We start from the raw sequence: 72,089 nt of genomic DNA on the forward strand, positions 1-72,089 counted from the left end.
AAAAGAGAAACATAATTAGTATATAGGTGAATGTGAGCTAGGATTCTATGAATCAGTTATATCCATTTTGGTTATGGATTAAGGCGTGTGAAAGAGATCTTACGGCATAGCATCCGAACACATAAGAACTTTATGATTGGTGTTAGGGGTTTTGAAAACCCTAATAAAGACCGGAGTGTATTCTTCAAAATTCTCTGAGGTCAATGTTAGAAGGCCAAATGGCCCTAGCCCGCCTTGTTTGGTTGTTCCCATGATTTGACATATGTTATTCGCAAGATTTTCAGGTGGGAATCTTTTATCCCATTCATTATCATATGCCTCTGCTTTATCTAAACTCTGGAACTTAAAGACCACATCCACGTCTGCCTGTGTTTAAATAATGTATAACTATAATCAAATCACATAAACAAACCACATTTTAAGTAAATCACTTGATGAGAAGTTCATTTATGTTCAAGCATGCACAAAAGTTTTATTTTCTTTTAGTCAAAAGAACAAACGTATATGCATACAAGTATGGTTCGATCATGAACATAAATATCGTTAACATCCGCGTCTTAAGGTCATTTTATGTCCATACATTATATTCATTTATATGTTCTTTTAGAGAAGTTGGCCCAAGTAGGTTCATTTGTGTTCGTTTTGTTTTCCTTAATGTGTGTTTATCTTCGCTATACTATCAACACACAAACACAAACATGTACACTTTTCTAACAAACAAACATGAACAAGAAATTTGTTTGTAAGTGTCCATGTTCATTCATTTGTTCGCTTAATGTTTAAAGAAAGAAAACAAACAAGCATTCGTGTTCGTTGAAAGCAGTTACTGAAAATGAAAACTACCAAAATTTCAAACCTGGGCAGCAGTAATTCCTGCAATTTCAACTTTATCTCCCTTCTTGAGCTTCTTATTGGTGAGTTGTACTCTTTTATCTCTTAAGGTTTCTAGTTCCGCAATAGGCCATAGTAGCAATTGCTTCCTTGATGGATCTAACCAAACATTTCGTGGAATCAACTATGCCATTGTCACAATTCAAATATAAATCATGGTTGACATACCATTCAAATATGAATATTAAGGTTAGATGAAGATTCATGAAATATAAGAAGTTATTTACCTGAATTCCAGCCCATCCTTTCTTGATGTTTTCGTCTTCAGTGCTAGACTCGTTAGCCCAACCCCAAATAACCCTGCGATTCTTTGCAGGGTCAAAGAACGACTTAGAAGCATAAAAGTTTCCCCAATCGTATCTTAAACCAGCCCAACTATCGACCATTCCTTTGTCCGGGATGTATTTATCTTGTTTTGTATCATATTTACCAATTGTGTAATAATCATATCTAGTAAGTTCAAGACTTACTTTAAAAACATGTTTGGTATCACCATCTATTTCCGAAGTGTCCAACCCTCTTTCTCCCTTAGTAGATACCGGGTAAAAGTCCGGGCATTCCCACATCCCAACATTCTCTTTTTGGTGGAGTGGGTGGTCAGCCAAAGTCCAGTTAATGAAATCTTTGCTTCGGTACAAGTATGATATACCTAACATATTATCATTGCCACAATGGTCATTTCCCATTGACCGTTGACCTTCCAAGCCGTAGTGGGGTCACGAAATGCGGACACGTTTTCTTTGGTTGGTTTTATGATAGGATTGTTATCCGGTTTGATCCATTTTGTTAGGTACGGGTCAGAATAGTTTTCGGGTATTGCATAGTTTTGGACTTGATAACCTGGTTCCGGTTTGTCTTTGGTCACCCCGGTGTACAAAATGACTGGTTTGTCATCAGGAAGCATTGTGGCGGATCCAGACCAACAACCAAACTTATCAAATGGTTTTGTTGGTTTAATTGCCGGATCAAGTGGGGTCCAGTTTATTAAGTCTTCTGATACTGAATGAGCCCACACAGTGTTACCCCACACGGAACCTTTCGGATTGTATTGGTAGAATAAATGATATAATCCCTTGTAATACATTGGTGCTGTAATATATGACCAAATTGCAAATTATTGTTAAAAACCTTTCATTTTTGTATATTACTAAATGGATGTTCTAAAAGATATAAACTCACCATTAGGATCTGTATTTCTTGTTCAGTTTCAACACCAGATCATGCATATAATTTGCAAGAGAATCATAGCGTTTAGTATTAGAAAAAGAAACATATTAAGAAAAATTGATATTTAAACGTGCACGATTATATGTCTAGATATAAAAAAATTACGCATATGTATGAGTCGTGATCTATAAACAATGTTTATATATTTCGCAAGTACCAAAATAACGAAAAGTCGCGTGATTGGTGTGTCACGTTCTTCGACCAACAACCAATATTATGCATGTTTCTATAGGTAGATGAAGTAGAATTGCAAACACATGGTCAATATCAATAACATCTACTTGTAGCTAAGACCATCATGACATACCATTGATCCAATTTTGTTTGGGTTGAAAATGATAGGCAGTTCTGTGATCTTCTAAAACTTGAAAAGCTTTAATGTGCTGTAAATGTTTAGAAACTTTATGAAAGGCCATAACTCCTCCTTTCAATTTGAAGTCATTTAACATCGGGAAGAAATACACCAACCCTACTAAAACCCAAACAATCACATTGAAAGGCCCCATTCTTCTAATTTTAAAAATATAAACTAAAAGATTTTTAAACTTGTAATCTTTTTAATTGAAAATTTGTGAAGGGAGGGGAAAAAAGGGAGTTATGAGGTGATGGTAATGAATATATTTAGGGAATTATGAGGAGACGATAAACAGTGTTTTATGGAAATTAACGTCCCTACGTAATATTGATTTAACTAAAGGTCGCAAAAAGGTGTAAATGTCATTTTGCCTCTGTTTCCAACGATCACTTAAACTCTGGCTAAAATTAATTGCAGCCATTTAATTTGTAACAAAATGTATCAACCAAATTTTTTGTATCAAAATTAGCAACTGATTTGACTACTGTACCTTTTAGTAACCAATTTTGTGACTTCTCCTTCAACCAATTTTTTTTATATTAAAGATGGTTTTGTTCCTAACTTTAATACATGGTATTGAGTTTGCAACAAAATTTCTAGTGACTAAGATTTTTCCTGTTATTATACCGTAAACATAATAAAATATATAGTTTATTGAAAATTTCCAAGGCATAATTAGTTATACAAATAATAGTCACGTAAAGATTACATACTTATATAGTATATAAGACATTAATAGAACTAATACCATCTCAAACTTATTTCTATCTATATGATTCAATGTTATGGAACATGGCTTAGTTCATAATAGGTTTATTGATAGACCAAGCATTCAGTGTCCGAACCGTTATGCTTTCGGTACCATTGTTAAATACATGCAAATGTGCATCACCATACACTGCAAGCTCCGGATAAACTCTGGATGTGATGACCGTTTCCCCTCCCTCCCCGAAGCTTTCCACAACCGAATTATCGATCAAACTCCTAAGCGAGAGCGTCCTGTTAGCTAAATTTGCATCCACAAACCCTCCAAATGATGGCTTGTACTCATTCTTATTAGTCGAGGAACTGTATTCACAAAAAAAAGATCTTAGCGATGTTTTAGAATTCTTAATCGATTATCCTACGTTTGTTATGACCAAATATCTTACAGGGTAGCATCAGAACACATGAGAACTTTATAATTATTGTCATCAGTCTTGAAAACTCGAAAGAAAACTGGAGTATACTCTTCAAGATTCTTGGAGGCCAGTGCTAGAATTCCGAATGGTCCAAGACCACCTTGTACGGTTGCACCCTTGATCCCACATAGATCTTGTGTTGGAAATTTATCCCACTTTTTATCATATGCCTCGGCTTTACTCAAACTCGAAAAGCTAAATTGAACATCGACATCGGCCTGCATGAAATCATTCAAAGTAATAGTATGATGAATCTTTAAGAGACAAACTTAAAATTTGATCAGTTATTGTTTCCCTTGTACATTCAACTGGTATTAAAAGATAAACCTGTGCCACAGTAATTCCTTTTATTTCCTTGGTGTCTCCTTTGTTAAGCTTCACATTCTTTAGTTTCTTCTTCTTGCCCCTTAAGGTTTCTAGTTCTTGAATTGGCCATTGTAGCAATTGCTTTCCACTAGGGTCCAACCAAACCGTACGCGGAATCAACTACAAGTTTACAAAATTTTAAATCAGCTAAAAGTTAAATTTAGATCATGTTTAGTGACCTTTCTCTAAAACATGCTAGTTGATACCTGAATTCCTGCCCATCCCTTCGCAACATCTTCATCTTTTGTGCTCGACTCGTTAGCCCAACCCCACAGAATCCTTTGCTTCTTGACAGGATCAAAGAATGTTTTGGAGGCATAAAAGTTTCCATAATCATAACTTAACCCTATGTCCCAACCAGATGTATTATCCGGGTGATACCGGTCTTGTGCCACATCATATGACCCAATCGTGTAGCATTCGTTTCTTGTCTCGTCAAGGCTCACCTTAAAAACATATTTAGTGCCACTACCCAATGTTGATGTGTCCAACCCATTTTTTTGACCTTGAGATGATAATGGATAGAAGTCTGGACATTCCGACATACCCGTACCCATTTTTTCATGAAACGGGTGTCTAGCACGGGTCCACCTAACAAAATCTTTGCTTCGATACAAGTAAGCAATCCCTCGACTGTAGTTTCTACTACCAATCAACATTTTCCAATGACCATTATTGTACCAGGCAGCTGAAGGGTCACGAAAAGACGAAATGTTCTCCATAATTGGCTTAAGGATTGGATTGTTTTCAGGTTTGACCCATTCTTCAAGGTACGGATCTGAATAGTTGGCAGGTATCGCGTAGTTTTGAACTTGGTGACCTGGTTCTGGCGTCTCTTTAATCACTCCAGTATACAAAATGACCGGTTTTTCACCTGGAAGGATTGTAGCTGATCCAGACCAACAACCGTACTTATCAAACCATTTTGATGGCACAAGTGCGGGTTTTAATGATTTCCAGTTAATCATGTCCTTTGATACCGAGTGAGCCCACACAATGTTGCCCCATACCGCACCTTTGGGATTGTATTGACAGAAGAAATGGTAAAGTCCCTTGTAATACATTGGTGCTGTTTCATAACATCAAAACCATAAGCCAACTTTTATGTCAATGCTTATAAATTCATAATGGCTTGTCTATATAATCCAAACAATATGTATGTTATATCTTATTAATCTTTTTAAAAACTTACCATTAGGATCTATGAGTATTCGTTGGGTTTGAGCAGCACATCATGCAAAGAGGTTGAAGGAGGAAACATATTAGCTCGGTTACGGCAAGAACATATGAATAAACAAAAGTATATTCACTAACAATATGCAAAGGTTTAACCTTTTCTTATGCTAAATGTTAACTTTTAAAGCTCAAAGCTACTAAACTTATGGATCATACTATATCATATTATATAACAAAGACTGGACATAAAAATTAGAATAAGAGATCATTATAACCACAATCAAAGTCGTATACATCATCTAAAGTCATTATATGTGTGGGAGCGGTTTTAGTTTAACGGCGTTAAACATCCTAGGTGGCTTTGACGCCCACTATGACCAGTATAAATGGCATAGGTTTAAATCTCGTGGGTGTGACAAAACACTAAAAAAATGTAGTTCAAAAAAGTTAATTGGTGACAAGTTCATAGACATATTTGTCACCTAGGCTCGTCATTAGTACCGCAGGAAGTCATATATTGATTTATACGTAACCAATACAGTTTGGTAATAACAAAAGAATATCAGACTATTGTTTTATTATTGTAAAAAAGATCGAATAACAAATATTAATTGCTTGCTAGCATTCGTTCTTTAATTTTCTCCACGAAAAATTAAACCAATTATATAAATGCAATTTAATTTTGTTACTTTATTGGCAGAAGTAATGTATTTATGACCCATACAAACAGAGACGACTATGTAGTCTGCATGCAAATTAATTGGACACAACAAATTAATATAGATATTCAATGATATGTAATCTAATAAAAAACATTAATATTAATAAAATTAAAAATAAATATAAATGTAAATTATTATTCTTTTGGAAAGACTATTTCATAATACATCTTTACTGTTAAAAAAAAAAAAAGCGAAGCTAGACTTCGCAACCAAAAGCAGTTACATTTATATAGGTCGTCTAGGCTCCATCGATTTTAACCCATAAATATACAAATGTAACTACTAGCTAGTTTTGCTTTATTAGTTATGCTTAGTAGTAGGCAATGCAACTCCTTGATAAATACATAATTAACGTTAAGTGGATAATTAGGAATTTAACGTAAGCACTTGATAAAAAAAGTTGTGAAATAGAGAAAGAGACTATACATTGTTACAAAGCTCTGTTTTATGTCTTATATTTAAAACATGTACTTGCATTTATATGATTTTTTTATTTAAAATTGGTTGTGTATTAAATAACCTTCTATTTATGTAAAAAAAAATGGATGTGTATTAAATAACCTTCTATTCACAGCCAATTAACAGATAATTAAAAAAATCTTTTATTCACAACATTTTTGTAATTCTAACTTGAATATAAGTTTAACATAAGTTGGCATAAAAGGGTTGAGAATCCGCGTGAAAAACTCTAATATATATGTTAAGTCATATGTAAATAGATATCATTGGTGGCTGAATCGAAAATAAAAGTTACAAAATAAGATGTGATACATGTATGTTAATGTAACATATTGAACATATGAAAAAACATGCAACTTAATATGCACAAGGCACATGCATATAAGTGCAAAGTTTTTCAGCAGCGAGTTCTCATAGTTAAGGAAATTAATAATAAGATCAGGAAGAGTCAGTACCATTGATCCAGTGTTGTTTAGGTTGAAAATGGAAGGCAGGTTTATGAACCTGCTTGACTTTGGCAGCACCTATATTCTGGTGGTGTGGATAAACCTTGTGGAAAGCCATGACTACACCAATATTACCATGGAAAGTAGTATTTAAGATTATTGGGATGCAACATAGCAAAACCCTAATTAGTTTAATGCAAATGTTCATCATTCCCATGAAGTTAGTGTTCTTAATAAAGTATATAATTTGGTCTTAACGGGGTTTGGAAGAAAGATGAAGGTGATGATGAAGAAATAAGAGGTTATGGGAAGTTAGGAGGTGAAGGGTAGTTTAAAGTTTTAACTTACAAGGGTATTTATGGGAAGAAAGTTGGCAGCATCAAGATAACTTTATGGGCAAAAGTTTTTTTCTTTTTATTCTAAGCGTATTCAGGTCACAGTTTTAGGTGAAACGTGTGAACACGTGTAGCTATGTGGATAGTAATGTGTTTTGAGTCGACCGGCGGGTTTGTACTTATTACCGCTTTATTTTTAAAAATTTTAAGAGGTTAAGAAAATAGTTTTGTCATCAACTAAAATATTGGTTTGATTTTTTATACCAAAATTTAGCATCTAATTATTTTATATGCATTTCAAATTCTGGTTGTAAGTTTGTAATTTGTGCCGAAATGTAACACAAAATAACATAAAATGGTTTCTTGTTAATTAAATGGGTGGGTCGTATTCGTGTCAATCAATCATCTTTAAAATAGAATTCTAATGAAATTGCCCCTTATATTAATATATTTATCTAAAAACCCATGTAACTATCACATAAGTATCTTGGATTAAAATAAAGAAGACATTTCATTTGTATAGTATTTTCAATGTTTATAAGGATATGTATATGAAATTGTTACATAATATTATTTAGGTTAAAAATAATCAATGTCTTCTTCAAAACCCTATTTATTGCCGTGTGAATAACATTTTTTCTTTTTTTCCTTTTACTAAATTATCTAAGGGGGCCGAACCATAAACCGAGTACCGAACTAATTTCCGTGCCACCCAGCCGATTTCACAAGCCAAATGTACCACCCATAGATACTAGATTAATAGGGAAGCAGGCCAATTCACTCACGCATCTCAAAATCGGTTTTACGAAACCAAAATCGGAAGCCAATGAAGAAAGCCGAGATGGTGGTGGCAGTGTTGCTGAGCAAAATGATGGAGGGGGGGGGGGGGCATAAGCCTCGAGCCCCATAAGGCCTTTTCATTATAGTTCGCTATTAATATATATTTGTTTATATTTTAGGGTATTTACGACATTACTTGGGTAGGTTGTTTCAGTGTTTCACATACTGTGAGCGTAATACGCTAGGAATAACATGAGGATTATTCTTCAACAACAATTCTTCCTTTGCTTTGCAGGCATTCTGTGATTTGGATTGGATAGCTTGTCCTAATACTCGTCGATCGGTCACTGGTTTTTTTATGTTTCACTTGGGGGGCTCTCCGTTTCTTGAATATCTAAGAAGCAACCTACTGTTTCTTTGAGCTCCGCTGAAGCCGAGTACCGATCTTTTCGACATGTGACTACCGAACTTGCATGGTTGACAAGACTTCTCTCGCATGTGATAGTTAGGCTGCAATCTATATTGCCAAGAATCCTGTCTTTCATGAACGGACTAAGCACATTGAAATTGATTATCATTTTGTTCACGAGAAGTTACAAGATGGCCTCGTGACTTTGGTGCATACGAACACGAAAGATCAGCTTGCTGATATTTTTACAAAGAGCTTGTCATGGCCTCATTTTCACTCGGTTTTATGCAAGTTGGGATTTTCTCAACCTCCAACTTGAGGGGGTGTGAGTGTATATACTTATACGCTAGGATAACACATGTACGCCGTATATACATATACACCATGTATGTTTTGTGTATATATATAGGTTTCTTGTTTCTTGTTTTGTAATTTTAATTCTTAGATAATAGAATTTCTTTCACAGCTTGTTTGCTTCTTTTCTTTCTGTCATCATTTTCAACGATTACAGATATGCCGCCGCCAATGGTTCGGGTTCAATTGGGTATGAGCGAGCTGGTATTTTTTTATAATTATTGATTGTTCATTTTATGTGAATCGGGTTGCTTGAGGAATGTCCCGAAAAACCATATTCGATGTTTTATTATTTTTAATTGGGAGAAAGTGAAAACCAAACTTGAGAGTAAGGAATCAAATAGTTCATAATTTTGGCAAAAAGCTTTTTATCGAATTTGGTACAAGGCAGATAGTTTTGGAAACAACAATTTTGGTACGTACCAGAAAAGATAAATCGAGATAATGAAATGACGGTGTTCATGCGACGGCACGAAATGGGTTTGGGGAAAAGATTGATTGTCTTTTTTCAATAAACCAATAAATATTTTTGTTTTAATTATTATACTTTTAATTGTAAAACCATGTCATTATATAAAATGTTTTTTTGATTAAATAAAGTAAATATGAAACTTGCCGTGCCTTCGGGCGAGGTGAACCAATAGGGTTTTATTGAGATCGTCAAGCCAAATTCGGATGCCAACGTGGATCCCGATCATGCCAACATAGTTGGCCTGAGTAGAGTGGCGGGGCGCGGCGTGCTCGCGCAGTGAGATAACTTAACTATGAAAGTCACCATGTGCGTTGAACGTGTGTTGCGTCTTTAGGTGGCCATTTTCAAATTGATTGTTTTGTGCCCAACGCGATATTTGATCTAGATTACGTGTGACATTCGTCAATTTCGTGTCACTTTTGTTATGTAAACCCGACCCGTTTGTAACCCGAAAATTTCAAATATATAAAATATTGGATCTTGTCATTTAAAATCTATAAAATATATAAAATATTGTTTTTTTTATATTATGCATTGTTTGACCATTTAAACATACCCATTTTTATGCAAACCATAAAAGAATCTTTATACCCAACTCTTCACTCCTTCCCTATATATACACACCCATCTTCTTCATTTTACTCTTGCTACATCTCCAAAAACTCTCTCAAAACTCCGTAGATTCAATGTTGTTATTTCTTATGTATTCTTGAAGTTTTGACTTCTCAAGTCAAACTAACTATAGTCTTTCATTCTAACTTGTTCATCTAACATTACTAACTCTTGAATATGGTGGTACAACATATATATAATACACACCCCTTGTTTCCTTTATTTGTTACTTTACCAACTTTGGTTGGTTAAGTTTCGAATGTCATAAGGCAAGGCTTCATGGAGGACTTCGTGTTCTTGATATATATTTACACACACATAACTTATTATACATATCACTTATGACTAACTTCTAACCCTTTAGTTTGTACATCTTATTTACAAGTTCCATGGCGTGGGTTTGTATAAGACTAACCTCGGTTTAACCGAAACTAGTCCAAACTGGAAACCGAACTTTTGTTTACTAGTTTTGTTAAAATAGTTGTTTAAACATGTTTATTGCTAGATTTGAGTTTCAAAAATCATTTTTACAAGTTCTTTGATATTAAGCATATGGAATCCATCTATGAACTCGTTGGGAGATGGAAACCGAACTAAACCGAAACTTTTGCTTAAAAGACTTGTAGTTAACTTTTTTTGTTGTAAAATTTAAGTTTTCTTCATTTATAAACCAATATACAAGTTCTATGATATTTGGGCATGTAGAAACCATCTATGAACAATTTGTGAGATGGAGACCGAACCAAACCGAACTATACCGACTTTTACTCGCTTAAGACACACAAGTGTGTTTTTAGCTATCAAGACTTGTATATTTCTTTAAAAAAAATAGTTTACAAACTGATTTTAATTATTTTCTTAAGTACTTGGAATAGTTGGATCCAACTTGATCTCATAACATAGTTTGGACCGACAAAACCGAACACTCGCTTAATGTGCGTTGTTAGTTCTAAACAATAGATCTACATACTTCGTTAAGTGTTAGTATGTTTTAATGAGTTATCTCATAAAAATTAATATTTTGGAAAGTTGACTTTGGGTTCGACCATTTGTCAAGACCCGAACCGACAACCCGAACACTCGTTAAAAACCCGTTTTAGTATCTTTAGCCTAATGGAACTTGCATTTTAGCATTTTCCCCACCTTATTACTTAACATTGGTTAAGTAAATATTAAGGTTAGATACTTTAACCCGGTTTTGAGCGAACTTACATTTTTTTAAAAGGGTTATTATTATAAATTCTTAAATAGTTACATTTTAAACCTTGAACTTTAATTGATTAGTTTTTGCAACAATTATTTTATTTAAAGATCTTCAAGACAACCTTTCTAAATCCAAGACTTTCTTTTATTTAGGCTTCATACGTTAAACTCGTCGTTCCGGCAAATCTCCAAATAATCAATCTTTCAAGTTTATTACTTGAACGTGAGTAACTTCATACCCCGTTTTCTATCTTTTATTTTGGGGGTGACATTTCAACTTATCTAAACTAAATGTTTTATACTTGGGTCTTAAACCACAAACGTTGTTGTATACCTTACTTGAATAATTGCTCGATTTGGTGTTCTATACTTATTTGACTATGTGTTTATCGCTTTTGGATGGTGGAACTATAAATCCTAGACCTTTGGCAACCCCTCATGGCAAGGTGTCGTTAACGTAATGCAATTAAAGATAACTATAAAATCCTAAACTATTTGGCAACCCCTTATAGTTGGATGTCGCTAACTTGTTAGCGATAACTATTTATCCAAGTTTATAGCTATTATTTATGGTTTTGTATACTAGTTTTGTGGCTTTTCATACTATATATATATTGTTCAAACTTATGAATTGCTCACCAACCTTTGTGTTGATAAACTTTATTTTATGAAATGTTACAGGTTTGCATCTAGGTTGATTATGGAGTTCGGTGAAGAAAACGTCACAAATACCGTTAGGATATTAGCAAAAATGAACAATATTTGATTTGCTATATTTTGTTGTATTTGAGTTATGAATATTTGGTTATGTGACATTTTCGATGTTGTGAAATGAAATGAGTTCGTTAAATATTGTCGCTTTAAATAGTGTCATGCGCTTATGAGCAATCGTTGCACCCCGGCATGTTCCGCCGCCTTTGGTCGGGGTGTGACATTACGGGTTGATCCGGATCCATATATCTTCATAAAACCTTTAAGAAACTTGAAAATATAAAAGATTTTGTAAAGTAGAGGAGGCCAATTTCAAAGTGAAATCATAATATGTTGGTTGTAATTTATATAAGGGAGATAATGAGTGTAGAAAGCCAAAAACCTACTTAACTAATAATCTAGCGACACAACCAAAAAAATATAACTATAATTCACAAAAGTTATGTCCTTATAATTAGTGAAAGTTTGGTTTTTTAGCTATTAGGAGTGATACTTCAATTTACAAAAATCTCACGCCGAAATTGTCAAAGCAGGTTATGATCAATGTTTAGTGATCTTACCACCACTCAATAAGTTGCACAAAAATAAATCCTAATTTGCACCATCTCATTTGGCATACATCATTTCTAAAAACAAAATGTTATGTTTCATCTTTCTTATGTGACATATGTTTGGCCACCTTTCAAAATTTGTATATACTGATAATAATCATGTATCAAAATTGATCTTCTTCTTTTGTTTTTGGTACCCATCATGGTTTAAGGCAACCATTGCTTTGTGTGTACACTATGCACTTAGCTAAAACTATTTGCATTCAAGGTAAAAGAAATAACATTTCATTCGGTATGTTAAAAGTAAGTTCATATTGGTAGGAATCGATCAATGTCGACGTAAAGTCATGGAAGAGAATAATGGTCTTAAACACGTTTTGTTGGAACGCAATTGGATCAAACAGAAAGGAAGAAGAAAAACACAGAAATTTCGAAGTAAACAACTTCGACTCTTTTCTTATTGATAAAACTCGACGAAAACAAATGACTCTCCTAAGCATATGCATTAATACTATACTCCATAACTCAAAATCATAGTCTAATACAAAATCAAACAAACCAAACTGGTAAACATAAACAACCAATTAAACACTAAGTTTAAACAATAATATAAAACCTATAATCTAGGAGATAAATCTTCTTGGATAATTTATCACTCTCTTTAATATTTCGAGTTCTTCGTTTTCTTTTCAAAATTATCAGCCAAACATATTTAAGCTAAATAGATTATGATTAAGGATAGCACAACTTTTTTTATGATACGTAGAGCGAAAGCGAAGTCTAAATTGAAGCATTTATTTTTAAATTCATAGGATGTTAATTCAAAGCACTATCAATATAACTTATGTCAAATACATAGTTTTGTAGGAAGAATAGGAATAACATAAAATTTATAGTTAAGAAACTATATAACATAAATCCTTAATCCTAGGAAACTATTTGGTAGTTTAAAAACTATCAATCTCAACCATTAGATCATAAATCCAATGGTCTAGATTGATTCTTACTCTTCTTAGAAAACTATTTCTTTTTATTATAACCCACCTTTTAAAGATAATATCCAATCAAATGGAAGCATAAGTAACTATCAATATTACATCTATAACTTAGTGGTCTAATTAATATAGGAATTGTGAATAACAAGAATCACTAAAATGTAAATTTCAAAACGGAACACTAAAATAGGGAATTCTTCTCATATAATAGTTATGATAAGCCGGAGTATGGATTAGTGGATTACTTATCTTTAAGCTATTTAACAATAGAAATATCATAAACTCAAACTCTTGTCAAGATCCTCGATTAAATAGTCGATTATAGGCTTCGGCATAAAACACGGTTCCGGACACGACCCCGTGTACCTGACCCGCGGGTACGAACCAGGTTCATAGAAAAACTATATCCGACCCGGACCCATAACCAAACTAAATCGAACCCTCGGGAACCGGTTCCACCTCTACTGCTCTACCTGGTCAAAACCCAGACCTGACTCGACCAAAACCCAATAAACACCTAGCAAAACACGCTATAAACCTTACCATACCCGGAACCAGCTCCTACCCAACTAAGTTATTGACTTTGTTGACCAACTCTGAACCAGTTTATGTATCCCTAGTTGATTGCTTGTCCTTAGGTTGATGGCCCAGTTACATAGGTACGGTCTATTAAACACTGAAGGATCTTAGGGCCAGATCAGATGATTTTTCCAGTATGGGTCAGTTTTTATAGGCCTGGTTGTATATATCATAGAAGAAAGCACAAAAAACCAAAAAGTAACAAGCCCAAGTTACCACACTACTACTTAAACCCAACCCAGTTGTTTTCAGTAGTCTTGTTTAACATGATGTACACAGCCTCAACAAAACTTGCACACATATTTATGATTTTATCATCACAAGATAATTTCAAATTCAATAATTCAAATTACCACGTAACTTAACATCACTTAACACAAAAATGAACGAGATTGAACCATCAAAGTTACACCAGAAAATTGTAAGACGAAGACTTTTGTTTTTTATATAACACTTGCATAATTACAGTATCATAACATTTGTTTACATGTGTCGTTCTCATATATGCAATATCACAATAGTTCAACGTAAAATCGTTCTTAAGTTCTTAAACTTAATAAATCAACCGACATATTAACGGTGAGACGATTCATTCATCGTCTCATAGTTATATGATGTATATGACCCCTTGAGTTTGCCAATTTCAGATATACCCAAATGACTCTTTCAAAGTCAACTTGTTATGAGTTTAGACTTTTTAACGTGTGCAACTTCATATGCATAATGCACAAGTTGTCACCAACTACATAATCTCTTAAAATAATCGTGCACACAGTTTCATCTTGATAAATCAATAATAAAGGCTCTATATCCCTATCGTTTACTCCATAGAATAGCATGTAAGCGACCAATACAAAAACAAAACAATAACATTAATATAAGGGAAAATGCCAAAACATCTATTTAACCAACAAATTCTTAAAATGTCCATAAAAAGCTTGTCGAACCAATCACTTTTAATCATTACTTGACATGATTTTTAGGCAACAGATTCTGTCATTTGTCTAAAAAATCTCACAGGACAACTTAATATCCCCGTCGACTCTGACGATTTTTTATAAAATCTAGCAACCACACGGTTTTATGACGCGAAGCAAAATTTAGTTAGTTAAAAACTCGTCAAGTAATAATTACAAAGTGATCAGATCAAAAACTTTTAGAGTGACCATATTAAGAATTAATTGATTAAATGAACATTTTGTCAAAATTGAATTAATTGATTAGATAAATATTTTGTTGACATTGACCTGTAAAACAGCATTTCGGTAAGGACCTCTTAATAATATAAACTTTCCATTATTATCATCTTCCACCAAGAAAAAATGTATCTACTCTTTATAATCCTCTATCTATCCCACCTCCCTTTCTCTCCAGCAACCACCACCACCACCGTCGTCAACAACCTTACACTCCCCGGCTGCCCGAGTACATGTGGCAACCTAACCGTACCCTACCCGTTCGGTATAGGCTCCGGGTCCAGTTGCTCTATAGGTCCATGGTTTGACATCACATGCAACACGTCTTACAATCCCCCTAAAGCCTTCTTGCCAGGGGACTTATTTGCATACCGAGGAAACCGAACTTTGGAGCGAGTGGAAGTGGTGAGTATATCCGAAGAGAATGTGCGGGTTAAAACCGCAGTGGCTTATAAGTGTTATGATCAGACTGGTAATGTGACTACGTTTAAGCCCACTGGGATTACTGTGGCGAACTCATATTTCACATTTTCACAACTGAATAAACTGATAGCGGTCGGATGTGATGACTACGCGGTTATTTCTCCTGTGGCTGGGATTGAATATAAGAATTTTACGGTTGGGTGTGTGTCTATTTGCTCCGGTGTTCAAGATGTTCCGGTTGGTTCATGTTCAGGTATTGATTATTATTATTCATCTAAACAAATATAAAAGGCTAGTCAATGAAGTATTTTATTAGTATAACAAGAGAAAATTATAATGTAAATAGTTATTTTTATTAGTAAACGGAATTTAGTTCAATGGTATCTTAGTGTGTTAAATAATGCGTTATCCTCTAGATATAGACTGGCAAAAGGTTTCAAATTCATCGATAGAGTAGAAATCGGCGTATATTAGATGAGTGTTTGAGTTGGTATTAAAAAACATTTTTTTATCCTTTTCGCCGATTTTATTGCCACATGTGGCAATTGACGAAAATATCACTAGTGGCATGGCACCCCATTATGGCACGTCGCATGAGTTCAAAGAAAATAAAGTTATTGGCTTCGAAACAATGACGGCATGACATGTGGCATGTTGGTGAAATTTTTGGTGTGTTGTCAAGTGTTGTCATATTCAAGCGAACGGTTGTCATGATGCAAAATTTTCGTCTTCCGGTTTTGACTTTTGTCATCAATAGATAAAATCGTGACACTTTGACAACTTTTTTAGCGAATTATAATTGATTGATTTCATCCTAAGGTGAAATTATACAATGTGTGTCATGTTGTTATTGGTTCGAGGCCGTCAACTTTATTCCTTTTGAATGAGTGTGTCGACTTGGGATCCCTGTCACAGTCGAAATTTTCACCTTCTTCGCCGTATAGGCCTTTATGTCTTAATAAGATTTGTAAAAACTGAATGTCCACGAGTGAAAATGGTTAAAATCAATCTTTTGAAACCCGGGCTAGTACTAAGGCGGACAGTTTGTTATCCTGTCCAGTTATAAAAACATTCATTAAAGTTTATTTTCATAAAAGAATTTGATCAAAATATCAAGTCAACGTCCATAAGGAAAAAATGGCTGAGCCAATGTTCATTTTCATAAAGAATTTGCACTGTCAATTATTATTATACGAGTCAACCATTCAAATATATTGTCCCTAATGAATTATTTAGCTGTGAATATTGGTAATCAAATCATTTTTTTTATTTTCTAATTACTCACAAGTTATAAAACTTGTGTTCTATAACTCTTATTTGTGTTTGAATAAACATTCTGAATCATATTATTCTACATTTGTTTTATGCTACAGGTATAGGATGTTGCGCAACGAGCTTGCCCAAAGGTTTATCAACTTACGTGGCACAAGTATTCTCAATCTATGATCACCTAAACGTATGGTCTTTCGATAAATGTGGCTACACTTTCTTAGGTGAACATAGCGTCTTTACATTTTCAGGGGCATCAGATTTCACAGATCCTAATTATATCGATCGGATAGTTGATACTGTTCCTGTGGTGCTTGATTGGGTTGTTGGGAGTAGGAGTTGTGACGATTATATAAACACGAGCGATTATTATTGTCAAAATAATAGTGTTTGTATAGATTCTAAGAGCGGAAATGGGGGGTATAGATGCTCTTGCAAAAATGGTTATGAAGGCAATCCTTATTTTTCTCCCGGTTGTCATGGTGAGTAAAATTTTTCGGTACTTGGTTTAGATAGAATGGGATTACTACCCGGTTTCGTTGGCATGGGTTGAAATAGTGACCCGATTAAGTGGTTAAACCGGTTTTAAGTAACTATTTTTTTACTAGAAAATTTTCTTTTTAGATTATAAATTTCAACTTGTGACATATGAAAGTGTTAATACTTTACTTATCTTGCGTTTTCCTATTTAAAAGTTATATTTATTTCTATGAATTTATTTATAACCATCATAACAATATAGTAATTAACTATCATATAATATATAAATATCTTCAAAATTAATGTTAATGTCCAGTTTCATTTCAGATTTAGATTTCTTAAGTTTTTACTTTTGAGATATGAAGAATATCTTCTGTTTTCATTTTGTAGATATCGACGAATGCGCAGATCCTAACAAAAATCCTTGTAACGGGACTTGTACTAATCTTCCGGGAAGTTACAATTGCTCGTGCCCTCACGGGTATGAAGGAGACGGGAGAAAGGATGGGAGAGGTTGCATTGCCAAGAATTCGAGCACGTCTAGCGTCCTCAAGTTGTCTCTTGGTGAGTAAATAAATGCTCTTGTAACAAATCACTACTACAAAAATGGGTATTTGTTATATCAAAATCCTATCGCATTTTTCTACGATCTAGCCACAATCAACATTATATATGGTATAGTTATGACTTATGGATATTCCGTTGCAAATGAAATCCGTAGCAAAATCGAGAAATATATAGTTAAAAAGATAGCTAAAAGCAGTTTAATAAAAAATTGATAGTTTCATTTTGTAATTTTCTAATTGTTCCAAAGTCTTATAAGTTGAATCAATCAAATTCAATTTGCTCGCTCTATTTCAGAGCATCCATTCATGCGAAACTCATCTGCTTCTATTTCTACTTTCCATAAAGCTGTTCTATGGCCCCTTCGCGCAATTCTTCTGAATTTCTATATTATACAAGATTCTCTTTTTTCGATTATCTAATAAATCACTTAATAAAAGTAGATTCCCAAGGCTATATAATAAATTAAACATTTAAAATGTTAATTAGAAGTAATATAGCAAAATGTTAATTAGAAATTATAACTTTTTATTTCATGTAATGCTAACAAATGAAGTATAATGCCTTGTGTTTTATGAAGGAATGGGGTTTGGATTCATATCTATACTTATGGGAATTGGTTGGTTGTATTTCAGCCACCAGAGAAGAAAGATTATCCAAATGAGGGAGAAGTTCTTCGTGAAGAATGGTGGCATGTTGTTGAAACAACAACTTGATTCAAACACGGGTGGCGGTGTCAACCAATCGACTAAAATTTTCACAACCGGGGAGCTTAAAAAAGCAACTAAAAACTTTTCCAATAATATGATTCTTGGTCGCTGTGGTTATGGGATTGTGTATAAAGGGATCTTACCTAATGGAAATATAGTTGCGATAAAGAAATCACGAGTTATGGACGAGAGTCAGATAGAGCAGTTTATCAATGAGGTGGTCATTCTTACTCAAATCAATCATCGAAATGTGGTAAGCTTTTAGGTTGTTGCTTGGAGACTGAAGTCCCATTGCTAGTTTACGAGTGTGTTTCTAATGGTACTCTCTTCCACCATATCCACACGGATGGTGGACTGGCGTGGTTATCTTGGGACAATCGTTTAAGAATAGCTGTCGAGTCTGCTGGCGCACTTGCATATCTTCATTCTGCCGCATCAAAGCCTATTATACATCGCGATGTGATCCGCCAACATATTATTAGACGATAACCTAGTCACCAAAATTTCCGACTTTGGGGCTTCGAGATTGATACCATTGGGTAAGGAACAAGTGACTACATTGGTTCAAGGGACATTAGGGTATCTAGATCCTGAATACTTTCACACAAGTCAGCTTACGGATAAAAGTGACGTTTATAGCTTTGGAGTCGTGCTCCTAGAGCTTTTAACGGGTAAGAAGCCAATTTGCATGGAGCGAAGTCAAGTTGAAAGAAACTTAACAGCCTATTTCCTTAACGCTTTGAGTTCAGGAAACCTATTTCAAATTCTTGACCCTCGGGCTATTAGAGAGGGTTCATTCGAGCAACTCCAAGCAATTGCATCACTTGTGAAGCTATGTCTCAATATAAACGGCTTTAACAGACCAATAATGAAAGAGGTAGCTATAGAACTAGAACGACTAAGAAGATTCACCAGGCAACCATGGGTTGAACATCAAGGCAGCGAAGTTGGCTTTGTTAGACCGAGTGAGGGAGAACCTTCGGACCTTTATGGTGACTCGATAAATTCATATATGGATTCGATAGAGCTATCGAGTCACTCTACTTTATACCTTACCAATGAAGCTAGATGATCTACCAAGTTGGCTTATGAATACAAGTGTAAGTGTTATACTTTGGGGGTTTTCATATTTGTTATTAGCACATGAAAGTGCACACTTTGCTTTGCGTTTCTAAATTTGATTACAATAATAAATCTAATTTCTTAATCTGGATTGTTAGTGGATATTGTGACATTGAGGCAGTCAATTACTTATGTGTTTCTACACTAGAAGTGAAATGACTTCAAGTTAGTAAAAATTTGGGGTAAAATTTTCATTGATGAAATTGAAGCCATAAAGACCCAAAAGATAGAATTCGGGTTCGACAGTTAGACCTAATTGTTTAGGTAACTCAACCCATAGCCCAAAGCTTTGTTTACCATAATGCCATGTTTATATCTCTCAAACTACTTAAATAAAAGTCGGTAACTTTTGTATCACCCATATGAAATATCATTTACTCATAGATCTGTATAATGGACAGTGAAGATATTATTATAAATTTATAATATGATAGGTCCATGTTTGTACCCGCATTCTATTATATGTAAGATTCTTTAACAAAACTTTTGTCACTTTCATTGCATGTGATTTTTGGTAGAATCATGGTTTAAGCCAACCATTGCTTTGTGAGTACACTGTGCACCTAGCTAAAACTATTTTCATTCGAGGTAAAAGACATAACATTTCATTCAGAATGTTAAAAGTAAGTTCATTTTGGTAGGAATCGATCATTGTCGAAGTAAAGTCATGGAAGAGAATAATGGTCGGTCTTAAACACGTTTTGTTGGAATACAATTGGATCAAACCTGAAGGAAGAAGAAAAATACATAAGTTTTGAAATGAACAACTTCGACTCTTTTATTAGTAACAAATGACTCCCCGCATTAATACTATACTCCATAACTCAAACTCAAATCATAGTCTAATACAAAATCAAACAAAAACATAAACAAACCGTTAAAACACTTGGTTCAAACAATAATATAAAACCTATAATCTAGGTGATAAATCTTCTTGGATAATTTTGATATTCTCGATAATTATCACTCTCTTTAATATTTTGAATTCTTCGTTTTCTTTTCAAAATTATCAGCCAAACATCTAAACTAGGGATGAGATTGGTACAGGACCGATACCGAATTTTAGAAAAAATAGGAATATAATACAATATGAAGAAAAAAAGACATAGTCAATGACGAAAATAAACATAAAAAAAAGGGGGCCGAACTTAATAAAGCCAGGGCCGACACCCCAGCTGAAAGGGAGAGAGATGAAGAAGGAGGCCAAAATCCTTCACCCATGTCGCGAGTTCAAGGGATTCAATGGTGATTTTGTTAGTTTCCATTGATCTCTAGAGTTACAGGTATGTAAATCTTCTATCTTGGTGTTAGCAAATTCATGGAGTAGGGTGGTGTTGAGTTTTATGGTTCCAAACCTGCGAATTTTGAGTTTTTGATGCTCGATTTTGAGGAGAAAACCTTAAGTTGTATGCTAGAATAAATGAATGTAACTTTTGAGTCATGGGTTTAATTGCATGTCATGGATTAAGTGTTAATTTCATGAATTTGTAAGTGGGGTGTGAATGCAAAGATGAACCATGATTAGGTTATGTTAATATAAGTCTATGCGGTGAAGTTCGGTTTAATAAAGTGAGATTATGAATGTGTATTTGGAGAGGATAAACATATAATTGATAATTACAATGGTGAATTATATCTCACGCCCACAAGGTGCTCGATGAAATGTCTAAACTACTAAAGTAGTGAAATTGTGTATAAGTCGTTTTACTTGTGTGTCATAATTTGTTTTAATAGTTAAACTAATGAGCATGAGGTTATGATAAACCCAATTAGTGCTAATGAGTAATGTGTGCTCTATTTGATTATGAGATTGACTTGTTGTCGAGATAGGCATGGCATAGCTTGGAAGACACGGGTCAAACGAGTAACAAAGCAAAGACATTCCTACGGGCAAAGGTGAGTAACTTGAATTTGTGTTTGATTACAGTAGTCTTAATAATGAATAGTTATTCTTATAATTATGGTGTTTTACTATAATAACTTGTGCATGGTTTAACCAAACAATGTCTTATCGTCTTGACATCGATTGAGGGTTTTGAACCCATAAAGAACTGGTGCAAATTGATAAAGGGCCGTGTGTTATAACTTATAAGTGCTGAAAATTCAGCATATTCAATAATTTATCAGGTTTTGAAATATTCATAATAAATTGACCTGATGTCCGATTGAGGCGTTTTATATATCAACGGAAAGGTCCATGAGTCTATTTTACTAATAATTTTTAGTTGAGATGAAATACCTACTGTAAGTGGCTGAAAACATTGAGTTTCCACAGCTACGCAAGGCTGATTCGGAATATGAGTTTTATTGTATATATAAAACTATTGGGGGATTAACCGAAAACTCATTGGGGGTGTCTTGGGTATGGTTGTAGACTTCAAGGTGACAAAACGCTTTACATGAGTTGGGGATGAGGTATGGGTTGATTTAGTATAAACTAAATGGTGGGATTTTGGTTAAGTTGCGGGGGTTGATGTAATCATGGTGTCACAAGTTTGTAGCCCATTTTAAATATACTTTTACCGCATATGGCGTTTAGGGTAATTTTGGAAAAAGAACGAGAGAAAACTTACAAACTTAATAATGGCGCGTGTCGAGGGTAATAATGAGTCGTTAATCAAACGGGTTGTGGTGTGATATACGATTAATATTGATGTGTTATGTTGTTTAATATTTATGGTGCAAATTAACCTACTAATGGTGTCTTGTAGTGTTTTCAATTCGTATAAACAAGGATATCATAGGTGAAACGACTCATTGTTGGGGTCGGGACAAGTAAGGGAACATGGACATATAAAAGGGAGTTTTAAATCGCATTGGGAGTCGTGCCGCAGGAGTGAAGCTTGATACGCTTTTAAGTTTTTATGAATCATATTTGTTTATATGTATAATATGAGTCCTCACTTAGCTTCGTCTAATTAGTTGTGGTGGCGGTGATACGCAGATATAGCGAGTCTTTTATACATGGAGGCGGTTATGATATGTGAACTAAGCGGGTCGGATTGGATTGCATATCTTATTGGAAAATTAATTGGAGACATGTGTCTTAGGGTAACTGAGGGTCAAAGAAGTGCCTTAACTCGACTTAAAAGATAAGTAAATAAATAAGGCATTTCCATTCATTTGGTTTAGATGATAATCACATGTTTACATGTATGTGTATGGTGATTATGCTATAGAAATATTGAATTGTGAGATGACTAATCATTGGGTGATGTCATGTGATAGTTTTGGATGGTGAAAGGCTTTGGTGATCAAATCAATGGACCGGGTCAACGGGATGGGGACATGGAGTTGGTGCAGTGCATGATTTTGCATAGTCGTTTTGTAAAGTCTTTCTTTTACATTGTGATTGTATTGGTGTTTTGGAGTATAAGCTCCATATTGGTTTATTAAGAGTCGGAGTGTCCACGTATGTTTGGATCACTTTTGTATTGGTTTCGTTGGGTGTCTAAACAGGTTTATGTATCTTGAGGGTTGTTTATTTTACCAATAGATCATGTCGAAATTTTATAACAAAGAAATGGGCCTATTTTCCGCAAGATGTTTAATTATATGTTTTAAATTTTTTTGGGGGCTTACAAAAACAAAATGATATATAAAAAAAACACAATTGTGTTTTTTCCTCAACATTGTGACTTTTTCGAGTTTTTTTTAACAAGGTAGACGACGGAAACATTTTTGCGTTTTTACATTTATCGTTTTTTGAGTTATGATTTTTTTTATTAAATTTTCAATATTTTCTTAGGGGTTGTAGCTATAAATTTTTCTCACCATTTTCATTTTTGTTCCCCTTTGTATAATAACTTGTCTCGTACCACTTGACCCTTTGCGTTTATTGTTGTTTTGCTCATAAGCCCGAAAAACCTGTATCTGTCCGCATTCACATATATCATTATTTGTTTGTCTGGCTGGTTAAGTGTCTGGATCCATAATCCTTGATATTATGTCTCGGATCCAACAACTGCGCCATCCGTGGTCCCAGGTCCAAACTACATTTTTAGCGCACATGATATCCATACAAGCAGCTACTCCGGATTTCATAACCCAATGACGGACCCCCTCACATCCCTTGGTTACAATCAGGAGGGGAAAGCTCGTCCAAAGCACCCGAAGCGGGTAACGAATCCTATTGCTCTATTTTGCTGTGATGTCACAAGGTTGGTGAAGACGGCTACTCATGTCAGTCCGAAGGTTATTCAAACATGTCACTAATTAGTAAATATTAAATTCAGTTCAACACTACCTAGTTCCTTTAACCAACCAAAATTAGGCCTGTATGTAGGCTACAGAATCGGGTTGCTCTGACGTTTTCTCTCAATTCAAATTTGTGTTCTTTTATTGTCTTTTCACATTAAGTAAAAAACTTTTTTAAGCAGAAACGGCACGGTTTGACTACCAATTCAAAAGTCAACTTTCTTTATGATGATGTTTTGAATGCACTAATATAGCCATAAAAACTATCACCCATCTTCTTTCTCTTGAGCATTTGCCAAGTAAGCAGATGACAGTTCTGAACATTTATCTGACCATCACCTGTACAATAAGATGGATCAACAATTTGTGCCAGATTGATTATCATATTATCATTAAGAAACAGTATCAACATATTGCAATCATAAAAATCCTGAAAATAACAGTTATATGACTTACAGAGGGTGTGCAAGATGGTCGGTCAATGGCTAGAGCAAGTTCTAGTGGTAGGGGCGCAAACCGATCATTGGTTCCATACCAGCCAACTGACTATGAAGAAACCTGTAAACGGATTCTGTTGTTGTGGCAGCTATTCTGACAACAACACCGATTCCCTGTACGTATCGAAAACAGCACAATGTTTAGGGTAGTTTGGTCATTAACATGCACTTAACAAAAAAAAAAGTCAATCTTCATCCATTTCAGAGGGATCAACTATGTTACGTTCATGCAAAAACAGTTGGTCCAAAGTTGTAATATTTTGCAAACTGGCTAAAAAGAAAAATGCGGCTAAAAAGAAAAAAAAAACAGAAATAAAGGTTAGTAACCATTAACCAATTCTCGGTCCTTGATGAGTTTATTAATACAATTGACCGCACAAATGATGTATATGTTGATGAGTATGGAGTTTGGTAAACTAATAAAAAGGAACCCGAAAAATTTTTTGATGCTAAAAAAGACCTCCCCAAGAGGTGTGGAAGAAATGGTCTAAAGGGAAACAATACTACTGGAACATACTCCGTTCGACTGCGGATGATCGAGATAGTGAGTATGAAGGGTTTGTTAGAGAAAAGTCAGAATCTGATGAGGATGATTATGAAACATATGATGAAAATGAGTGTCAGGTAGAATCTGAGGAAGACGTACGTGAGGTTGAGTCTGAGACAGATGGTATGGCACGCTTTATGACTAAAGGTTGCTTAAGGAAAACAAAGAAGAAATCTTGACTTGTTTTTCTTTTGTCTTTAGATTGTATGTTTAAAAAAAATTGCAAAATGGCCAAATAACAAAGACCATCTGTGCAATTAATTCCATAAAAAAATTGACAAAAAGTTGTTTGCAGGTCAAGGAGACCCGTATTAGAAAACTACTCATTTTGCTATGGTTGCAAACGAACCAAACAAACAGAAATGGATAAAATAGTCCAGGCATGAAAAAGTCAAATTCAACAACATGAAAAGGTCAAAGTCAACACCTACCTTTGGACCAAACGAGTTACAAGAAGCGATAAGGGATGGTTTTGTATAACCACCACCATTAATCGATTTAGTTCTTCCACCTGTAGATGGAACATGCAGTTGCGCTGACATCATCTTCTTCACGTCTTCTTGAATTTGGTTTTGTATGTCCTTTAACTTAGGCCTATATCCAAAACAACAATAAACTTCATTTGTAACACTTCATTTATAAAACTTCATATTATTATTATTATTAAGATATCGAGTTTAGTGGCCTTGATCTTACCCTAACAAAACAACCATTGCAGTTACTTGGTAATCTTGCATTCGTTCAGCAATACTTGTAACGTTTCTGTTTTCGAGTAGTACCTGCATTCACATAAAGTATTATTAAATTTAATAAGAATTTTTGTTGCAGCAGGCATGAAATGATTGCGTTTCACAACTGCCTACAATCAGAAACAAAATCACTTTATCCAAACATTTAAACTGATCATTGTGACTTAAAACCGCAATGAATTGATAATCACTTTAGAGTTAATTGCATAGATAGTCCCTGTGGTATGTGCATATTATTCTTAATCCCTAACTTTTAGAAATTACATCTATGGTCCGCAACAGTTTGAAAGTGTAACATAACACCTATAGTCTGTAAAATGGATGGTTGTTAGATTTTCTAGTTAAGTTCACACAAAATGACTAAAATGCCCTTGTTATTAAAAAAATAAACAAATAAAACATTAAAAGAAGTATAAATTAACTGACTATTAAAGAATTCAATTAATTCCTCAAAATTAACAACCAAACATGCAACAGGAATACAATGTACTCAATAGCACATGCATTAGAAAACACATTTTCTTCAAACAAACATGGATGGTCCCTGTGGTATGTAAATATTGCGGTTTGGGTTTCCAAGTTTCATTAATTACACTGTTAGTCACTTAGTCCAATAGTTTGTCCAAACGTAACAGAGATAGTCCGCAGAGTCAATGTAAGTTACCTTTTCTGACAATTGTTTTTAAAAAAAATTCCAAAACGGGAAAACCGGTGATTATATGTGCTAAGTTTGGAAAAACTATTGGACTAAAGGTGTATTTAATAAAACTTAAGAGTTCAAAACCACAACATAGCCATACCACAGGGACCACCCTCCTTATATAAAAGAGGAAAAATACCGTATCAAGAAACAAAGGCTTGGTTTCCATGTATATATGGTTGGTGCTTTTATATAGCGTAAAATCCCATTTTTCTCCACTTTCATGGCGCCCGCTAGTGATCCAGTCAACAATCAGTAAGTTCGAGCCAGGTGTCATTCTGAACACTTGATTTTGTGCATATTTTGCAGTGGAAAAGCATGTCACGGGATCTGGAATGACAACCAAAAGGGCACCATTCCCTATTCTAGCCTACTACATTGAAAATAATGGGCTTTTTAAACCATATACTAATATGTCACAACAATATCGAGATCAAAAGTCTTTTAATCTTAACAGTTGAGCAATAACAGTATGAATGTACACATGAGGAAAGAAATAGATGAACTCATAAACTCGCTTTGTCCCATTAAAACTGAAATGTTTGACTTGACAAGTGCTCGATTACTAACTAAACCCAAATTGTGCCAATAAATAGATAATACATGGAATGAATGAATATGTACTAGTTGTTACCTCCATGAGTTGCACAGAGCACTTTGAGGCCACCGATTTATACACCTATACAACAATGTGAGGCTCATGAGAAATCGAGGAATATCGATCGATCAACATTATTATTCAAACAGATTAACGGAGTCAAGATTTCAAAAAAGATATCATCATCATCTTTGACTTGTGTGATAAAAGTTTAAAATCAGCTATGAGTATCTCGATATCTTGTATATATATATCCGCAAACAATGTTCTATGCATAGAAACAGGTGGTGTGCAATGAAAAATGTATAAAATTAATGAACCTTAGTAGAGGCCTGAGTGGTCAAGACAGCAGTACAAGCATCTTCAAGAGTAACATCAAACGAAATACAATCACCCTAACGACATAAAAATGAATCAAAATACAATCTCCCTAATAATAATAATGATGATGATGCTTACAGAAACAATGCCACCACCATAAGTAAGTGTATAGATCCAAACAGCATCAATTGAAGAAGGCCCAGCCTGCAATGCAACATCATCACCAGATTATTATTATTATTATTATTATTATTATTATTATTATTATTATTAATTGAGTAGTGAAATTAATGAATTAGTTAGTTACCTTAGTGGGAACGATGAATTTGAGTGGATACTTGGAGAAGCATCGGGTTACGGTTGACTTCCCTCCGACTCTCCCCACTACTAACCTGCCGGTGCTTTCCATCTCAACCTTCTTTTCTCTTTCTCTTTCTCTTTCTCTTTAATTAATTATATACTACTGGTTCGGGTTCGGGTTCGGGTTCGGGTTCGGGTTCGTCGGGTATTCTATAATCAGTTTTCGGGCAACCTCGGGCCGAGTAAACATTCTTACTAAAGCTATGAGCTTTTTCCTTTCTTTCTTTTTTTTTTATCTTAACCCGGTGTCGCTATTAACCGTAATCATATACCAGAACCGACTCGGAACCAACCTACCTAAACTCACAACCGCCGCCTCTACAAACCATTAACCATCGCAAGGCGCAAGCGAACCATTATTTATATTTTATTATTATAAATAATAATATAATAATATTACTTATTTCTCTTTAATTGATTGAATTGTTTAGTCTTTAGTGCGTGATAATATGAAGATTTGCATTGTATCTTAGGTGGTTGTTTGATTCAATTTAAGTGAAATTCAGTTTGTGACACAAACGAACCATTTGAACATGGACATTTATATGAACGAGGTTTTTTTGTTTGTGTTCGCTTAAAAGAAAATGAATATGTTCGTGTTTGTTTATATGCATTCGTTAATACTATAAGCGAATGGCTCACGAACGTAAACAGGCGAACATAACTAAACATAAATGAACGAATATAGCTTAGCTAAAACCATAGGGGTGTAAACAAGCCGAGCCGTGCCCAAGCTCGACTCATGAGTTGTTTAGCTGCATTTTTTTTTCAATTTGGGGCTCAACTTGTTACTTAATTATATAAGTTTGTAGTTTTCTTTTGTCAAATGGGAAAATTTTAAACGAGCCAAAGCTCGGTTCGAGCTCATTTAGCACCTTAAACGAGCCAAATGTCTCAAATGTCGACTCACGCTCAGCTATGTAGTGTTGGATTAGTACAAGTTCAAAAGAGAGAAAACTTAAAAACACACCAAGTATCAAGTCTGGACAAGATAACTAGGCGAGATTTATTTGAGGCACGACCCTCGGGTTTATCGATACAAGTCCAAGTAGCTCGCTAGCGCTTATTTGCACGCCTATAAAACCAGTTAAAAATAATGTGAAAAACAATCTGCTTGACTTAAAAAGATTATTGCTTGCGAAACAAGCACACGTAAATGAACGAATGAAGCATGTGCAAATGCAGATGCTGACATTCATTCGTTTAACTACAATTCACAAATTATTCGCTAAACGTTCATTCCTTTACGTAACTAGCTAATAATATATAATATTATTCCCCGACTAATCCTAGTCCAAAGAGTCCAACTAATATCACTCACTCTCCTTCTTCAACCTAACTCCGGCAACATGTCCGGCGAATCTCCGGCCACCCGCCCGGTCGGTGGCACCGAATACAGCTGGTGCCGAGCGGTCCCGGGCGGCACCGGAGTCACCGTATCCGCCTTACTCTTATCCAAACCCCCAAATATAACCCAACTTCAATCCTACGTCATCAAACTCCAATCTTTTCATCCAATTCTCCGGTCAAAACTCCGGTTTGATCCGGCCACAAATGGGTACTCGTTTTTCATACCCGTTGATCCACCCACCCAGCTGATTCAAGCTTGTGATGGCATACAATCGTTTGAATTAGTAATTGAACATGAGATGATCACAAACCCTTGGGTGAATATGAATCTGAATCAAATGAATCAGGTGACGTCATGTTTGTTGGTGACTAGTGTTTACTCTTTACACGTCACTTCTTTTTTTTATTTTTTTTAATCAAACGCATTTGTAACTGTTCGGCGGAGAGTTTGTTTACGCTCGTTTAATAAACCCGTGCACAAGGAATTTTGTTCAATTAGCTAAATGAACAAATATGAACCGAGACCATGTTCGTTCTATTGTGTTTGTGAATGTTTGATAACGTGTTCGTTTACGTCTTTTTATGTTCGTTAATGTTTGTTTGTTAATTAAAAGTTTTTGATACTTTTTGATGAGTTTAGTTGTCTGATCATATAGACTTAAGCAAAATTATTAACTATAAAACAAAAATAAGTATTATGCGATCATTTTTATGTAAAATTACCATATGAATATTAAAAAAAACACGAACACAAACTTGGTAGCCGGGCGAACCGCTGACATTTACGATTCTTGGTTAGCCAAATCAAAGAAAGCATTGTTTGTGTTCATTTTTGTTTGTCCATTTGTGTTTGTGAACCGTTCACGAACAAGTTCAATTTCTTAATGAACAACTTAGCTGTTCGTGAACATTTCGCTTGTCAAAAGCTTAACAAACGAACATTAACAAGGCCTTGTTCGGTTCGGTTCATTTACCGTTCTATGTTAAATCTGAATTCTCATAATATCAATCAGGTGACTGAAGCTGACGTCATGTTCGTTACCGTTTACACTTTACCAGACGAAAAATCGGCAGTGGTGCTGCGGCTGCACACGGCTGCGTGTGATCGAGCTGCGGCGACGTGTTTGGTTAGGGAATTGGTTGAGTTAATTGGCAGTGGTGGTGAAATTGGAAGTGTGAAAGAAGAGGGGTTAGGATTTGCAATTGAGGATTGTATACCGGCCGGGAAAGCTCATAAACCATTTTGGGCACGTGGTGCTGACATGATCGGGTACTCGGTGAATGCATTTCGCTTTTCGAATTTGGAGTTTAAGGAAGTCGGGTTCCCGAATTCGACTCAGTTAGTGAGGTTGAAGATTGGGTTGGAGGATACTAATAGGATTCTTTCTGTAAGTGTTCATATTATTATTGTTATTAACATTCATAATTATAGTCATATTAGTGGTGTGCGAAACCAGAAAAACCAAACCTTCACTTATGGTGAGACGCAGCTTCACAAGTGAATAAACGAGTCTAGAAATAAGCTTGTTTGATAACCGAGCTTGAGCCTGACCTTCAGTTACCGAGCTCGAGCTGGCTCATTAGCTTAGACAAGCCAGAGTATTTATATAAATATTTAATATATGTTAATTTAATACTTTTCATTATATGTGTAGTTATGATAAAATATATTATATTATATTATATTATATTATATTATATTATATTATATTATATTATATTATATTATATTATATTATATTATATTACATTACATTACATTACATTATATTATATTATATTATATTATATTATATTATATTATATTATAAGTAAACAACTATATAAATTAATTTTAAACAAGCCAAGTCGAGTTTTAGAAATGGAGCTCGCTCAAAGCTAGCTGAGCTTAAGCTCTTTGTAAGTTAAACGAGCCGAGCTAGCACGGCCTTGGCTCAGCTCGTTTTGGTTAAGTTTTTTTTCCAGTCCAAAATTTTCAAACCTAAATGTCAAAACTGAAACCGAACCCAACTATGAACCGAAAAACCGACACCAAACGGCTTTCAAAAACTCAAAAACCAAAATTTTGGTTTTTGGTTAGGTTTTAGCTCAAAACCAAACCGAAACCAACTAGAAACCGAAAAAACCGACACCTAACGGTTTTTAAAACTTAAAAACCGAAATTTTGGTTTTTGTTCGGTTTTAGCTCAAAACTGGACCGAACCCATCCATATTATAACTGTTAACATTCATACTTTGTTGCTAATTAATATGCTGTACTTGCATTGTGACATTTAATATTCAGGTATGTAAATCAAAAGGGGTTAAATTATTTGGAGTGTTAGCTGCAGCTGGATTCATTGCTGCTCGGGTTTCTAAAAACCTTCCAGACGAACAATGGGAAAAATATTCGGTTGCGACTCTCATTGATTGCCGTTCAGCTCTTGATCCCGTTCTTAATGATCATAATATTGGTAAGATTAATTTTCAATAATAATTTTTTATTTGTAGAATTAAGTGATTTTACCATTTTATTATACAGGATTTTACCATTCTGCCGTCTTAAACTCGCACGACATTAAGGGAGGTGAAGATTTATGGGATCTAGCACAAAAAATCTATACATCGTTCACGACTGCGAAAGACAAGAACAAACATTTTACAGATATGGCGGATTTAAACTTCTTAATGTGCAAAGCGATAGAAAACCCCGGGTTAACCCCTTCTTCTACGTTGAGGACTTCGCTCATTTCTGTTTTTGAAGAGCCCATGACTGAAAATACTAACGAATTTTATAAAGAAGCTGGTTTGTTGGATCATGTTGGTTGTGCTTCGGTTCATGGTGTGAGTCCTTCACTAGCGATCTTTGATTCGATTCGCGATGGGGATTTGGATTGTGCGTGTGTGTATCCGTCTCCGACACATTCGAGGGAACAAATGCAAGATTTTGTTGGTCATATGAAGAAGATTCTTGTTGAATGTGGTGCAGCTAATGAAAGTTGTGATTCTAACTTGTGTGTAAAACTTTTATAGTTATTGTTGTTGTGGATAATTATGTGGATCATAAGATTCAAGTCGGTTTTTATACCATGGTTGCTTTGATTGATTTTCGCGGTGAAAGCGCTTATGTTGCATTTTGGGAATAAGATAAAGGGGCAAGAACCTGAATCAGACAGGACAAATAAAGGGACCGACCACTCTATGATTAACTCGTTAGTCTAATCGATACGTGTTGCTAAAACCAGATAACAATATAACTTTACTAAACGAACAAAAATTTGAAGTATTCAACATTTCACACAACACAAAAATATAAACAACCTACGATAATTACGGGAGTTAAACAGGTTGTGTTCGTGGGTTGGTGGGTCCAACCCAACACGAATCCGAAAATTAGACACAAACACGAACACAGCCCGAACCCGAAAATCATGTATGACACGTGAACACGAACACGACTGGCATATCCACGGGATGACCCGTTTGACCTTAAAGTTTTATTCAATATTAAATTTACATTTTTATAACAAAAAAATTATGTAAATCAATTATATTTTACTTATAAAATCCAAAGTCAAAATACTCAACTAATTTCATTTATTATACAAGAAAGAGCGCTGAAAAAACAAATGGGCTAAATGGGTCAACCCATGAATACGTCAGGTTGACCCGAACCTGACTCCTTTAGATAAACGGGTTCACAGGTTCGACTTGAAGCTAACCCGAAGCCATTTATATCAAACCCAAACTCACGAATTTCGTGTCGTCATAAGCACATAGTTATATTACTGTAGAAGATAATTTAAATGCTATATTTTAATAATAAGTATAATAATAAATCATTATAAAAAGAAACACAATTCAAAAATAGTAAACATAAAAAAATCTCCTAGAAAAGCTTCCCCCCTCACATTAAACCATTCTAACGCTTTTAACTACCTAAACATGTTCCTCATTCTCCCAAACAACAATCATAAAACCATCATCTCTAAATGTCTGAACAACCTCCGGCCAATGCCACCTCCCGCTCCGTCGGCGGCACCGAATACAGCTGGTGCAAGGCCGTCCCGGGCGGCACCGGCATCAGCCTCTTAGCCTTCCTATTCTCCAAACAACCTGATCTCTCCCACCTCCAAACTTGCATCCACAAACTCCAAACTTCTCACCCCATCCTCCGATCCAAACTCCGGTTCGATCCCGCCACCAATGGGTACTCCTTCTCCACCCCAGCCGACTCGGGTCCCCCCCAAATCCAACCCTCGGATCTCCCCAAATCATTCGAGTTAACCATCGAACATGAAATGAATACAAACCCGTGGTTGAATACTAATAAGGCGAATCAGGTGACGGAAACCGACATCATGTTTGTTAGCATGTACAATTTGCCGGAACAGCAGTGGGCAGTCGTGCTGCGGTTGCATACCGCAGCTTGTGATCGGGCTGCTGCGGCTTTTTTGTTTAGGGAGTTGTTGGGGTTGCTTGGTGGAGGGGCAGAAAAGGAGAATGCTAAAGAAGTAGGGGTCGGGTTGGCGATTGAGGATTATATACCCGCTGGGAAAGCGAATAAACCGTTTTGGGCTCGTGGGGCCGATATGCTTGGGTACTCGGTGAATTCGTTTCGGTTTTCGAATTTGGATTTTAAGGAAACGGGGTTTCCGACCTCGACTCAGTTGGTGAGGATGAAGATTGGGTCAGAGGATACCGAAAAGATTCTTTCGGTTAGTGTTCTTATTTGGATTAACTTCATTCATTTCATACCGTATCATATCATATTATTAATATTATTATTGTTACAACATTTTAAATTTATTATCTTCTAATCACTTATTATCATTGGATCAAAATGATCATTTGATGTAACTATATGTGAAAAGTTGCAACATCTATAACCCTGGTACCAACTAGCATTGTCACCCATTATGGAATTACATGGTGTGACGTTCTCTTTTGATCCACAACCAATACGTCCCAAACGCGTCGGTGGTATTTGAGTTCAGGTTTCTTTCTTGTGGATGGAATGATGTGGGATTTGTCTAGACTGCAGTAAAACGTGTCGTTGCAAACTAATCTTGGTTGTTTTAAATTGTAAAAAGGGGCTACCTTGAACACAACTACCTATTTCGGACATAAATCTCTAAGAACGATCGTCGCCTTTGTTAAGAATGTTTATTCTTGCGTCTCTTCGTAACATTTTGTGTGAAAAGTTTGATACTTTGGAACAAGAGAAGCCAAGTATGATTGTTCCAAGGAAAGTATAGTTCGAATTTTTGAGGTCAAACGGGCTATATTTCTGATCCATTTTTCCTTTATATGGATATATCTAATTTCCTCCTAAACTTATTATACATATTGAATTTTTAACAGTTTTTTAAACAGTTGGAAAATTTCTTCCATAAACATGAAGGTTTAGCATCAGTTTTGATGGCTAAAAGTAGTAAGGTTGACCTCAATAGTCAAAACTCAAAAGGATACACCCTTTTTCGTACAGATTGAAATCCTGATTAATCTGCTGTACTTGCAATGTGGGATTAAATTTTCAGGGCTGCAAATCAAAAGGAATCAAACTGTTTGTGCTCTTAGCAGCTGCTGGAATTGTTGCTGCGCGTGCTTCTAAAAACCTCGCGATTGATAAATCGGAAAAATATTCGCTTACGACTCTCATGGACTGTCGCTCGCTTCTTGACCCAGCTCTTAGTGATCATAATATTGGTAAGATTAGTTTTTACATACACTGCTTAGATATCATGTCAGGTGTGTTTGTGCATATACACATACATACATTACATTTAAATTGTTTTACTTAAACAGGATTTTATCATTCTGCCATCCTAAACAACCATGATGTAAAAGGAGGTGAAGATGTATGGGAACTAGCCCAAAAAATCTACACATCATTAACAACCGCTAAAAGCAGCGATAAACATTTCACAGACATGGGCCGACTTAAACTTACTTATGTGCAAAGTCGTTGACAACCCGAGTTTAACCCCTTCCTCTTCATTAAGAACTTCACTCATTTCTTTATTTGACGAAACCCTAGTCGAAAATACGAACCAGTGTCACAAAGACATTGGTTTGTTGGATTATGTTGGTTGTGCTTCGGTTCACGGTGCGAGTCCTTCCCTTGCGATCTTTGATACGATTCGTGATGGGGAGCTGGACTGCACTTGTGTGTATCCATCCCCAACACACTCAAGGGAACAAATGCAAGCTTTTGTGGATCATATGAAGGAAATTCTTATAAAAGCTAGTGCCCCTCAATGAAGATTGTTGTAATTCTAACTTATTGTTGTGTTGATCATACATTTGGTCCTTGATTTTTATTTTAAGTTACATACTATCAAATAACTTTGTAACCGATTATACGTATATACAAAAGCTTTATTGTCTACATATTTAATCATGTACTTTCAAACAGTGGCAGACCCAAGAATTTTCTCATAGGCGTCAGAAATTTTCTCAAACAAGGGTCGGTCGGAATTTTTACGCTATTATATTATAGCACTATAAAAATTCACAGGGGACGATCGGACAAGGGTAGGTCAGCCCCTGGTTTCATAACAAGCCGTGCATTCTAATCACTTTGCCTTAGTTTAAACAACTAATTGCATGAATAATTAGAACTAGATTATTAACTAATGTACCTATTACATAAATCACTATCTACTGGTAATTTAGCTTAATATCCTAAAATACACATTATTTTCACAATATATTTGACATTTATTAAATCTAAAGTCTAAAACATGCCAAACCCAAACTTCTGGTGGTTTTATTCAGAACCACTCCACTCTCATGATTCTCCTAAAAACCTAAAAAAATCAGTTTTAGTAACAAACCGCGAAGCTAGTATTTCGTAAAACGAAAACAAATATGGTATTTGTAAAAATTACCTGTTACATGAATCAATCTTCCCAGCTGAATGTCTCGATATCTTCTGGCGGTTCGACCCATATGCTCTCGAACGGATCTTGTTCGCCCCAATCATGACACTGCTTTCGTGGATAATATCTACAATGATCTAACGAGTATGAAATACACCGTTTCCCATAAAACCGAACTTTAGAAAAATAAACACTATTCCTCATCACTCCTAAAAGATCGGTTCGTGCATGCGATGACAAGAAACTGGCAAACAATGTCACACCTTCAAGCGTTTTCATCTCAACCCATTCTTTATTAACCTGATCGAGTTTATAGACGATCGGGTTTTCACTATAACACGTGTAGATAACAAAAATATCGCCTTTATGTTCAGCCATAAACTTCCCTTTCCACCAATTTTTAACGAAGAAATTATCAGGACAACGAGGCGGAGGTACGACACGGATGGTCCACGTCAGCTCAATTGGGTCATAAACGCCAAGCCAGCCGGTTAAACTTAAACAATAGAAAAGCCCGTTACAGAAAACAAGCTTGTTCCATATACTGCTAACGAATGGCAAACGGTTATGGTAGTTAACCGTAGTCCAAACCGTTGCTCCTGGATAACACGTGCTAATTGCAACGACAGTTGGACTAACGTGTTTAACTGTAAACACTATACAGTTAGGAGATTTTGGAGAGCTTGAAAACGCGACTATTTGGTAAGTCATTTCGAATCGCGGTAGTTTAATAATTTCGCGTTGTGAACGGGTTGAAAAATAGGACCCGTTGTGTTCGTGGTTTGTAAAGAAGTAACCAACCCTCTTTGTTGTAACAGATTCTGCATCCGTGTAACTCTGGTAGTTCTAAAGAATATGTTTTGCATTTTGACGGGTCGTAAAACTCAAAACGATTTCCAAGTTTTGGGAAGTACATCAGCCATGGTGGCTTGTTGACCACTCTGACCGATAAAGCAACTGAAAGCCATTTTTTGCATACTGCAGATGTGCGAATGTTGTCTTTTAATGTTAGTTGTGATATTATGAATTCAAGGAGTTCGGTTGGAAGGAATGACCATGCTTCTTGTTCTTCGTTCTCAGTCTCTTCTGGTTTAGATATTCTTGTATCGTCTTTATAGGTTACTGTTAACCTATCAAACACAAATTATATAAAACAGTCATAACTGACAACAAAATTCAAGATTTCATAAGTTTGAAAGCATAATCATCATATCTATAATTCATTCATCTGCATTACAGACAACAAAAAGCCTAATAATCCTCATATACAACATGAAAAAATGTTGATCAGAAAGGAAAACCAAAATATGAAAAAATCGATTGTACTTCATAGATATTAAACCCTATATAATTCGGATGAAATGCATCAAGTTACAGCTGGCACGTATGCATCGAATCGAACAAATTACATACAAAATGCATACATCGAATCGAACAAATTACATATGAAATGCATCAAACAAACAACGAACAAATTCAATACATAAAACTATCAATTACGCACACGTGACACAAATCTCAAAATTCAGGTTAATTTCGCCCAAATTCACCTCAAAACATAACCGAATTTGTAAGCATAAACATTGATCTCATTGATCTCAATCTCTCATCTCTAAAGCCGCATATATATCCGAATTTCATGACATTCCAAGATCATATACGAAACCCAAAAAATGAGAAATTCTATTATACTTCACAGTCATTAAACAACCCTAACTCCTAAAATTAGGCGAATTTCATAAATTTCAGATGAAATGCAAAAAAATTACACTACATCAAATCGAACAAATTATACATGAAACGCGTCACTCAAGCAACGAACAAATTCATTACGTTAAACCAACAATTACATACACACAACACGGATTCCAAAATTCAGGTATTGTAACCGAATTCATAAACCTAAACACCGATCTCATATCTACAACATCATATATATCCAAATTTCATCACACTCACAGTAAAAGGAAACCTATAACATAATAAATTCGATTCTACTTCATAGACAACAATTTTGACGTTATTTTACTAATTTTGTGAAAATAACGTTAGGACATTGGACTCTGAATCCAGTAACCCGAGTTCAAGTCTCGGTGGGATCTTTTAACCTTGTGCCCTGCTTGCGGTGCGCGCATATAATGTATATATGTGTGAACCCTCGGGTGGGCAAAAGTAAAATTGCACTAATTTTGACGTTATTTTACTAATTTTGTGAAAATAACGTTAAAAGTGATGGAAGGTTAATCAGGCATCATGTGGTGGCGTTGATAGCCGAAAGACAAGGGTACATGCACCAATCAGCCGGCGTCCCGATGATTGAGTGCTATGTGCCTTATGTAATATGTCCAAGGCTTGATGCAAAACTACTATCGAGCCGGGGGTCTCTCCGGAAGCAGCCTCTCTATCCCCATGGGGTAGAGGTAAGGCTGTCTACATCTTACCCTCCTCAGACCCTACCATAGCTTTGCTATTGGTGGGATATACTGAGTACGATGATGATGATGATGATGATGAGACAACAAAACCTAAAATTAGGCGAATTTCATAAACTTCAGATGAAATGCATCAAATTACAGATGAAACATATGCATCAAATAGAACAAATTACAGATGAAGCACATCAAGCAAACAACGAACTAATTCATCACGTTAAACCATCTATTACGTACAATTTCGCCCAAATTCACCTCAAAACCTAAAACGTGATCAACTCGTTGACGAAACTTACAATTTGAGTCATTAATCCTAACTCTACGATCAGATAGAAAACCTAAAACATGAACAATTTGATTGTTCTTCAGAGACATTAAACCCTAACTCCTAAAATTGGGCTAATTACACAAATTTCAGCCGAAATGCATCAAATTATACACGAAATGGATACATCAAATCGAACAAATCCATTTCCTAAATTCCAAGCAATTTCGTTCAAACTCACCTCAAAACACAGAAATTATAGCAAAAACATCAATCTCTCATCTCTAATCTCTACAAGTACAACCACATATATATCAAAACTCCATGACAGGAAACCTAAACCATGATCAATTTGATTATACTTTATAGTCATTAAACCCTAAATCCTAAAACTAGGCGAATTACATAAATTTCATCCCAAATGCATACATCAAACCGAACAAGTTCCAAATTAAACGCATCAATCAAACAACGAGCAAATTCATCACGTTAAACCTTCAATTACGTACACACAAGACGAACTCCAAAATTCCGCTCAATTTCGTTCAAAATTCACCTCAAAACACATATATAGTAACCGAATTTGCGAAGATAAACATCGATCTAATCATATATAACCGAATTTCATAACACTGAGAGTACAATCACAAACAAAACCTAAATAAAACCTGATCAATTCGTTGAGTAAACTTACAATTTGAGCCTCCGTCTCTTCCGTCCGGCCATAACCGCCACCAGATTAAGCTTTCTCTCACTACAACAACCACTCTATATGTGTTTCACTGTGTGTGAGAGAGAGAAAGAAAGTAAGTGTTTGATTGAAATGATAAAGAGAAAGACGGTTGTCTCAACGTGACTGCACCTCGTTGTGCCAGCATTACACGTGTTAATAACCGACTGATCTGCTGCGGTGAGGAACAGGTTAAGTGTGTGAGGCGACGGTTGAGATGTTAGGATGGGAGATGTGGGTTGACGTGGCGTGGGTTGGTTGGGTGGGTGTATGGTACGCGCGGAGGGGATAGGGTGTGGGATGGGAATTGGATCTGCGTGGGAATCACAGCCTTATAATAATTATTGTGGGTGTGGGTTTTGTAGTGGGTCACTTTATTTAAAGATATAGGAATTAAATAAAGGTTACTTTTATTGGGAAAAGATATGATGTTTAACCGTTTAAACCGCTCTTTTTTATAACTAAAAGTAGCCTTCTCACTCTCAGAGCTACTGACGTAAGGCTATGTGTTATACCCATCACACGTTATTTTAGCGTCAGATTATCATTTACTCCCATCGTTTATGGTTTATTTTCACCACTCATGCTAATGATGTAATTTTGTGAGTTATACGGTTATATCCATCACTCGTCACTCGTTTGATACAATTTGATCAGATGTAAAAGTCTTCACTACAAATTTACAACCACACGTAAACACATGGCCAAGAAATTGATGAGGCAGATTGTGATCATGCTTGCCACGCAAAAGTGAGTGATCCCCCACCCGATGACCCTCTCCCTACGAGTTTACCACATGACCTAATGGTTTCTTGGAATCTTACACAAGCTTGGACGTGAGAATCAGTGAAAGAGTATTGCGCTAACAAGAGAAATGGGCAATCAACATAAATCTCACGATGAGATTGTGTATAATATATGTATACATATACATATACATATATTTTACCAAAATCCTCGATTGGGGATAGCGACTTGATAGGTGGTCCCTTCCAAAACGAATATTTTTAAAAAGTTGTTCCATGGGTTGTAATAGTATGATGAAACTCAACGGTCTCTTGTAATTATACCTTTGTTCTCTAGTAATGTCGAATAATGTTCATCAATACTGATATGTTTATTAATTATCTTAACCATTTTGGGTGTTACCCTTTCAAGTATCCAAGAAGGGATCTAGCATAGGTTGAGTGGTAGCCCACGTTTCACCACAACTTTCTTCGGCAAGTATATTTTTAGTGCAAGAAAAATATCCTTGTTTTTATATATCGGCTACCTCATAACCATGGCGTAGCCACACTTTGACCAGGGGGTCGGCCGTCCCCTGTGAGAAATTTTTTTTAGTGGTATCTATGTGTTAAAATATCGACCGACCCTTGTGAAATTTTGACACCGACCCATGTGGAATTTTGAGACGACAAAAAGACCCTGTGAAAATTTGGGAACAACCCCCATGAAATTTCGAGACTAGCCATAATAAATTTTTTTTTTACAAATTTACATTTATAATTATATTAATGCATATAAATAACTAAATTTGAGTTTAATTGTAACAAGTTTAATACAAATTTAAGTCCAAATGTCCAATCAATATATTATTAAGTTTTAATTTAAGTTTAAGACTCTTAACCCAATTTACATTTAACTTATTAAAAAAGGTTACAATAACTCATGTAATTTGTTATGTGAGTTCAATGGATTATAAAAGTTTTAACCTTCAAAGAAAATATTTCGACTTTCTACATACGTTGGTTTACTCACCAACTTCATTTGTATTGGTTTATCCTTTATTGAGGCTAGCTCTCGTATTACTCGTCACAACCACAAACGTTGAAGTACGTGAAGTCTGATTTGTGAATCAAATGAGTGATGAGAATTTAAACGATAGTTGTATTTGTTATATTAAAAAAGACATGCGTGATGTTTTTGTTAAGCTTCAAAAATTGAAAACCCGTAAAGATCGATTTTAGACATATGACATTTTATTTATGAATTTCTAATGAAGTTTGCTTTTCATGTATTTTTTTCGTTTGATTATATATTTTTCTATATTACTCGAGCCGACCCAATAATAGTCAATCAGAGGGGCCCAACTAGAACAAAAAAAATAACGGCCGAACCAGATCGGAAAAAAATTATGTGGCAATGGCCAACTGAATACCCATTAAAAATTTCTGACCCGTGTGTGAAAATTTCCTAGATCCGTCACTGCCTATAACACAACTATTTTAGCGTGTGCTACCCCTCAGATTTCCTTCTAAATAGCCAGTACCCCAATCCGTTGGTGACGGATCATCGTACTCAAGCTTATAATTTTCTTGGACTTGTGTTTGTGGAGCACAATAGTCATTGCACTCAGATTTGATCATTTTCTCCAACGAGGCAACGACCATTGATTATCCCTTGATTACCGCTTGATGGCCCACGATGTTTGTGATAGCTTTGTATTTGTTGTTTACGGTGGGGCCCAAAACTTATCAATTGAGCCCAAAACTTGCTCTTAAGCCCAATTATTTAATATTGTTTCTTGGATTACTATTCTCATCAGCTCATGTACCATTTGGATTTCAAATGTCTTCCATTATTATTTTCCTGAAAAACTATTTAAAAATACTTTTTATTCATCACTGGATTTACACTCCTATACTACATTAAGAGAACACCTTCATCCAATGTATTAGTAGACCAAAGACCCTTCGATAACTTCAATTAATTATGTTAACAAAAATGATGTAGAAAAGTTAATTGAGTTTTGGCCGTACTCATTTCTATTCTCGTTCAATTTAATTTATGCCGTTTTAGTTTGTTTTGACCATTAACCTATGTGATAATAAAAACACATCAAATTTCATTTATATAGCTATAAAAATAGTTAAATAATATATTTTTTTTTGTTGTGTATATAAAATTATAGCTATAATCTGATTACATATGTATTGATGTACAGAAAACCAATTACCTATTTAATAATGAAAGGGTAATTGATCCCGAGTTTGAAACTTGCTTTAGCAAGTGAAGCTTGAGTTTAGCCATAGAGATTGAAATGAGCCGAGCTTGAGCTCTTTTAAATTGAATGAGTTAAGCTCAAGCTTAAACGAACTTTGGTGAGTCTAGAACTTAGACGCAACTCGACTAACTTGTACTATAATGACAAATAAACATATACCATGCTTTTAAAATGGCCAATCTATTTAAGTTGTTTGTTCTAGACATCTTATTTTATTTCTTCATTAAAAAGCTCATTTAATTATAAAAACTTTACTCACAAAATAACAATACATTCAATAACCTAGGTTAAGGATATATGAATCTAGATATAACTTTTGGTAACTTGTTTGTGTACTTTCATTTTAATGGTTAGTAAATTAATTGTCTATAATTATCTGTTTGCTTGTGTACTTTCATTTTAATTGTTGATGATGAATCCATTCCAAATGAATCTTGATGTCAAATAGACTACAAATTCATTAGACAAAATAACATGTACCTCAATTCATAAAAGACAAAAGATGTTGATTTGAAACCCTGTTGCTTGTCAAATTAAGACAAAATAACAGGACATAAAAACAGGAATAAAATAATACTCTGTAACTTGTCATGAGACATGGTTGATCACCAATTTTAATTTAAAATAAAAATAACTTGTGAACAAAAAAAATTAAGACTTGACAATTGAAGACACTGCTGGAACCAAAGGGGGTTTGTTGACTTGATCACCTACTGGAATTCTTCGGAATATAAAATCAAGGTATATTAGTTTTTATTAATCCTAACTATTATCTTTTGATCGTTGCCGGCATCAATTAACGAATCAGCTGCTAAGTGTCTCATCTTTTATCATATTTCTTAAAATTTAATTTTAATCTAAAAGTTTTATTTTAAGAAAAACATATATTTGAATCGTTAGTTGTAAATTTTTTTTTCAACAAATTTTACTTTTCTTCTCATTATATAGAAACATAGATATTACATCAACATAGCAGACAGGCGAGCAACAAGCTGCGCCGGCACCCCTTTTTGAATTGCAAACCCTAACCTGCTAAAGACATACCTCTGCCCCTTTAGAGTCGACACATTGTCATGCACAACCCGTTGGACCCTGGTTAGGAAACGGATAGCTTCCGGTGCCAAGGAGCCGAAGGTATCAAAAGCAAGAGGGACAAAAACATGTTGGTTCTCTTCGCAAGCTTTAGCATGTTTCTCCACCTTCTTCGTTTCAGCCCTTTTCATTGCTTGCCCAGCTACAAACTCATTATCCCTCAAACCAGCTAAAGGAGATACCCCTATGAGGTCAACACAAGCGTGTTTTCCCCCAGCCCAACCAAAGACGAGCAAATCTGCCGGTCGTAGAGTGGATCTCCCTTCCGTGGGGTCTGTAAGGAAGTTTACGGGGGCTTCCTTTTTAGCTGATATCCCAGCTCGCCTTAAGATGTCCCAAAGAATGTCCCGCACCCAATCATGTCGGTATTTTAACCCAGGCATCTCCTTGCAATGAACCGCATGCTCTCCGAATTTATCCAGGCAAGCCTTACGGCAGATCGGACGTGTTTCGTCTTCTGGGTACATTGGGACCATCAAACGGTACTTAAGAATGGCCCTATACTCGACCGCAGACATGCTTTGGCCCAAGCCATCAATCGGGATAACGGTCAGAAAATCTTGGGCATGAGGACCTTGTAAGCATTCAATAACCGCCTTCTGTCGGGGGGACAATCCAAAAACTTCTCCCAGGCTCTGAGCGATTTTGCCAAAAAGGGCATTCGCCAAAGTTTTTTGAGGCTTTGGTGGGGCGGTGTCCTTATTAGAGAAACCGCCAATGTCAAAGTCTGGGAGAGCGCCATTTAGGCGTTCCAGGGCCTGCACGTAGTCTGAGTCCAGGTCGACAACTCCGCTATTCCTTAAGATGTGATTCTGTAGCTTCCAAGACTGAGCCCTCGACGCTACAAAAGCGTAAACCTCAACTTCATGAGCCGAAAGAAGGCCTAAACCCTCCGAGGGCATCGTTAACGATGCAAGTCGCCACTGAAGATCACCAAAGAACGGGCCTCCACATACAACTATGTCTTCGATGGCTTCTCGAAGCCCCTTATCAAAATAAAGCTTGTAAATCGTGTAACCTTCTCAATTAGTTTTGATTCCGTCACTTACCACCCACTAGGCCTCTAAATGAAACTAATCTTTATAAACTGTTTTTAAGAAGTTCTTCATTTAACTAAACAAACAAGCCTCGACCCACATTTTGTTCGCTCATTTATGTTTATGAACATCTGTCTATGTTTGTACGTTTATGCTCGTTTAATTGAAAAAAAATATTTATGTGTTTTTTTTTATGAATTGTGATGTATTAGACTTGTTCGCTTATGTTTTTTAGGTTTAAAATGAACACGAACATGCCCATTTTCTTAATGAACGAACATGAACATAAAAATCCAACGAATGTACGTTCATATTCGTGTTCGGCTAAAGTTAAATGTACGAACACGAGCATACACCTATTCGTGTCCGTTTGATTCGTGAACATATGATGTTGAAAATGCATAGCCTTAATGATATATTACATATTAATGAAAACAGAATAAGTGGAGCCAAGCAAGCTACGACCTACGTAGTCTCGCCCATGTATAATACCCAAGAAGAATTAAAATTTATAGCAGATTTGATAGTTTACCAATCAAAATAAAAAAGACAGAACCACTTTTCTTTTTCCACGAAAAGGTAATATTATTTTATAGTTCAATTTTGTAATACTATTTGGGCTAGCCGGTTAATAAAACAAAAAGCATCTATTTTTTTTTAACGAACAACTAAGTAACGCTGGATACTCAGTACGCGGCCCCCATTGGCTAAAGATAGCCCGAGCCGGCCACTAGTTCGGACGGACGAAGCCCCTATTGATGGATTCACCGGATAAAACCCGACCCTCACGCCCGTCAAACGGCACGACAGCGAGGAGCCGGTAAAACCGGGTGAGATCAGGACTCGAACCCTGAAAAGCCAGGATCATCCCTCATATCTCCCATATAAATTGGTGATAGTAAGATTTTAACCCCCAACCTCTCACTAATAAAGCGAGTGCTCTACCATTGAGCAACGTCCAATTTATAAAATTAGATGCTTTTATCAACCAGCCAAATAATATTTGTATATTTAGCTATTAGATACAAAGAAAAAGAAGCATTATAATGTTTTAATCATTCAAAAATTTAATCAAAAACCATTATTCTTGATAATTTGTGTTCTCTGTTTGTTTTATTGTTTCCATTCTGCATCACTAATAAATTTTGAAAGTTTCAAATTAATGTGAGCATATAAATTAAGTTCTTTCTTTTTTTTTTTTTGCATTCTAGCTTCTTACTAGTTTGTTTTGTTCTGAATAAAATACCGTCATTCAAAAAAAATGTAAGTACACAAATATTGAGGAGACGTTATAACAATTGCGTTGAAATAAGAAAAAACAAATTAATAATTAGGGGATGAGGTAAAATTAATGATTCGTCCATGCATTTTAATTACATGCCATGACCTAAGTTGATACAAAGTGCAAATTAAACATTATGGATATGAAAGGTGAAACGAAAATGAAACTTTAAGATTATGATATTTAAACATTACGGATAAAATCTACAAGTTGACACAAAGTACAAATTTAGTACTATAGTAATTTCTTGGGCTTGTACACTCCAAAGATAGGTATGTTTTAACTTAGTGAAAACAAGTTAGGGCTTTAGGCCTTCACTCAATTAAGGCCTCCAAATAAAAAAAAACATTATATATAGATATATTATAATCGATATAGTAAACTAAAAGTAATGTATTGATGTCATGGTAGGCTTGGTTGTTACTAAAGTATAGGTTATGAGATCAAAACTTGTAATTATCAATTTTTTTTTCTTAACAATTATTATGAAAAGGTCCCAAAATCTTATTTTGATTTAGGACTCGTCCACATTAATTGAGCAAAGATACTGGAAGATGCAATATCATATAAGATTGCATGATGTTTCTATCCCGAGTTATTCAATCAATTTCTAGATACCATTTCAAATTCTAGTGTTGTAAAATTATGTCACCTTTGAGGTGTTGGTAATGTTGCTGAATATTGTGACCAGAATTGTTTGAAGCACAAACGATAAATATAACCACCATTGCATACACTTCCGAAAACAAATTAAAACTTTATTACATTCACAAATTCTAAGTCACCGTGTTGCAAGCCAAATAGAAGAACTCAACCCAAAATACTAGTCTAATAGGTGAGGGAACTCATTTGGCTTATAAATCCCACATCAGTTGCCCATACAACCAATATGGGACAAGTCTCATACCTTGCATTGGTTTCAGTCCGTAACACACCGGTCTTCACTCGTAACTGCATTCATGATCATTTGTAGTACTGCACTCATAGTCAACGTTGACCACATCACCACCACCACCGCCGCCGCCACCTCCTGTAAGACTTTGGACAAAATCCTGGCCAATCTGATGCATCACACCCTCAACAAACCCGTTCACCACCGCATCCGCCAGTCCATTACCCGGTCCCACATTTTGATTTGGTTGTGGTTGTTGTTGCATCTGGTAGTTTTGACCACCGACCGGTATTGGCGGCTGTTGTGTTGGAACCGGGTAACTTTGATAACCAACAGGTGCTTGTGTCTGTGGCGGTGGAGGAGCCTGGTAACCGTTACCTTGATAATTAACTGGCGCTTGTGGTTGGTAATGGTAAGTTTGACCATGACCATGACCCGTGCTCATGCTATGTGTAAGTGGCTGAGGTTGATGGGAGACCGAGCCTGGACCCGGATACGAGTGACTGTGTTGTAGAGCCGGCTTAGCCGTGGCACAGTGTAGATGAACATCAAACTCACACGAAACACAGCGGTAGAGCCACTGGTCAGCCGAGCCGACACTCTGGCACACATCACACGAGAACCCTGACTTTTGACCATATGGGGATGAAAAAGTAAGGACAAGTTGGTGCGGGTGGAACGGGTGGTTGACCGAGAGGGGTTTAGTGGCACACAACACATGCAAGTCAAAGTCACAGACCTGACAGTGGTAACTAAATCGGGTTCCTTGTTGACTGCATGCGTCACACCGAAAGAAACCACCCGGGTATATAGAATTGGGAAGTAGGGAAAGCGTGTGTTCACGGTGGGACGGGTGGGTGATCAATTCGGGAAACTTGGAGCATGACGCGTGTAAGAAAAAGTTGCACGGTCTACACGCGTAGATGTGATCGGATGAAGAAACGAGGAGGTTGCAGCCTGCACAACTGATGTTGGTTTGTAGTTGGAGGTTTGATGATAATTGCAGGAGATGAGGGTGGCTTGAGTGCTTGATTTGTGTGTTGTGCGTCAACTTACCCATCTCTTTCTCCAATTGGTGATTTGCATTATGGAAGAATAATGTTATAGGCAAGCTTGGAGGAGTTGACTTTAGAGATTTTTGAATGTGTCAAAGTCAACTTATACATGTTTTGGTTGGTTTCTGGTTGTGGCCAATAAAAAAAGCAAGACTATGTCAAGTTGTTAACTATTTTTAAAACGATGTATTCATATTACATTTTTCAACTTTTCTATTTAGAAATATTTAAGTTTTGTTCTACATGTCTTATTTGGTGGTAAAGATGTTGGGGGCTATCTAATAAAAACTAGGGTTCAGATCTCACAAGAAAAAGGAAAAAAAATAATGTAAATAATAAAAGAAAATAAGTTATAGTTGGTGTGACTAGAGTTAAGATTAGTGAAACTATATTACCTTTACTTCTATTTAGAATAATATTATAGGTAGGCTGGAGGAGTTGACTTTAGAGATTTTTGACTGTGTCAAACTCAACTTATACTTGTTTTGTTTGGTTTCTAGTTGTGGCCAATAAAGAAAGCAGGACTATGTCAAGCTGTCAACTATTATTAAAACAGGTATTCATTATACATTTTTCAACTTTTCTATTTAGAAATATTTAAGTTTTTTTTACATGTCTTATTTGGTGGTAAAGATATTGGGGTTATCTAATAAAAACTAGGTTCAAATCTCACAAGAAAAAGGAAAAAAAATATAAATAATAAAAGAAATTAAGTTATAGTTGGTGTGACTAGAGTTAAGATCAGTGAAACTATATTACCTTTAGTTAAATGTTATAAAAGTAAGTCTATAAGGTCAAGTACTCCTCGAGTACTCGTTACAAGGTATGACGTTGAGGGGAATTTCGGTAACTCCGCTTAGTTACTAAGAATCGATCAAAAGTGGCCAACTCAGCCAGAATCACATCTAGTCGGTCAACTTGGACTAATTTTGACATAAAAAATAAAACATGATTCAAATTTCTATAATATTTTTAAAAAAGAATATCACTTTTTTAACTAATGATTAAATAATTTTAGAATAATTTAGTACTGCATTTATCTTATTTATATTGATATTCACTTATTTTATTATAAATATTAGCAAACTTATGATATTTGACATACATATATATATACTATAGTGTTCAAAGGTTAATTTTCTTTATATTTATCATTTCCTAGTATTCCCCGAATACTCTGAGTACACCTAACTCCCCTGTCAACCGTCTAGGATCCGACTAGCTACTTTTGTAACCTTGTTTTAGTTTGATCAATTAGTGATTAACAAGCGGGTCATGGGTCTTACCAAACCAAATTGCTTTTAAATCGGTTTATTAACATCTCATTTATTTGTGAAACCCTTTCATCATCAAACCCTAAGTATATTATTAACTTTCTTACAATAAATAAAATTAAAATAATATATATATATAACTATCTATATAATTGCATACCATAAAATCTTAAGTGTCGCTCTTAGGTTGTTTCCTTCATTCTCTAAAGCCACCATATTGCTTGATTTATAAATAGAGGCTTCTCATGCATTTGACCCGAATTCGCGGGTATGGGTCTCACCAAACCCAGATAGTATTTAAATGGGTTATAACATCTCATTTATTTGTAAAATTATTTCATAAGCAAACAATAATTTTCACGGGTCATGGGTCTCACCAAACCCAGATAACCCTTAAACGGGTTATAACATCTCATATATTTGTGAAATAACCCCTTAATTATCAAAGAATAATTTTCACGAGTTATGTGTCTTACCAAACTCTAATAGCCCTTAAATGGCTTATAAGATCTCATTTATTGATAAACACTTTCATTATCAAACCTTAATTTAATTTATCTGCTTTACATGTTCTTTGTTGTTGGTCTTCATCTCCATCGTCGGTTAATTTCCAATACCACCCACCATCGTCAACTACATCAACGCCTCTTTTTCATAGACAAATATTTGTGTTCATGTTTGTACTTTTAAAAAAATCAACATGCTCGTGTTCGTTTATGTTTGTTCGTTAAAAATCTAAAAAACATAAACATCTCGACTAATAAAACCCAAACGTTAAAAAAATAATAATAACAAACTAATATATATGTATTAAATTAACACAAAACTACATATAAAAATAAAATAATCATCATAAAATAGCAAAACGATTAAAAACAAAACTTTAAATAAACTCCCGTAACACGGGAGGATCAAACTAGTATATTATAAACGAATAATGTAAAACAACCCCGTAATACGAGGGATAATATATAAACAAAACCAAAAAAAGCTTTGCTCTTTAACTTTTCTCAAGCCACAAGATTGTTTTATTTGTAAATGAAGGTTTCTCTTGTATTTGACCCGAATTTAGGGGTATGGGTCTCACCAAACCCAGATAACCCTTAAACATGTTATAACATCTTATTAAATTAAAATTTAATCTCACCAAATAATTGATGTGAAAATTCTATAAAATAGAAATATGGTAAAAATTAATATCTATACTATTAAATAAATAAAAGTTTTATTTGCCACGTGTCCCTCAAATTAGCCATCCTCACTCACAAAATCCCGCCTAAACCTACATCCTTTTACAATGGGGCGCGATACTTGCTCCGACCCATTTTTCGTTTTAAAGTTGAGATATAATATTCCTCAATCCAATCCTAATCGTTACAAATTCAAACCCTTGATCAGTATCCCCTTTTCTTCTACAGTTCTACAGAATAATTATCAAACTATTTTCTCGTAAACGAATCCGTGTTCTTGGATCTTAATTTTCATCAAGATGCGTAGCTATTCCAAAACCCTGGATCATTATCATCATTCAAGTGTTTTAGTACATTGTTCAATATTTCTCGATCTAGGTTTTTCCAACAAATGTTTTTTATTTTTCATAGAAGTTGTAACATCCTAAAATATTCTAATATTAAATAAAGGAAGTCGCGTTTAGTTATCGTGTGTTAATAGTTAACTTATGCCTAATAAAGAAAGGACCATGGACTTGGATTAATTAAGATGGATTAAGGGTAATGGGCCTTAGGTCCATGGGCTTTAAGGGATATAAATATCCCCTTAAACCATCATAAAACCCTAACTATCATTTCCATCCTTCATAAATCTCTACACACTCCAAAACACACACACCACACACCACCGTATACACGGCCGAGAGAGACGAGAGGGGCTTGAGGCCAAACGAACGTTAGTTGGTATTAGATCTTTATTACACGAGATCTAGAGTGCATAAACAAGTTAAACGAGATCCAAACGAGCACTAAAGGTATGTTCTTGACCCTTTAAAGTTTACGTTTTATTAGCGTTTAGCATTGAAACTTAGAACGAGAGTAGATCGGGTATAAACGAAACATAAAGTTGTAAACTTGATGATAAATACGAGTGTAATGAACCCGAAAATGGAAACGGCTCGATTAATGAACCCTTAACACTAGTATTGAACGTTTTTGAACTTAAAGGTCCAAACTTTACGTGTTTTCGGGTCAAACCATATCCAAAAACGACCATAGGAATGATCGCGGGTTAGTCAAATACCATACCCATGGATTTCTCGGTAAAACGATGATGATTTTGGGGATTAAGGACGAACAGCGGCGGCTGCTGCACAACTTCGCCTACAAGCGAACTTCGCCTGCAAGCAAGTTCGCTTGCAAGCAAGTTCGCCTAACTGATCAACTTCACTGATTGACTAAGTTCGCTGCAGCAAGTTCGCCGTAGACAAGTTCGCTGTAAGCAAGTTCGCCTACTTTGAACTTCGCCTAATACAAGTTCGCATGACGTTAAGTTCGCTTACAGTAAGTTCGCTTAATGTTAAGTTCGCTTATTGTTAAGTTCGCTTAATGATAAGTTCGCTGGAGTTAGCAAATTAGAAAATAAATTAAAAACCTAATGAAAAATGTGTTAAGACAGCTCGACCCCAGCCAGGGGCTCTGCCCCTTGGACCCTGCTAGGGGCTGCCGCCCCTAGACCCCGCTGCCAGGGGCGCTGCCCCCGGACCCCCGTTCGTTGTGGGTTATATAAAGATAGAAATACAACATGAGTAGTAGTGGTAGTTAATTGATACATGTAAATATTATACAGTTAGCCTTGCACAGCTCAATAAGGGAATAACGATTAACGAAGAGCGTAACAGGATTCAGGTGAGTTTCTAGCCCCATTTATGTGTTATGTTTTCGGGGCTGTATGCATACTCAATATGTTTGTTAATACGCTTATCCTAAGAGATAAGTGTATGCCTTATGTGAATAATGTGAAATGTATGAAAGATTGCTTGATGGTACGTGAACGATCTTCGGATATTGCACGTACTGTCAGGTTGTAACGCTATATATAAGGTAAGTATGATATGTATACTTATGTGTATGAACGTGATAAAGTTAATAAAAGAAGGAAAGGATGGTTGTATGGTTACGAAAAGGGTACCGAGCCCTAATAATACTCGATGTATGATGTATGGTTGTATGGTAACGAAGAGGGAATCGAACCCTACTAATATTTGAGAACTAGGGAACCGAACCCTACTAATATTCGAGGAAAAAGGGTACTGAGCCCTAATAATACTCGAGGAAGGAGGGTACCGAGCCCTAATAATACTCGAGGAAGGAGGGTACCGAGCCCTAATAATACTCGAGGAATGTAGGGCGTAATGCTCTTTATAATGTAAGATATGAAAGCAAGTTAGTACAAAAGAAAGTATGAAAGTATGAATGAAAGAATATAAGTTTGTGTGTATTGTATAATGTATGATTAACTAGAACTCACTCAGCGTAGCTGACTTTTAGTATGCACGCAAGTGAGTAGGATGAGACAGCTCGCTTGAGGGGACCCGTGGCGTTGAATAAGAGACTGGCATCGGAAGGCTCAGGGCGTATTATGTTTTAATTACTTAGTTTTCGAAAGACAAGTTGGTTGTTTAAGACAAGTTTTGAATTGTTATGAAATGTTTTATTAAAGTTTTTATATTCCGCGAATGTTTTTAATTAACTCTGATATTTAGAACTGCGTTTATGAGTAAATCCAACACGAAAGTAGGGCTACCGGTAACGGGGCCTTACAGAAGTTGGGTGGTTGTAATTGTAGTTGTGGAGATGTCAGACAACTCGACATATGGTGGTGATATTTTTTTATAGTAAATTACACAAATAATTCATACTTTTTTTTATAAATGTAATGCATTTAGGTTTGTTGGTTTTCGTAGCTCTGTTTAATTGATACGTGGATTGTGGAATGAAACTTGATATAGTTTTTTTGTTTTTCCTTTTTTTTATCATATAGAGTATATGTTTATCTGTTTGCAATTGTCTTAGACCTTATATAAGGTGTTGTTTGAGCCCTCTTTATATGATTTGATACTCACATTTTTTAATAAGTTAATTTTATTTTACTATGGATCATACTTGATTTTGATTTTAATAAATTTTGTGTGGTGATTTATGCTATTTCAATCCATATGTTAGGGATTTTGTTTTTTGTTTGGCTTAGGGCTTAAATAGTTGCTGATCTGTTACGGGTTAAGTTTTCATTATTTTGCCCTCTTTTTTTAGCGATTGACGTGTTGTAACTTAGGTTTATTTGGTTAATTAGGAAATGCATATTTTCTGCTATAAGAAAACTGCACCTCATATAGGTTACTTCACGAATGCATATTGAAATTTATAGATATTATGCTTGGTAATATATTGTGGACTAATTCAACAAAAATTTATACTTTGAAATATTATTTTATATTGCTTGATATGAGTGATGTGGTTGAAACAAAGAGTTGGTGTCAACGTGAAGGAAGAATCGGGACTAGATGTGAATGGATTATTATATCACGCCCATGATCAGGTCATCAGAACGGATAAGAGATTTATTTTTACCTCTCCTTCTGTTTAACAGATTTATGGGATTTTACCAATCACAATTTTTGTTCAACTCTAATGGTTGATTGGGATTTGATTATGTTATTCATTATTAGGTTAAGCCATAAGATTTGAAGTTTGTGTAAATTACATTATCTTTAGGTACTTGAATATTAACCACTCCCTTCACACTCACACAACATACATGAAGTTAGCTTTACTTAAGACATGCCCTTTTTTTATCATCATGATTTGTGTTTGGTTTCCATCTTATTGTCTTTTTAACAATTACATTATTTTTAATGGATTGGTCAAGCTGGATTTGGTTTTTGACACCTACAACTGCAATTGTATAATGAGCAGTTAGAGGTATGTCAAGTTGGATTTGGTCTCTGATTATTGTGGTTATAATGGAAAATTTTGATGGCCGGATTTTGGTTTTTGATTGACATGTATTGGTGTAGATATTGGTTTATGATTTTTGGGTTCTACTGGAACCACTTGATTGGCGCATTTTGATTTTTTGATTGAATTTTGGTTGCTGCTGTTTTTTTCTAGGAGGACAACCTCCATTGTGGAAAACAACTTCATACATCAGGTTTGTTTTGATAATGAGTTTGAGATGTACCATATAGACAATGTTTGGTTATTATGTTCTTCTCTATATATCTTGCATATTCTTTCTTTAACTTGTATATATGTATATAGTTATTTAATTCTCATTTATCACTACAAAGTTAAATGTTCACCTACAACTTTGTAGCTACAAATTATTTGTTCAAGATTCTAAATTATTGGTTTGCTTTACAAATAAGCAGGGAAACACAACTGATTGGGGATTGTAATGGACGCGATGGATGGAAACACAAGATGGAAAAATATGTCACTGTGGACTCTACTCGACCTTACAATGGCGCATATTATACTAATTTTGGATTTGACCATGTTAACCAAAGGGAATACTAATTGTCCATAACACAAATACATGTAAATACATTAGTGTCCCTTCAATATCAGTGGAAATTTTAATCCTTTATGTGAAAGGAATTATTTTGAGTTATATTTTATTGCTCATGTTTTGAATAGAGTAGAGTTAAGAAAATTAGATAGGGATGAAATTTACTCCCACTTGTAAAACTTTAACAAAACAGTGGACTGTTGTTTTGATTTGATTTCTTGTAATCATGTGTTCGAATTCAACTTCATGAATAAAGATGTAAGGCCCCGAACCCGGTGACCCTACTTTAGCGTCGGATTTACTCATAAACACAGTTCTTCAAATCAGAGTTTATCAAAACTTTTCGCGGAATATAAAACATCAATCATTTGTTACAAAACATTAAATCTTTTCTTTGATACCATAACACAAAACTTTATACTTAAAACATCTTTACTTCTTTCTTCAGATGCCAGCCGTTCAATCCATGCCTTGTGTCATCCTCATGCTAACTTTATAATTAGCTCACCTGCGTGCATACTAAAAGTCAGCTACGCTGAGTGAGTTCTAGTTAATCGAACGCCATACAATACATACACATACACACATATCCGTAGATACATATCCATACTTCACTAGTTACCCTTCTGTTCTACATACATACTTGCTACCATACATACATACATATCTACAATCACTAACCTCCGTCTACCGAGAGTACGTTCATAGTTCACCGTCTATACATGTACTCAAGGTCGTGAACACGTACAAGGTTCGCAGTCCTTACCTATGTTCACCATTTATGGTACGTACAAGGATCGCGGTCCTTCCCTATACCATAGTACATCCACAACACGTACAAGGTTCGCAGTCATTCCCTATGTTGCAACCTAATTCATAGCACGTACGAGGTTCGCAGTCCTCCCCTATGCTACAAAATCAACACGTATAAGGTTCACAGTCCTTTCCTATGCTGAAATACATCCACAACACGTACAAGGTTCGCAGTCCTTCCCTATGTTGCAACCTAATTCATAGCACGTACGAGGTTCGCAGTCCTCCCCTATGCTACAAAATCAGCACGTATAAGGTTCACAGTCCTTTCCTATGCTGAAATACATCCACTACACGTACAAGGTTCGCAGTCCTTCCCTATGTTGCAACCTAATTCATAGCACGTACGAGGTTCGCAGTCCTCCCCTATGCTACAAAATCAGCACGTATAAGGTTCACAGTCCTTTCCTATGCTGAAATACATCCACAACACGTACAAGGTTCGCAGTCCTTCCCTATGTTGCAACCTAGTTCATAGCACGTACGAGGTTCGCAGTCCTCCCCTATGCTACAAATACAGCACGTATAAGGTTCACAGTCCTTTCCTATGCTGCAACCTAATTCATAGCACGTACGAGGTTCGCAGTCCTCCCCTATGCTACAAATACAGCACGTATAAGGTTCACAGTCCTTTCCTATGCTGACGCCTATCTACATTACGTATAAGGTTCGCGGTCCTTATCTACGTTTACATATATCATCTACTTCACGTATAAGGCTCGCAGTCCTTAACTACGCCATCACCAGCCGAGTCTATGTCCGACAGAAGCTAGAGGGATTTGCCATCCTAACTTACTATGTCGAACGTAGAACTCACATGCCATTCGTGTACCTATATACACATACTTACATTATAACATAAGAACACTCTAGGCATTCCTTACCTCATTCATTTAACAACCATACCCCTTGTCGTTACGTGCAATATCCGAAGATCGTTCACGCCCCGACAAGTATTCATTTGAAATATTCATACATCTTCGATATATAATATTCGTACCTTTATTTTTAACCTGACAGTACGCGCAATATCCGAAGATCGTTCGCGTACCGACAAACAATCATTCATATCTATCACACATATCACATATGACATACACTTATCACTTAGGATAAATGTATTAACAACACATCGAGTATGCACACAGCCCCGAAAACATAACAAGGAATGGGGCTAGAAACTCACCTGAACACGGTTACGTTCACCGTTAATCGTAATCCCTTTCTTCAGCTGTGCACGGCTGACTGTATAACAAGTACACGTATCAAACAACTATCACTACTCATATCATCTTTCCAGTCTTAACTACTACCCACTACGAACGGGGGTCCGGGGGCAGCGCCCCTGGCAGCGGGGTCTAGGGGCGGCAGCCCCTAGCAGGGTCCAAGGGGCAGAGCCCCTGGCTGGGGTCGAGCTGCCAGGTCAGCTTGGAAAAATTTTATTTACATTAACTGTCTTAACACATTTTCCATTAGGTTTTTAATTTATTTTCTAAGCGAACTTAACTTTAGGCGAAGTTAAACCTTAGGCGAACTTAGCTTTAGGCGAAGTTAAACCTCAGGCGAACTTGGCTTTAGGCGAAGTTAAACCTCAGGCGAACTTAGCTTCAGGCGAAGTTAAACCTTAGGCAAACTTGGCTTCAGGCGAAGTTAAACCTTAGGCGAACTTGGCTTCAGGCGAAGTTAAACCTTAGGCAAACTTGGATTCAGGCGAAGTTATCATCAGGCGAACTTAACTTTACAGCGAAGTTGCCATCAGGCGAACTTAGCTTGCAGGCGAAGTTCGTCGCGTTGAAGGCGAAGTTGCCCAGATGAAGGCGAAGTTGCCCAGACAGCCGCTGTTCGGTTTCTTTCCAGCATTTTGAGCGATTTTAACACCCTTGCTATGGTTCAATCTCACCCACTACGCTTCCCGACCATTTTCGGTCGCTTATACACTAAAAAGCTTGGATCTTTAAACTTCAAAGATCAAGAATCATACCTTTGAGCTTGTTGGATCTCGTTAACCTGCTAGCACTCTAATCTCTTTCTCTTGGACCTGCCTGATTCTTCCCTTGGCTCGGCCCGGTTCCGGCGAAGTTAGTGTGTGGTGTGTGTGTTAGGGAGTTTGGTGAAAAATGAAAGATATTTTGGGTTTAGGGGATATTTATATCCCTGAAATCCCATGGACCTAAGGCCCATTCTCATTTAACCCATCTCTATTAATCCAAGTCCATAACCCACATCCATTACCCGACACTAGCCCGACCCATACCAACTCCTATTCTTTTATTTATTTCCTGATAACCCGAGTAAACTTTCCCTCTATTATTAAGTAATATAATTAATATTATCTTGAAATTTCGGGATGTTACAAAAGATTATATATTAATGTGTTTATGTTTCTTTTTGACAGGTAAATCCATGTACCCATCAAGTCAAGCTATTAGCTATGGTCTTTTAGAAGTGTTTTAGTAATTTTTGTATAAATATTTATTCAATAACCATTTCCTTCCTTTGGTGTTGCAAAACTAAATATTTAGATCTAAATGCAAAAATAAAATAAAACATTTAGATCTTTGTGAATTGTAATTGTAATTAAACAATGTTATTCTATAATGTAATATACATCTTTATTTATCGAGTTTTGATGTATGGAGTTATGACTTATATACTTTAAATTATTCAACCCATGTAGTACACGAGTACCTAACCTAGTATGATATATAAAAAAAAGATATTATTTGTAATTAAGAAACAATTTTATGGTAAAAATAAAAATAAGCGGGTATTGAGTCTCACCCAACCCAGATAACTTTTAAACCGGGTTGTAACATCTCATTTATTTATGAAATCTTTTATCATCAAACCATAAGTATATTATTAACTTATATACAATAAATAAAATTAAAATTCAAAAAATATATAAATATTAAAAACGAGTCATATATAAAATAAATTAAAAATATTCGAGCCGAACCAAACCGAGCAGACCTTTGCTTGTTGCTTGGCTCGTTTACAAACCGAACCGAGCAGAGCGGCTCATTTACAATCGAGCGAAAAACGAGCGAGCATTTTCCGAGCGAGTTCGAGCGACGAGCGGTTTGGACGGCCCTACTGGTAGCTTTGTATTTATTGTTTACGATGAGGCCCAAAACTTTATCAATTGAGCCCAAAACTTGCTCATAAGCCCAATTATTTAATATTTTCCCTAGACATACTACTCTCATCGGCTCATCACTCATGTACCATTTGGAATTCAAATGTCTTCCATTATTATTTTTCTGAAAAACATTTTTGTAAGTACCTTTTATCCACCACGGGATTTTACACTCATATACTACATAATGATTAGGTTATAAGGCTATACACACACACATGACTTTCATTATTACGTTTTAGTTCCCGCATTCATTTATTGATGGAAAAGAAATGAAATAGAAGGAAAGAAAAAATTGTTGTGTTTCATAGGTTATTTTTCTAAAAAAGAAAAGAAAGAAAATTGGAGAAATTATGTTTCTGAGTTTCATTAAAAGAAAGAAAATAAAACGATGGAAGGAAAATAAGGAGAAATAAGAATAAGTTGGATGCAAATGTTTTCTTTCCAATTTAAAAAGAAAGAAAAAGGAAAACGGGAAAGAAAATTAAAAGAAAAATTTTCCTTTCTTTTCTTTTATCTTATTAAATTGAACTCGGGAACAGAGCGTAAGAGAACATTTTTATCTAGTTTATTGTACCAGCAGACCAAAGACCCTTCAATGACTTCAATTAATTTTGCCAACAAAAATGATGTGATGTAGAAAAGTTGAATGAGTTTTGATCGTACTTGTTTCTGGTTCTTTCTCGTTCAATTTAATTTATGTCGTTTTAGTTTGTTTTGACCTTTAACCTATGTGATAATAAAAGCACATCGAATTTCATCTATATAGCTACTATGTGATAATAAAAGCACATCGAATTTCATCTATATAGCTATAAATATAGTTAAATAATATATTCTTTTTGTTGTGTATATAAAATTATAGCTATAAACTGAATACATATGTATTTATATACAGAAAACCAATTACCTATTTAATAATGAAAAGGTAATTGATCCCAAGTTTGAAACTTTTTTTAGCAAGTGAAGCTTGAGTTTAGCCATATAGATTAAAATGAGCCGAGCTTGAGCTCTTTTAAATTGAATGAGTTAAGCTCAAGCTTAAACGAAATTTGGTGAGTCTAGAACTCAGACACAACTCGACTAACTTGTACTATAATGACAAATAAACATATACTGTGCTTTTAAAATGGTCAATGATGAAAATTATTTGTTCTAGACATCTTATTTTATTTCTTCGTTAAATAGCTCATTTAATTATAAAAACTTTACTCACAAAATAACAATACATTCAATAACCTAGGTTAAGATTATATGAATCTAGATATAACTTTTGGTACCTTGTTTGTGTACTTTCATTTTAATGGCTAGTGGATTAATTGTGTATAATTTACCTGTTTACTTGTGTACTTTCGTTTTAATAGTTATGATGAATTCCTTCCAAATGAATCTTGATGTCAAATAGCCTACAAATTCATAAGACAAAATAACACGTACCTCAATTCATAAAAGACAAAACATGTTGATTTGAAACCTTATTGCTTGTCAAATTAAGACAAAATATCCTTGTTTTTATGTTTTTGGCAACATTATTGATAACCGGTCACCAGGACATATAAACAGGAATAAAGTAATACTCTGTAACTTCTCATCAGACATGGTTGGTCACCAATTTTAATTTAAAATAACTTGTGAACAAAACTAAAATTAACACTTGACAATTGAAGGCACTGCCGGAATTAAAGGGGATTTGCTGACTTGAATACTTGATCACCTACTGGAATTCTCTGGATTATAAAATCTAGGTATATTAGTTTTTATTAATCTAACTATTATCTATTGGTTGTTGCCGGTATCAATTAACGAATCGGCTGCTAACTGTCTCATCTTTTATCATATTTCTTAAAATTTAATTTTAATATAAAAATGTTATTTTAAGAAAAACATATGTTTAAATCGTTAGTTGTAAATTTGTAATTGATAGAAAATAAAACTTGTAAATCGTGTAACCTTCTCAATTAGTTTTGATTCCATCACTTACCACCCACTAGGCCTCTAAATGAGCCTAACCTTCATAAAACGTTTTTGAGAAGTTATTGATTCAACTAAATAAACAAGTCTGGACACACAATTTGTTCGCTCATTTATGTTTGTGAACATTGTCTATATATGTTTGTACGTTTATGCTCGTTTAATTGAAAAAAAAATATATTTATGTGTTATTTTTATGAATTGTGATGTACTAGACTTGTTCGCTTATGTACTTTAGGTTTAATATGAACACGGACATGCCCATTTTTTTAATGAAAGAACATGAACAAAAAAAAACCAAACGAATGTACGTTCATGTTCGTGTTTGGCTAAAGTTAAATGCACGAACACGAGCATCCACCTATACGTGTCCGTTCGATTCGTAAACCTATGATGTTGAAAATGCATAGCCTTAATGATATATTACATATTAATGAAAACAGAAAATGTGGAGCCAAGCAAACTACGAGTCTACGACCTACGTAGTCTCGCCCATGTATAATACCCAAGACGAATTAAAATTTACAGCAGATTTGATAGTTTACCAATCAAAATAAAAAAAAGACAGGACCACTTTTCTTTTTCCACGAAAAGGTCATATTATTTTATAGTTCAATTTGTAATAATACTATTTGGCTAGCCGGTTAATAAAATAAAAAAGCATCTAATTTAGATTAGGGTCTATATTAGAAGTAGTAAAATTAGATGCTTTTATCAACCAGCCAAATAATATTTGTATTTTTAGCTATATTAGATACAAAGAAAAAGAAGCATTATAATGTTTTAATCATTCAAAAATTTAATCAAAACCATTCTCCTTGATAATTTGTGTTTGATAATTTGTGTTCTCTGCTTGTTTTATTGTTTCCATTCTGCATCACTAATAAATTTTGAAAGTTTCAAATTAATGTGAGCATACAAATTAAGTTCTCTTATTTTTTTTCACTCCAGTTTCTTACTAGTTCGTTTTGTTGTGAATAAAAAAGCGCCATTCAAAAAAAAATGTGAGTATATAAATTGAGGAGACGTTATAACAATTGGGTTGAAAAAAGAAAAAAAAATTAGGGGATGAGGTAAAATTAATGGTTCGTCCACGCATTTTAATTACATGCCATGACCTAAGTTGATACAAAATACAATTTAAACATTATGGATATGAAAGGAGAAACAAAAATGAAACTTAAAAGATTGCCATAATGATAGATAAATGAAGAGGTAGGTCCCAGCAGAGCCCAGTTGGACACGCAAGACTCACCTTGAAAAGGGACGTCTGCGCAGTTGAACCCGCAAGACTCCTTAACGGACGTCTGCGCGGCTGAACCCGCAAGACTTAAAAGGGACGTCTGCGCAGAGACCAACTGGATCCGCATGACCCACCATGCTCAGAGACGTGACGTCCTTACGCGCAGTACGCAAGCTGTTCTCGCAGGAAAAGCCTCACAATGGTGAAGTACTCTGCCTGTTCCCGCAGCTGCGGATACAAGCCATCAGGGAAGGCTACCTGCGCAGCAAAGCTACACGCACAAGGCACTTAGCTCTCATAATAATTCAGTAATGTCACCTGAAGAAGGAATGAGCAAAGCCGGGAATACTCCCGCCCAAATGAGCCAGTCCGTACGATACGGGAAGATCTTTTGTACTGTACCTGACGAGGTATGGACAAAAGATCTGACCAAAGATACGACAGCTCACTGATAACAGTATGACGAGCAGCACGCTCTTGTACTGTATGTCACTATTAGCCGCTGCCTACTCACCAACCTGTCGGAGGACGTGCATAGCCTGCAGTTGGTGGAACAGGAATAGTACACAGCCGGCCTGGTCACTATCAGCCGCTGCCTACCCACCAACTACCAGCATGGCATGTGCGTAGCCCACAGTTGGCAGAACAGGAACACTATTCAGCCGGCTGTACCTTCTTGGAAACCTACATTCGGCTATAAATACTCCAACACCTTGGAATGGTATGATCATCTTGTATCTTATCTTATCATATATCTTATACCTGATATCTGCTCTAGTCATTCTCTTAATATACATTTATATTCAAGAGCAATCTAGTCTGATTCTCACGCCGGAGGGTGGTCACAAGGAGGTACCCCCCCCTTCTCAGTGACGAGCTCACGGTGTCTGTTTTGCAGGTTATCAGAAGAACCATCTTTGCCGGGTCTAACCCCTCGTGGGAAACATCTATTTAACCCCCAGATTATCCGTAATCTGCCCGGGGCCGATTAGTGTTTCTTCATTGGCGCCATCCGTGCATAAAAGCTAGAACTTAATTCTTTTTCAGTTTTCTCAAAACTTCTGGAAAGATGGTTAAAGAAACCCTGGTAACCACAACCCCAGCTACTGAGGAGAATACCGGCGACTACACAGTTTTTACGAACACTACCCCGGTTACCCAAGCCGGGGCAAGTGCAGTAAATTTTACGAACACTACCCCAGTTACCCGAGCTGGGGTAAGTGCAGTAAATAATCGCTCACTGGGATTCACCGATACCCAGTTAGAGAGACAACGAACGAGGATCCCCCGCCAAACACTCGATGAAGTTAAAGCGTGGGCGGAAGCACGTCAAAAAGAATTCCAAGCTGAGTTGGATGAACGCTTACGTTCACTCCAACAGCCTGAGGAATTCGGAGAGTACTTGGACGATGATTCGGAGGAATCCGATAGTGACGCAAACCCTCGTCATAGGACGAAAGGGAAGCGTAAGGAAACGGACTCCCAACCGAGAAGACATTTTGAAGAAACCTTCAAACCAAAAAACGCGGGTGGAAACCAACGTGACTTCTCAAAAGCATTTAGACCAACTGCGGCAAATGCGGGAACGTCCAAATTTGCAAGGGACATTGCGGAAGCAATCGCCCCGAAAAGTACCAAACAGATGTCCAACATCGGCACTTACGATGGTATATCTGATCCAGACGATCATTTGAACAGATTCATAGCGGGGGAAACCGTCAGTAATTGGACGGAACCTACGTGGTGTTACATGTTCCAAATGACGCTTGTTGGGCCAGCTAGAGCGTGGTTCGATCGTCTACAGGTCAACCACATCTACGATTGGGCAGACTTCCAACAGAAGTTTAGCCAACACTTCAGCCAACAAATAAAGTATACCGAAGAGCAATGGACAATCCTCAATTGCATTCGAGAGGAAGATGAATCTTTGCCAGACTTCATCACTCGCTTCAACTCAAAGAAGCTAAGTCTGGGTAATATTAGCGAAGATCTTGTTCGCGCTGCTTTCATCCAGGGCACGAAAGACCCAGAGCTCATCCGCACCTTAACGGGTAGAGATGGCATGCCATCCACATGGGATGCCATCATGACAGCAGCTAAACGCTTTGCGGAAACGGAGAAGCAACTGGGTAGAGATCTCCCCCAGAGCACAAACCTCTACACCCAGAAAACAAGAGAAGACAACGTCCTTACCGCCCGACTAAACAAAAAGCGGAAGCTAGGCATTTGGCAGTCAAGGGTAAACTTTGACACCTCATCCGGCTTGCAACATCGGTTAGGCGGAAGGGATAACGTACAGTCGAACCAGAACTCCAGATGGACGCCACTCACCAAAAGCGTCACCGAGATATTCGCCACTGAGGAGCTCCCATGGCCAAAGGCTCCAATAATCCGACATCGTAACAATGCTGATCGGAGCAAATACTGTGACTTTCACAGGACAAAAGGCCACAACACTGAAGAATGCACAGACGTAAAGGACATCGTCGAAGCATTTGTCAGAGATGGGACACTCGCGCACCTCGTGGCGTAACGAACGCTGAGCAGGCTGATGCGTGTAGAACCCCAGTTGGGGAAAACACGAAAAAAATTGCAGCTTCAATGTTTGAGACTACATACTGCGTAAACAACGAGATCCCGAACCAGGTGCATATCGGCTCGATGGCACTCCCATCCCAACAACATGGAAGGGAGCTCAATTACACAGTTTGCATGTAGATCAATTCCAAACTTGTAAAGAAAAGGCCCAGAGCCACTTCTAATGGAAATGATTCTCCTTAGAACATTGATGCTGATGATCTTACATTTATACTTGTGAACTTTCCACACTGATATGCCGGTCTTTACCGCATACATAAGTGGGGAAGTCGTTGCTTGTGGAAGGCGGCAAAACCCGCATAAACACAAAAAACGGCAAACCTTCACGCAGGTCAGTCATAGGTAAGGTTTGGTGATCCCACTAAATGAAAGTGCCGGTCCTAACCGCACAAATCATGATAGAGGAAACCGAACTAACCTATTGACAACCGCGCGTCGAATGGTTAATTTATTCAAAACACTGATGCCGGTTTTCACCGCATAAATGTGTAAAGAAATCGTTGCTTGTGGAAGGCGGCAAAACCCGCATAAACACAAAAGACGGCAAACCTTCACGCAGGTCAGTCATAGGTAAAGTTTGGTGATCCCACTAAATGAAAGTGCCGGTCCTAACCGCACAAATCATGATAGAAGAAACCAAACTAACCTATTGACAACCACGCGTCGAACGGTTAACCTATTCAAAATACTCAGAAAATTTCTAACGTAAAGATGAGGAAAACCTCCACGCAGGTCAGATATAGGTGAAGTTTAGCCATCCTACCAAGTGCAAGTGACGGTTTTACCCGCACAATCACGAAATAGGAAGCAAAACTTCAACCTATTATCTACCACGTTCAAAGGTTAACTTATTCCAAACACTTAGAAAATTTCTAACGAAAAGATGAGGAAAACCTCCACGCAGGTCAGATATAGGTAAAGTTTTGCCATCCTACTAAGTGCAAGTGACGGTCTTACCCGCACAATCACGAAGGAGGAAGCAAAACTTCAACCTATTATCTATCACGTTCAAAGGTTAACTTATTCTAAACACTTGGAAAGTTGCTAATTTAAACTAAAGTATGCATGAGCAAGTCATATAACGTTTATAAAGCAAGTCATCCAGTGAAAGTAGCGGTCTTACCCGCACAAAGATTTATATTTCATAATAATTCATTACAAGAATGGCCGGGTAACTACCCGCCTACAATAATATAAATCTATACAATGTAAACCTATCCTAACAGTGGGAAGGGATCTTAAGGTTCAAGCTTCAGGAGCACTCCCCCAAACCCACTTGTACCAGCACCATCACTTGGCTGTGGCGGTTCAAGGAAGGTCTTGAGAATGGTTAACCCATCATCAGCAGCAGCAACTTCGTTCACCTTCTCCACCACCGGATGCGGGAAGGCGGCATACTGGTTCACTGCTTGGTCATATACAGCTTCAGTATCCACATCATATAAAGGGAAGTTGGAAGGCGGGATGCCTTTCTCAATGAACCCTAGACCAAGCAGGAAGCCAGCCTTTTCCCCATCCTCATGAGAAGCGTTGAGGGCTGCGCTCATGGCATCGTCGTATGATGTGTCCGTGAAGACTCGATGCACAACCTACAAGAAAAAATACAAGTATCATAACATTTTCTAAGTACAAAGAAAAGCATAAAGATATTATGAAATTACGCATACCTGAGACAACGCTTCTCGAAAAAGCCATTCCTTGGCAACCAGAGCCTCCTGGAGGGCAGCTTGAGCTTGGTTACGGGCGCGTTCGGCTTCACCTTTGTTAAGGTTGGCGAGCAACACTTCCTTAGCAGCAGCCTCTTCAACGCCCTTTAGCTTCCGCTCAGTGTGGTCAAGCACGCCCCTCTGGTCCAAGATCTCTTGGAGCTTCTTGGCGTCTTCCATAGCCAAGGCATCATGAGCCTGCTGGAGCCTCTCTAGCTTGGCTTTAAGCTCCTCGTTCTCAATGCGTAGAGGCTCAGCAACAGCTTCAGCCTTGGTGGCCCTCTCAGTTGCGTTCCGTGCAGTTTCCTTAGCCAGCCGAAGCTGTTCGTTAACAGCTTGGGCAGCCTTGGAACGGGCCTCGAGACGGGCCTGAACTTCAACTTCAAGGGCCTTGAAGGTCTTCTTCTTTTCCGCAGCCACTGCGGCAAGCCTCCTATTCTCCTTCCGGATAGCCCGCGCCTGAGCCACCTCTTGGATACGCGCAGCTTTTAACTTGTCGTTTTCACGACAAAGCAGCTCGACGCGCGGCTGCATCCGGGCCAGGAGAATCCGAAGCTCATTGGTTAGCCTACCCTCCTGGTAGCTAGCCATTGCTTCCCCCAACGCACCACTGGGAGCTGCGTGACGAGCCCACTCCACGCACTCCACAGGCGTGCGAAGGGTTGTTCCTCGGCGGATGTTCCATCGTGGAACATACACTTCATTGGAATCCGACACTGCAAAAACAAAAAGCAGTTAGGAAAAGATGATATATATATAAAAAAAAGGCCAAAAGAACCCTACGCACCTGTAGGGTCGACAACAGGCCGATAGCCGCCAAACCCATCACCTGAACCCAAGGGAAATCCATCCAAGAAGTCAGGCAGATGGGAAGGAGGCAGAGGTTGGCGAGAAGCCCCAAACATACCTGAAGGATCGGCCGTAGTTGCAGACGACGGAGGAGGCATGGTGGAGGCCGCCGCGGTAGAAACCAACGGAGGTGAACTCACCGGAGATGAACTCACAACCGTGGTCGCCGCTGCGGAAGAATCCACAGAAACATTCACCGCCGGCTCAGTGAAAGAATAAGTGAATATGGCACTGACAGCCGGCGGAGATGTAGTCACAGTTGGAACAGTTGGCTCAACTGGGTGAGCAACTGAACCAACTGAAGCAGGCGCAGCCGCCTGGGTCATCGCCTCAGGTAGGTTGACCAAGCCTACCGTCATGGGTCCGGAGGTGCTCCTCCCCGCTCCACCCTGGAATGCGGTAGCATCCACGCCTGTACAAAGAAATAAGTACAATGGCGGAAAGATATGAAGTTAAAAGTAAAGGAAGTTTGTACTTACGGGTTTTCTTGAGCCTAAAGGTGCGAACAGGCGGGGACGAACCCGATGGAGCCGGCCTCTTCACGCCGCTCACCGTCGTCGTCCTGGGCTACTCGGAGGTGACAGTCGTCTTAGCCTCCGGAGCAGTGGTCTTATCACCACCTGGGTTCCCCGCCGCCTCCTCGCTCTCGGTCTCCGAATTTGACCGGTTCTCCGGATCGGCAGTGAAGGCAACCTTCGCCTTCCCCTTCCCACCGGCAGCCTTCTTTTTCCGCACCAACGGAGGACCATCTGCGGATTCCTCATCAGAAGATGACAAGATTAGAGGAATTCCAGCAGAGGTTTCAGCATTGAGAGGTCGAGGGTTGAATAACTCCTTACCTGGCCGCGTGTCGCTCAGAATGGGGTGGCCTGGCGGGTAGACCTCCACAAACCGATCCCTCGTTTGCTCCAAGATGGGCAACTCGTTCTCATCAAGAGCACGAGTACCCATCCGAGCGGGACCATCAGCCTCCCGCGGATGCAGGAGCGACTGCAAGTCATTCCCCTCTGAAATAAAAAAAAAAGAAGAAACAGTTAGAAGAAAAACCTATATCAACAAAGAAGACAGAGCATACCGTAAGGGACAGAGTTCAAACCGTATTCGAGGACGATGGGAATCAGGGACGCCTCCTTCCACACCCGGCTCATCCCGAGCATCGCCATCCCAGACTCCGCAAAGCGGTACACCGGAGTCTGGACCCGGGAGATCTTCGCGAACCACTCCGCCTCCTGGTAGTTGAAGGCGTGAAGGGCGGGGAGTGCTCTCCCATTCTTAAAGGTCATCGCAAGGGGGACGACGCGAGCGGAAATATAGAAAAATTCCCGCTTCCACGCCCGAAGACTGCGCTCGGTAGCGCAGATCTTCAACCCCTTGATCCGATTGACCAAGGTGTACCACCCCTGGATACACCTCCAGGAGTAGAAGGTCATCAACCGATCTACGTGGGGCTCCACGCCCAGAATGAGGCACACCCACACAAAGTGGCGGATCTTGGCGATCGCCATCGGGTGTACCTCCGTCAGATGCACACCGTGTCTCTCCAAGACACGGTATACAAACTTCGTCAATGGGAACCTGAGATTCCCATAAACGAAGAATGCAGCATACACCCTATTTTGCCCTTGGGGGCATCGTACACCGTCTGGTGTGGTTCCGGAAACTCAGGCTCGAACGGCTCGAGCATGAACTTCCGGATGATGTACTGAAAAAGCTCGGCAGGAAGAGCGCACTGGCACTCGCCAGCAGTGCTCTTGTCATCCTTATCGGAAGTGGACGACGGATTCTCGACGAACACGTCAGACTCCTCGGCAAAAGAAGACATTCTGGATGGAAGAAAGGCAACGATTTCAAAGAATATTCGCCGGAAATCGCTTAGAAGGAGAAGATAGAAGTGAAAGTGTGGATTACAAAGGACCCTCTCCCCCTTTATATACTCATCGCAATTAATGCGATGAATTTAATGTGGAAGAGAGAGAAATCGCAGGTGCAATGAAACTATGACACGTGGCAAAGAGCAAGCTGGCAACAGCTGTTGAAAGGACGCGTGCCATTAATTGCGCGGCCACGCGCCCGAAAAATCGCGCCCACACGCCTGAAAAAGCGCCTGGAATGACCATATACTGTCACGTCGCCTTAACTTCCTGCACGTCCTGACACTGTCAGAAGAAACCGTCGGACGACGTTTCAACAGTTTGGACTGTTCTTATCCTTTCACCAACTCTTCGAATTTCAAAAAGATTCAAAAGTAAGCGGGAAAATACCCCTTACCTTGGCAACCAAGAAACTATAAGATAGGTGCGAGTACAGTGTTAAGGCAAAACCCTTCACATACTTAGCACCTGCAGGGAATTGAAGCCAAGAATACCTCGGCAACCAAGTAACCATAAGACGGGTGCGAGTACAGTGTCAAGGCAAAACCCTTCACATACTTAGCACCCGCAGGGAATTGAAGCCAGGAATACCTTGGAAGTAAAGTAACTATAAGACGAGTGCGGGTACAGTGTCAAGGCGAAACCCTTCACATACCTAGCACTCCGCAGGGAATTGAAACCAAGAAGGATCTTCTGGGCAGTGCTTGCGGAAACGTGAATAACATCCCCGCATAGCGGGAACGTCGAGAACTAGATTGTTTGAACCTCCAAGATGGAATTGGTTGTTTAAACATAATTGATCACTATGTTCAAAACTACCAAAACCTCATGGAGAATCTACACAAGTGGAACTCAACGCTCCTGACTTGCGAGGAGGTTACAGACCTACCCGCATCACACCCAAAGATCAAGCAGAAAAGTCGGGAATTTCTGCACGTGACATTAGGACTTCCGCGGGAAGAATCCCCATGGAAAACCTTAAAACTAAAACCTTTTCAAAACCCCTTGTTTAAGTCCAAAAGTTCACCTCACTTATTAACAATTCATGAGAACATTGGACTGGGGGGACTTGAAGAGGTAGGTCCTAGCAGAGCCCAGTTGGACCCGCAAGACTCACCTTGAAAAGGGACGTTTGCGCAGTTGAACCCGCAAGACTCCTTAACGGACGTCTGCGCGGCTGAACCCGCAAGACTTAAAAGGGACGTCTGCGCAGAGACCAACTGGATCCGCAGGACCCACCATGCTCAGAGACGTGACGTCCTTACGCGCAGTACGCAAGCTGTTCCCGCAGCAAAAGCCTCACAATGGTGAAGTACTCTGCCTGTTCCCGCAGCTGCGGATACAAGCCATCAGGGAAGGCTACCTGCGCAGCAAAGCTACACGCACAAGGCACTTAGCTCTCATAATAATTCAGTAATGTCACCTGAAGAAGGAATGAGCAAAGCCGGGAATACTCCCGCCCAAATGAGCCAGTCCGTACGATACGGGAAGATCTTTTGTACTGTACCTGACGAGGTATGGACAAAAGATCTGACCAAAGATACGACAGCTCACTGACAACAGTATGACGAGCAGCACGCTCTTGTACTGTATGTCACTATTAGCCGCTGCCTACTCACCAACCTGTCGGAGGACGTGCATAGCCTGCAGTTGGTGGAACAGGAATAGTACACAGCCGGCCTGGTCACTATCAGCCGCTGCCTACCCACCAACTACCAGCATGGCATGTGCGTAGCCCACAGTTGGCAGAACAGGAACACTATTCAGCCGGCTATACCTTCTTGGAAACCTACCTTCGGCTATAAATACTCCAACACCTTGGAATGGTATGATCATCTTGTATCTTATCTTATCATATATCTTATACCTGATATCTGCTCTAGTCATTCTCTTAATATACATTTATATTCAAGAGCAATCTAGTCTGATTCTCACGCCGGAGGGTGGTCACAAGGAGGTACCCCCCCCTTCTCAGTGACGAGCTCACGGTGTCTGTTTTGCAGGTTATCAGAAGAACCATCTTTGCCGGGTCTAACCCCTCGTGGGAAACATCTATTTAACCCCCAGATTATCTGTAATCTGCCCGGGGCCGATTAATGTTTCTTCAATAAACATTATCGATAAGAGAAATATCAAATAAGAAGTTTGATTATTCTAAGAAGGCTAGGAATGAGGGTATTTTTGTCTAATACCTTAATATTGAAAACCCACTTAATTTAATTTTAAAAACCCACTTAATTAAAACCCACTTAATTATAACTCACTTAAATTTTCACTTATCTCCTACAACCACCACCACCTTGCCGGAAAAGTCTTCGGAAATTTCGTCGAAAAATAAAACACTATGAAAAATACAATGAAAAAGACACAATGTAAAAAACACAATGGAATAAACACTATGAAAATAAAAACACAATGACAAAACACAATGAAAAACACAATTAAATTACACAATGTAAAAAACACAATGCAAAAAACACTATGAAAAAATAAAACACACTTGTATAACACAATTTTGGTAAAACCCACTTTATAAAACCCACAATTTTTTTTTATTTTTATATAGCAATATGGTACTCATATAAAAGATAAAAAAACACTCGTTATTATGGTGAAATTGTTTTGAAAAAAAAATGTCGTATAAAAAAGTTATGGGCGTTTTAAAATGATGGGGGTATTTGACATGTGCCTTGCATGTGGAGAGAGAAAGTCAATAAATGTGTTATCTCTATTATACTCTTACCATTGTTTTACACTTTATGATATTTCTAATCTAATCTCAACCATTCAATTTTAAAATGAATGGACACGAGTATTTTATATCCTTCATAGGAAAACTAATTTTCTTATTATAACTCAACCTTTATGGATAAAATCTACAAGTTGATACAAAGTACAAATTTAGGAACTATAGTAATTTTTAAACATTTAAAACACTCGCGTAGGGCTCACACATCACCACTTATATGAACAAAATTTCTTAAAAAGAATCCCTCCATTACTCCAATGCAAGTCCTTCGGACGGGCGCCTCTACACATGTCGGACTTCCTCAAACGCGACCATTATGGATCATATTAATACTTTCCTGAAACTATGTGAAAAATGTCCATGATCATAAAATATTTGTTTTAACTTTTTACTATATATGTAATATAATTATAACAAACACTTCATTTACGAAAATTAAATAGTGGCAGAAAATAAATACATTATCTTTTGATGGAGATAATCAAACATTTTCAATACTATAATGAGTATATTTAAAGTCAAACAATAATTGAAATAAGAAAAAAAAAATCATTTTAAAAAAGGTATATTCTATTTGTTGTTACAATGACAGTTAATATTATTCAATATAAGATATTTTCTAATCAAAATATCCTATCCTGCCTTCATTCAATAAAACAAAATTTTAATAGTTCAAGCTAATAATGCATACATATTTTTGCTTAGATAAAAACATGCATATACTTACTAGTTATGACTTATGTCATATAGAGCAGGTTGTTTAACCGGTCTTTTTCTCCCCCTCACGATATCTCATC

The 72,089-nt window shown here is 36.9% G+C and overlaps 5 protein-coding genes and 3 pseudogenes across 8 annotated transcripts; 3 read left to right on the top strand and 5 right to left on the bottom strand.

The window, feature by feature from the left end:
• Positions 1–2,813, bottom strand: part of LOC143554264 (beta-fructofuranosidase, insoluble isoenzyme 1-like) — a 3,074-nt pseudogene extending 261 nt beyond the window's left edge.
• Positions 2,814–3,215: 402 nt separating this feature from the next.
• Positions 3,216–7,210, bottom strand: LOC143554257 (beta-fructofuranosidase, insoluble isoenzyme 3-like). Its single transcript, XM_077044058.1, has 6 exons — positions 6,833–7,210; positions 5,213–5,221; positions 4,227–5,089; positions 3,982–4,140; positions 3,625–3,872; positions 3,216–3,541 (listed from the first exon to the last, which is right to left on the bottom strand). Exons 1-6 carry the CDS (start codon positions 7,038–7,040, stop codon positions 3,271–3,273), a joined length of 1,758 nt encoding a protein of 585 aa, XP_076900173.1. The 5' UTR covers positions 7,041–7,210; the 3' UTR covers positions 3,216–3,270.
• A 7,900-nt stretch (positions 7,211–15,110) lies between these two features.
• On the top strand, positions 15,111–19,747 carry LOC143554258 (wall-associated receptor kinase 2-like; annotated as a pseudogene).
• A 3,981-nt stretch (positions 19,748–23,728) lies between these two features.
• LOC143554259 (urease accessory protein D-like) lies at positions 23,729–27,626 on the bottom strand. 4 transcript variants are annotated; one of them, XM_077044060.1, is made up of 9 exons: positions 27,505–27,626; positions 27,336–27,401; positions 27,197–27,271; positions 26,913–26,957; positions 26,418–26,648; positions 25,526–25,608; positions 25,261–25,423; positions 24,242–24,396; positions 23,736–24,124 (listed from the first exon to the last, which is right to left on the bottom strand). In XM_077044060.1, exons 1-8 carry the CDS (start codon positions 27,604–27,606, stop codon positions 24,283–24,285), a joined length of 879 nt encoding a protein of 292 aa, XP_076900175.1. In that variant the 5' UTR covers positions 27,607–27,626; the 3' UTR covers positions 23,736–24,124; positions 24,242–24,282. The 4 variants fall into 4 exon arrangements, with proteins under 4 accessions (XP_076900176.1, XP_076900174.1, XP_076900175.1 ...); XM_077044059.1 differs by having other exon boundaries at positions 23,733–24,396; XM_077044061.1 differs by lacking the exon at positions 26,418–26,648 and having other exon boundaries at positions 23,729–24,396.
• A 1,201-nt stretch (positions 27,627–28,827) lies between these two features.
• On the top strand, positions 28,828–31,919 carry LOC143554270 (uncharacterized). Its single transcript, XM_077044069.1, has 4 exons — positions 28,828–29,254; positions 29,921–30,295; positions 31,192–31,360; positions 31,429–31,919. Exons 1-4 carry the CDS (start codon positions 28,907–28,909, stop codon positions 31,917–31,919), a joined length of 1,383 nt encoding a protein of 460 aa, XP_076900184.1. The 5' UTR covers positions 28,828–28,906.
• Positions 31,920–32,878: 959 nt separating this feature from the next.
• Positions 32,879–34,858, top strand: LOC143554271 (uncharacterized). The gene is made up of 4 exons (XM_077044070.1): positions 32,879–33,604; positions 34,263–34,325; positions 34,427–34,595; positions 34,695–34,858. The coding sequence occupies exons 1-4, from the start codon at positions 32,879–32,881 to the stop codon at positions 34,856–34,858; spliced, it is 1,122 nt and encodes a 373-aa protein (XP_076900185.1).
• Positions 34,859–35,327: 469 nt separating this feature from the next.
• LOC143554265 (F-box/kelch-repeat protein At1g57790-like) lies at positions 35,328–39,382 on the bottom strand (annotated as a pseudogene).
• Positions 39,383–46,553: 7,171 nt separating this feature from the next.
• LOC143554272 (protein VACUOLELESS GAMETOPHYTES-like) lies at positions 46,554–47,564 on the bottom strand. Its single transcript, XM_077044071.1, has one exon. The coding sequence runs from the start codon at positions 47,562–47,564 to the stop codon at positions 46,554–46,556; it is 1,011 nt and encodes a 336-aa protein (XP_076900186.1).
• Positions 47,565–72,089: the final 24,525 nt, after the last annotated feature.

This window comes from Bidens hawaiensis, unplaced genomic scaffold (assembly GCF_021521415.1).
Source record: "Bidens hawaiensis isolate Kalapana, Puna unplaced genomic scaffold, B.hawaiensis_p1.1 tig00017574_1, whole genome shotgun sequence".
Classification (NCBI taxonomy): domain Eukaryota; kingdom Viridiplantae; phylum Streptophyta; class Magnoliopsida; order Asterales; family Asteraceae; genus Bidens; species Bidens hawaiensis.

Excerpts from the sequence above, each read along its gene's own strand:
- LOC143554257 (XM_077044058.1), bottom strand. The coding sequence starts at position 7,040 with ATGGGAATGATGAACATTTGCATTAAACTAATTAGGGTTTTGCTATGT. Across the intron at positions 4,141-4,226 it reads AGGGATGGGCAGGAATTCAG|TTGATTCCGCGTACGGTTTG; the intron begins GTATCAACTAGC and ends GTAAACTTGTAG. Across the intron at positions 3,873-3,981 it reads AAGGAATTACTGTGGCACAG|GCCGATGTCGATGTTCAATT; the intron begins GTTTATCTTTTA and ends GATTTCATGCAG.
- LOC143554259 (XM_077044059.1), bottom strand. The coding sequence starts at position 27,606 with ATGGAAAGCACCGGCAGGTTAGTAGTGGGGAGAGTCGGAGGGAAGTCA. Across the intron at positions 27,402-27,504 it reads AATTCATCGTTCCCACTAAG|GCTGGGCCTTCTTCAATTGA; the intron begins GTAACTAACTAA and ends GTTGCATTGCAG. Across the intron at positions 24,397-25,260 it reads GTAACTCGTTTGGTCCAAAG|GGAATCGGTGTTGTTGTCAG; the intron begins GTAGGTGTTGAC and ends CGATACGTACAG.
- LOC143554270 (XM_077044069.1), top strand. The coding sequence starts at position 28,907 with ATGTCCGGCGAATCTCCGGCCACCCGCCCGGTCGGTGGCACCGAATAC. Across the intron at positions 29,255-29,920 it reads ATCTGAATCAAATGAATCAG|GTGACTGAAGCTGACGTCAT; the intron begins GTGACGTCATGT and ends AATATCAATCAG. Across the intron at positions 30,296-31,191 it reads ATACTAATAGGATTCTTTCT|GTATGTAAATCAAAAGGGGT; the intron begins GTAAGTGTTCAT and ends TTTAATATTCAG.
- LOC143554271 (XM_077044070.1), top strand. The coding sequence starts at position 32,879 with ATGTCTGAACAACCTCCGGCCAATGCCACCTCCCGCTCCGTCGGCGGC. Across the intron at positions 33,605-34,262 it reads ATACCGAAAAGATTCTTTCG|TTGGAAAATTTCTTCCATAA; the intron begins GTTAGTGTTCTT and ends TTTTTTAAACAG. Across the intron at positions 34,596-34,694 it reads TCTTAGTGATCATAATATTG|GATTTTATCATTCTGCCATC; the intron begins GTAAGATTAGTT and ends TTACTTAAACAG.
- LOC143554272 (XM_077044071.1), bottom strand. The coding sequence starts at position 47,564 with ATGGGTAAGTTGACGCACAACACACAAATCAAGCACTCAAGCCACCCT.